Genomic DNA, 52,405 nt, shown 5'->3' on the forward strand with positions numbered 1-52,405 from the left:
AGATTAAACGAATATAAGACATTATTATGTGTTCAGCACTGTCTTAGGCATTATGGGGAAGAATCTGACAGTCTTGGCTTGCTCCAATCTACCTTCCTCAGCTGATCTTCAACTCCACCTTCACATACCAGTTAAGCTGGTCTGCTTACTGTTCTAGGAATATGACCCACATTCACCTGTACCTATGCCTTGATTGACAACATTCCCTTTACTTGAATGCTCATCCTTCAGGGCATAGATCAAACATCATGTCCTATAAGGAGTCTACTAAGAATCTTGCTGGTATGAATTAAATAAAAGCTAGGATAGAGAAATGTAAAGTTTTACATTTGGATTCAAATGGTCAGTGTTTTTGCATCCCAAAGAGATGTAAGAAAGCATCTCTCTTTGGCCTTTTGCTTTTGCAGAGTGTGGGATGTTGCACATGAGATTTTAATATATTGATTTGTTTTGTTGAATTTTTTCTTTTTTTCCTCTTAAAAATTCTTTGTTATAAGGGAGGGCTTTATAGGAGGTGTAAGGGGATGGATACAGGGGATAAGTTAGGTGATATAAAAACAAAAGTTGCAAGATGATTGGTTAACAGTTTGGCTCAAAGAGGAGGTTTAGTGGATTGAAAGCTCAATATGACTCAATGGAGTGATATGGTGGATAGGAAAGCAATGTGATTTTAGGCTGCCAGGAATAAAAAGGGGAGAACTCTTTTGTACACAGTCCTGTTTGGAGAACATCTAGAGTACCATATTCAGTTATGGCTGCCACATTTTAGGAAGGACAGTGATGAGCTAGAGAGTATCCAGAATAGCACTATCAGAATGAGCAATGGCTGAAAGTACTGAGGCTGTTTAACCTAGCCCTAGAGAATATGTGAAGAGTGAATGTGTAGTCAGGAAGAGAACATACTGATGTAATAACAACCATCTTTAAGTACTTCAAGGGCTGTTACATGGAAAAGATATTTACCTTATTCTTTTGAATCTTAAGAGAGAGAGGTAGGAACGTTGAGAAAAAAAATGGATGTAGAGAGGTGAATTTAGATTTTAATGTGTAGTAGTTATTTCATAAGAAGACATTGTCTTAAGACAATTAAAGATATCCCAAAGGGAACGGGTAGATATTAGAGGGAGTGGATTGCCCAATACTAATCCCTTCTTTATATACATGTACTTTGTAGTCTTTAAGGAAAGGCTGGATAAACACCTGCTCTAGAGATTGAAGGGATTCTTTTTCATGTACAGGCTCTAATGGCCACTAAGGTATCTTCCAACTCTGAAATTCTGAGATTCTGTATCCTCTCCCTCCTTTGGCACTTTGATACTCCATTAGAGTCCTTATTATAGCCTACTTCATAGCTTATTTACTTGTGAAATTTCATCCTCCTTTCTAGATAGGCACCTTGAAGGTAGGAACTAGTCTTGCTTACAACATGTAGAACTAAGTACTTCATACCCCAGAAATATTTGTTGAATTGAATTGAAACCAGAGTCATGGAACATATGCTCTTTCAAGGAGCATATTCTCCTAAGTTTCACTTCCAAAGAAAAACTGTTAAAGAGATCTAAGTATTTCCCCCCAAATACAATGAAATTGGATCAGCTTAGTAAAAGCATGGGACTTGCCCCTTCTCAAAGTCAATAAAGCTAAGGATGAAGGGACCAGGAAGATTAGGGTAGGGAAAATTTTCTAGACAGGCATCCTGACTGGGTGAGGATCCCTTCAGGACTGGGAATGGAGACAGAGGAAAAGGATCAATGGAGCCACAACATCCAGCTACTTCTGAGTGCTGTCATTGAGTTTACCATCTATTCTCTAGGAGAATGAAAGAAGTACTTTAAGAGAAGCCTCAGATAAATACTGAAGGAACTTACGAAGAGTATTCTGAAGATCATAGCATAACAGAGCTGAAAAAATTTAGAAATTATCTAACTTAACCTCTCATTTTGCAGAAGAGCATTCTAGGCTCAGAAGTGGTAAGTCACTTGTCCAAGGTCTCATAGGGCAGAAAACAGAAGAGTCAGAATACAGTAGAGAGAGTACTGGACCTGACATCAGGAAGACCTAGATTCAGTTACTATAACTACTGTTACTGCATGTAACCATGGGCAAGTTAACTAACCTCAGTTTCCTCATCTGCAAAATGGGGATAATACACCTATAATGCCATTTATACTTTTGTGTGACATGTTTTGTAAACTTTTAAAACACCATCTGAATGTCAGTTTTCATTGTTGATTACTGCTCTTTCCATATATATCAGGCTACCTCAGCGTGAAGATTCAGGATTATTTTCCCTGATGGGAATTTAGACAGCTTCTGTGCCCCACTGTCCTATTCTGAAGGCCTGGTGGAGAGGCCACTTGCCAAACCCCTGGAGTGTATCCATAGATCCATCAGTTGTCACCTTCATCCTGTCAGGAACAGCTCCATGCCAGTTTTTGCTTGCTCCTCAAGATGGATTTGGCAATCAGTCTTTTGGTGACTGGGAAGAGCCTTTGACATTTTATCTTGGACTCTAGAATCCCTACGCATAACATATGGCATGCAATCCTTTAGCCATTCATTTGATGAGTCTTTATTGGGAAGGGAACAAGCATTTATATGTATCTGAGGCTGGATTTGAATTAAATTCTTTTTAACTCCAAACCCAGTGCCCTATCCACTATGCAACCTCATCTCTAACCTATTGAGAGTTGTGAGCCTAACTCTGTTCTAGGTGCTATAGGAGTATACAGAAAATGCAGACATCATAGACCTTCCCTTTAGGAAGCTTAGGATATATTTGGGGAAATTGAGAAATGTCAAAATGTTTCCTGGCTCAAAATAACTTCCTCACTGACCTCCAAGAAGTGAGGAGAGCAATGGCAGAAAAGGAAGTAAAAGTGAGAAAGTAATTTGAAGGAACAGGAGGGAGATATGTAAAGAAGAGACAAAGATGGGGAGGGGAAGAAATAGTAGAAAAGATGGGGAGGGAGAGCAGTTATAAAGAAACTTTTTTTTGATCTCTCAGAGATCAGTTGAGGAAGATAGATTGGAACAGGTCCAGAATGCCAGGTTCTTCTCCACAATGTCTAGGACAGTACTGAGCACATCAAAATAATGTCTTATATTTATTTAATATTTGATATATTTCAGATCCTTTTTGCACTTTAGGATAGCAGGTCAATAGACTGAATAATCATTGGAGAATCTTAGGAAGGAAGCTATAAGTAGGAGTTAGGATTGAGGGAGAGAGGGTAGTCATTCAGGAAAGAAAAAGAAAAACTTTGAGAGATGTGTGAATGGAAGACAAACTTCCTTTAACACTGATTTGTAGTCATGTACAGATCAGAAATCACTTATTATGCACCTATTACATGGCAGGCACCATGCTGGGCTCTGGGCAATAAAATAAAATAAAAATGGCTCCTGCCCTTTATGGCAGATGAGAACAATTTGTTCCGATGACCATGAAGGCAGCCTGAAACAGACACTGTGGAGACTTTAGAGCTCGGTCAGGCATTGGATATGGCCTGACCAAGGCCATCTTCTGTATCTCGGGCCATCACCAGTCATCCTGACTTTTGTCTTGGAACTAGACTTCCATGACTCAGGAAGAGACACTGAGGCTGGTGACTTTGTGCAACTCTATCTCACTTAAATCCAATTTAATCTCAATTCTAGACATCACCACGTGACATCATTGGTCCTCTTAAAAATGAAGATGAACAATAACAACCCCCTCCTTTACCAATGAGGAAACTAAAGCATAGAGAGTTTAAATGACTTGTTCAGTCATACAGCCAGTGTCTAAGGTGGCATCAGGACTTGGATGCTATTGACTCCAAATTGGAGATCCAACCATTCAAGCATGCTTCTGCTTTTCCATCTAAGCAGAGGAGACCCTGAAGAAAGCGCCTTATGTCTACCTCCTTCAGATTAAACTTCAGGCATTAAATGGGCCATGAATTCTAATATCAGAGGTTTCTTTCTGGCTCTAGTAAAGCAGGCACCCCTTATCAGATTTTGCTTTGAAGGTTATCTATGACTGTCTGCCCAAATCCTTTCCAGATGTAATGGCTACCAGTATTCTGGCTGCAGTATGAATCCTCTGAGTTCCAGAGATCCCTGGTTTCATTAGGAGTTTCAGAACAGCCTGGATGTTAGGAAATAGAAACAGAGATAAAGACAAATTAATCTCTCCACATCTCAGATCCAAGAAGAAAGCCAATTGGATTGGTAGTCCACCCAGACCCTGGTTGGGAGAGAAGCAGTTCTGTAGACCTTTCTGTAGCTGGGGGAAGGGCCCAGTGAGGAAAGCTACTCAGAGGTTATCTAGGCCAATCTGAGGAGCAATTTCTGGTGCCATATGTCCAACAAATATTCATCTAACCTCTACTTAAAGATTTCCAGGGACAGGAATAGGCTGATATAACCCATTCTATGTTTGGATAATTCCAATGATTACTTTTTCCTTATATCAAGTCTGAATTTTTATCATTCCTTCCCTTCCTCTCATCCATTGAATCCAGTTTTGTATTTCTTTGAGATAAGTAGGATAAGTCTAACCCTTAGAAGATAGTTGACTGCTCTCTCTAGGTTCTTCTCCCATTTGTCTGATCACTTCTCTGTCTCTTCTGTTAGATTGTCATCCAAGTATGGGTCTTTCCCAAAGTTCTGTCCTAAGCCCTCTTCTGGTGACCTCATAATCTCTTATGGATTTAACTATTGTCTTTATAGAGACAATTAGATGGCACACTATATAGAATGCTGGTCAAATCTGGCATTAGACACTTACTAGCTGTGTGATCTTGGGATTTAATCACTGTTCGTCTTCATCCACTGGAGAAGAAAAAGTCAAATTACTCTAGTATCTTTACCAAGAAAACTCCATGGATAGTATGACCCACAGGCTCACAAAGAGTTGTATAACACTGAATAAAACAAATCATCTTTATGCATGTCTTCACTGCCTCTCTCTCTGTCTCTATCTCTATTTCTCTGTCTATCCATGTTTCTGTCACTATCTCTCAATCTCTCTTATACATGCACATATACACAATTTCTTTCTGTTTTCTCCTTTAAGCTTCAATATTAAAAATGATTGTCTGTTGTATATTCAAACTTGGCTGCTCTAGAAATCCAAGAAGTCATGCATTCAAATACAGTTGTGTGATCTGGCCAAGTCATTTAAATTCTTTGTGCCTCAGTTTCCTTCACTGTAAAATAGGAATAATAATAGCTCCTACAACCCAGGCTTGTTGTGAGAATCAAATAAAATATCTGGAATGTGCTTAGCACAGCACCTGGCACACAGTAAGTACTTAATAAGTATTTATTTCCTTCATTATCCACACTTGGAATTTATTTCTTCCTCACCTCCACTTCATTGAATCTCTCTTTAAAATACAGCTCAGACACTATTTTGATACTATGTTGACCTTTTCTTATTTCTCCCAGCTACTATGTAACACTGGATTTTTTATAAAGGAATATTTACTTCAAAAGATCACAAATGTACAAATATTCCCTCCACCAAATGGTAGATATAATCCACTTTCCTAATGCACTATCTCAGTTTTTTGGGGAGAAAAATAGCATTATTGGATTCATACCTTAGCTTGTTTTTCACACAGTGCACACCTGGTTAGGAGACTTCTCAAAGCTTTCACACCTTCCTGGTTGTGCCATCCCTTCTGCAGGCTCAGTTCTGTTTCCCTTTATTGCTCTCCCTTGGACCAGTTCTAGCTTCCTAAAAAGCTTCCTAGCTTGAGTGGGTTACTCAAGTTGATTTTCCCCTGAAAGAAGAACTTTTTCCTCTACAAAGCCTTCTTCAACTGCTAGAGCCCACATATATTTTTCTCTTCTTTGTACTCCTATAGCACAATAATTTACACCATGCATTTTAAAATAATAATTAGCATTTATTTAAGTCTTGCAAAGTCTTTTACATATTATTTGATCTTCACAACAATTCTATGAGGTAAATGCTCTCATATTCTCTCCATTTTTACAGGTATGGAAACTGAAGCAGAGATTTTAAGTGACTTGCCTAGAGTCACAACATTAATAAGCTTCCAAGGCTGAATTAGACTTCATGTCTTCCTGACTCCAAGGTCAGTACTCTATCTATTACTATGTTCTAGGAACTGAACAAGCAAATGAATAAAGTCACCATGTCAGTTTTCTCTGATTTTTTATTGAATTTGGTAAATAATCCATTAGAAGATAGTTATTCCACATGTGGATTGAGTAACATCTTGGGCAGCATTAGGATCATAAACTATAAGGCCACTTTCAGAGAAGAAAAAAGTCTTTTCCCTCATTTCCTTTTCAACTTTTCCCAAGAGATTTTGATTATCCCAAGGCTTATTCTCTGTTGTTCAAAACAGGACAATTTCCACACAGGACACTAAAATTAGAGTTCAATAGAGTCTCATGAAAGAGCTAAATATCATGGGAAAGACATGTCAATTCCATCACCTGGGGATAAACTGTGACAAATACTAAATCTTTATTTTGTAATACTCTTAAGAAAGCACCTATCCTGGGAGAATATTTAGCTTTCTTGTAGGCTCAGAACAAGTGCTATTTTTGTATGAGGCCTACCTTTTCCTTCCAACTATTAGTGCCAATCCATAGCTTAGTTTGCATTTGCTTAGAACTTCACTACACGATGTATTTAAAAAAAAACAAAAAACATTTTGTTACACATTTATTGAATTCTCTCAGTATTTCCTTTGTTAATCTTGTCTTTTCAACCAGATTATGGACCTGCATCCTGAAGCTGACCTTCAGGGAATGAATCTGTCTGCCTAGATCCCAAAAATCAGAAGGCATGAAAATATAACCAAGTCTCATAGATTTAGAATAACTGGAAGTGGGAAAGAAGAAATAATAGGGGTGGGGAAGAATTGTATTAATTAGCTTGAATTATAGAATGTGTTATTTGAATATATATATATACCTATATATATATTTAACACAAATTAACAATAGTAAATAAAATGCCAAGTAAAAATGAATAAATTCCTTTATAACTAGTCTATTATTAGCAGATAAATGTTATAAACCTGAAGGTATTATTGTGAGGGAAGGTGTTAAATACCTATAATGCCCTCCCTACTTCCCTTTCCTCCACTATCTCAAACCCTTTTCTCTAGAAGAAGACTGAGATAAAAACCTAAGTTTTGGGGGTCTTGCTTAGTCAATTTAGGTTATTTCACACTTGGCTTACAGTCGACAGTACAGAGTCCTTATAGACCTAAATTATTTTTCTCTCTTTCTTCTCTGGGTTGAAGAAAAAAGAAATACAGGAAAGGCGGTATATATATGAAAACTGGCTGAAGGAATCATGGATGTTTTGCCTGGAGAAGAGAAGGATTTGGGTTCTAAGAGGGACCTAATCACTTTTTTCAAGTATTCAAAATTCTATGGTATAGAAGGGTTAGATTTGTTTGTTTTCAGAAGTCAGAACAAGGTGGAATATGTGGAAGTTACTGACTATGTTAGAACAAACTTCCCAATTGACAATTAGGGCAGGCAAGGTAGGGAAAGAAGTCTCAAAGATTCTGAATCCCCCATGATTTAAAGTAAAGACTTAGTTTTTGCTGATGAGAGAGAGAGAGAGAGAGAGAGAGAGAGAGAGAGAGAGAGAGAGAAAGAGAAAGGGAGATGATTATTTTGTAGTGGGGACTATTGCTGGGATATGATTAGACTCAATGGCTTTTGAGGTCCTCTCCAAAACTGAAATTCTATAATTCTCTGATAAATGGTCTCTAAGGCTTTTTGCAGCTCACAAAGAAGAAATTTAAAAGGAAAGAAAAAAGGAGAGGAAAATATCTGATGCCATTTTTGAATAAATGTTTTCTTCATCAGGGTCAGCAATGACATTCAGGATGCTCTGTCTAGTCAGCTGCCTTTGTGGGTCTCTTGAGTTATTGACTTGCCCCTATGTTTCATCTGACCTGTCAGCATCTTAGTACTGAGTCATTGATCTCCCAGAGTCCCAGAGCTGTAAGATCTCCACAGGGGCTATCCTCCACTCCCTACTTCCCTCCCCTCTTCTTTTGAAAAAATGAGGATTCCAAATCTCCCATTATTTAAAATGAAATCCTGGCCCATCTGGATTAGGAGAGAGTAAGATAAGAAACCTGAGTTTTAACAAACACTGTTGACTTATGTGGGAAGTTATTTCCTTTTTTAAAAGAGTTAATTTGTGCTTTTATTAGAGTCACATTTATCCTTTTACTAGGAGTATTCCTTCTTTTGGAGTAAAAAGCACTCCTGACTTCAGTTTCCTAGAAGGACTAGCTGGAGTCCCAGAGGGGTCTTGAAACTTAAACAGCACTTTTTGCTTTTTTTTATGGTAAGACTCTGAGGGAAATAGAAGGAAAGGGAGAGAGAAAGGGAGAAGAGAGCCATGGGAAAAGAGAGAAAGAAGGAAAAGGGGAAGGAAAGGAAGAAGGGATGAGAGAGGTAAAAGAAGAGAAAGGGGAAGAGGAAGGGGGAAGAAGGAAAAGTAGAAGAAGAGAGGAAGAAACACTTCTCTAAAGGGAGATCCACTCTCAGAAATCTATCATGAAATGACCATTTCAAGCCTGAAAGTCAAGGAACATGATGGAACTGGATTCTCCATGTCTTTGTGGTTCTAGAATTTCCATTCAAAAAATTGATGGCCTTACTGGATGTCCTGTTCTGAAATTTACCTGCAGTAAAATTGAAACTAGTCTCTTAGATACATAGTGTGATAGTGTTCTTTCAGCCCAAGTCAGGTCTATTTACATATATGTAGCATAGATGACAGATCCTTCCTTCAGGAAAATCCACTCATCTTGCCTAAGTGAGAGGATGTTATACATGTAAAAACCCTATCTAATATCATGAAGGCATTTTTTAAAATTAACTTTTTAAAACATTTGTTAAAATTTTCAATTTGTACTAGAATTTATCAATTCCTTCTCTGAAGATGGAAAACATTTTTTCATTGTGGGTTCTTTGGAATTGTCTTTGATCATTATTTTGATCCAAATAGCTAAGTATTTCATAGTTAATCATCATTACAGTATTGCTACTGTATCCGATATTTTCCTGGTTCTGCTTACTTCACTTTCCATCAGTTTATTTGTCTTCCTAGGTTTTTCTGAAATCAGCCTGTTTCTTGTACTTTTTTTTCTTTTTTTGCTGAGGCAATTGAGGTTAAGTGACTTGCCCAGGGTCACACAGCCAGGAAGTGTTAAGTGTCTGAGACCAAATTTGAACTCAGATCCTTCTGACTTCTGGGCTGGTACTCTATCTACGATGCCACCTAGCTGCCTCAAAATTATCCTGTTTATCAATTTTTTTTTTGCACGAGGGCATTTCAAGCAATCTATACATGATGCCTCTCTAGTCTCCCTTGTTCCATGTAAACCACATGAAGGCAAGAATTTTGTAATTAAAGAAAACCTTACTCTTTCCAGGGCTAAGCCCAATAGTCTTCCCTTAGTCAGTTCATTTGTTTTCAATCATGTCCAACTCGTTGTGGTCCCATTTGGAGTTTTCTTGACAAAGATATTGGAGTTGTCTGCTATTTCCTTCTCCAGATCATTTTACAAATGAGGAAATTGAGGTAAACAAGGTATTAGATGACTTGCCAAAGTTCACACAGATGGCATGTGTCTAAGGCCAAATTTAAAGTCAGGGCCTGTATTCTTATCTACTGCACCATCTAGCTGCCCAGAAGTGATAGCAGGCCAGTTATGAAAGTGGAAAACCTTTTAATTCAAATAGAACTTTTATCTAGTGTTCCTCTAGGAAGAAATAAAACCTTTTCCACTTTCACAATTAGCCTGCTGTCATCTCTTAATCAAGTGGTCTTATAAATGTAATGGAGACCTGCTACAGCATAGCATAAAGGGTTAAACCATTATCGTGACAAAAATAGTAATAATTTGCATTATATGGTGCTTTAAAGTTTGATTTACATATAATTTGATCCTCCCAGCAACCCTGTGAATTAGATGTTATTAAAAAAAAATCTCCCTTTTACAGTACAGGGACCTCAAAACCCAACAATTTCTGATATAACACTTTTAGCTGATAGCATGGATGTAATTACTATTCTCCAAATCCAATGTTATAAAGGGGCTCCCTTGTAGGTTCTTGAAATGGGACAGGCCAATAAAATTTGTTTGGTTGTTTGCCTTCTACGTATGTTCATCCTTTTCTGGGCTGTCTTCCAGGTAGTAAAATACAATTCCAGGCATCCCTGAGCACATAGTGCTGTAGAAACTAGTAGTCAAGTGGATTGGTATATACTTAGTCTCCAGTGAAGAACAAATCTATAGTCAAAATATATAATTGTATAGGAAACCAGGGATTCCTAACATTGTTTCATACCTCCCAGTAGCTCATGTTTCTTTTCTTTCTTGTAGCAATCCTCCCCAGTATCCCTCTCACCCCTTTTCCCTTCTGTTCTTCTCAAGATGGGGATGCTGAAAAGTGCAAGGCCTCTTTGGAGGTACAGTAGCAAGACTGGTCAGTCTAGATAGATTTAAGAATATATAGTCTCAAATTTATAAGGTCCAGAACATAGATTTAGTGTTAGAAGATTTTGAAATAAACTAATCCAATCTCTTCACAGATAAAAAAACCAAGAGATATAAAATGTTTTACTCATATCAATAGAGAGAGGCAAAATTTGGTCCCGGCTTCTTTGTCTCCAAATATCAAGCTCTCTTCGCTGGATCACACACTTGTGGGTAAGTGTCGTTTCTCTATATTTTTGGGAACAAATTCAACGAATTTTTATTAATCTCCTGCGATAAACAGCTTAATGAACATATGAAGATGAAAAAATTATAATAGCTATCCTCAGAGCTTGTGGTCTGATGTGCAGGAGGTAGGGAGTTGAAATAACATGTAGTGGGTGAGTTTGTTAACCACACTGAGTCTGATGAAGGGGGTTGGAAGGAATGATCTGTTAGGTTCATTTCAGCTCTAACTCATAGAGTTTGCCTGTAAATCTCCAGCTAGACACCAGACCCTGATAGAACACGAACCAGCTTTCTTTCAACAACTTTCCTTTATCACATGTATACCCAGGCACATTGGCTGGCACATTCATGCACACACATTCCTGTGTCCCAGTGTATCTAACCGCTTGTGTGGCTGTCTGGAAAGGAGGGATGAGAGAGACATCATTTTCCTTGGTCTATGCTCAGGTACCAAGCTGTGACCTAGAGAAGAGAATTTTTATTTATTCATCAAAGTGGAGGAGGTATGGTGAAAAGAACAGGAGGCAGAAGACCTAAGGGAATCCTGATTTGTCACTTAACAGCTGTCTCATTCTGGGGTCATTTTCCAGTGCTGAACATCAACTTACCTATCTGTAAAATGGGAATATTTACATTCACATTACCTACGTCTAGGGTGACAGTAAGGAAACAGATGTGTAAACCTGAAGTGTCATAAAAATGTGAATTATTATTTTTTTCCCAAGATTTTCTTCCCTCCCATTTGTTTCTAGGCAGTTGAAATGCAGTCACAGGCATACTCCTCTCTCCACCCCCACCCCCCAAAAAAATATCAACATATTTTTGACTTCTTGATAAGTGCTAATGACTAGAATGTTGGGAGAGGGGGATTAAGGGAAAGTGAGGATGCTATCCTGGTTGGAGCCAGTCACTTAGTAAACATTTATTAAGTGCCCATTATATGCCAGGCGCTGTGTTGAAGTGCTGGAGGGGAGAGTTTGGGTAGATGAGGACTAAAATAAAGTTGGAAAAAGCAGTAGGGGCTAGATTGGGACGCTGGATCAGCTACTGGTGACCTATCCCCAACTTACTATACTTTGTACTTATTTGTACATATTTTGTATATTTATATGATGTACATTTTCTTTACCTAATAGAATGTAAGCTTCTTGAGGGTGGGACTTTTTTTTTAAATCCCTACATCTAGAACTATGCTTGCCATATTGTAAGGTCTTGATAAACATTTATTGATTGATTGGAGAACATTTCTTGGTCCATTCTGCATAAAAATTCTCAATAATTCTATAACCAATAGCATGCGTTTGCATAATGCTTTCACATGCATGATCTTATTTGAATCTCAGAAATGCCCTGTGAAGTATGCCGAGTAGGGATGATTCTCCTCATTTGTAAAATGGAAAAACTGAGGCTTAAAGAGACAAAGCAAGAGAGTCTGGATGATTCCCTATTAGGAAGACTGTTGAGGGGATTTTCATATGAACACAGCTCAGAACAATGGCTAAAATCATAAACTCTTGACTCCCAGCAAGAGTCGGACACACTCAGTACTGGGTGCAGTCTGTCTACTGTGTAGCTAGCCAATCAAATAACTATGGCCCCCATACTGAAGGTTCAAAAAGATTCAGTTTGCACCCCCTTTTAAAAAAATTCTTTTTTTTTGCATACTCTGCAGAAAAATACCCAACACAGGCCACATGCACTTAGGAATGCAATTTCTCAAAACCCCTTACTTCTCATTCCACTTTCTGCTGGTGGGACCAGCCAAGCCCTGTGGCTCAAGGAATCACAAATGCCTTTAGCAGCTCTGTGCACCCTTCCCCCTAAGTAAAATCCCAGTGTCGAGGAGCAAGACAGTATATGAAGTAGATGGGGAGCTATAAAGACATTTTAAAAGGGGCAATAAAAGTTTTGGGTTTCAGATCGTCTTACTGAAGAGGAGAATAACAGAGACAGGAAATTTCAGTAGCAGACACGACAAAGGTCACAGTGCTCAGACTACACCTTAGACAAAAACACCATCTTAATGAAAGCAGAGAAGACTTGCTGGCCTGAGCTCAAGTGTACTCCCATGCCAGCCTCCCACCAGCACCAGGAGGTTACAATAGACTGTTTTGTCTACGTTGCTGTAAATGTTTATAAGGCTTCCCTGCATTTGTACAGCCGGAGGTAAACCTCGCCCTCCTCCAGGGCTCAGCTTCCACTCCCCCTCCTAGCAGGAGGATTGCGTCATGGGGGAGGGAGGTAGAGAAAAGGGGGGTGAGGAGAGGGGGGGAAGGGGAATGAAGAAGGGGCAGCCGAAGGTGGGTAGCAGCAGAGCTCATGTGCACAGGGCATCCACGTATGCAGTAGCTGCTTAGTGGGTATAGGGAAGGGAGTTCTCCCCATGCCATCCCTAGAAAATTTTCAGAAATCAGAAGGGATGAGGGTGTGTGTGTGGGTGAAGTTGTTATTGCTCTTGCTGCCTAGGAGGAGGAGTCTATATATGTGGGGGCAAATGACTTGGGGTGGGGTGGGATGAGGGAAGGCGAGAGTACATGGAAGGAGTATTAGACATTGAGTTGGGAACTTGCATTTGAATCCCTGATCCTTTCTTCATTACCTGCCTGTGGTTCCGGTCCTCATTCATCTGGTATGCAAAATGTAGAGATGGATTCCATAAACTTGAATGATTCTCTGAACCCTAAGTCCAAAATCCTATGATTCTGCAAGGGAATTGAGAGACTTGGCCTGGGCAGGTCTAGGGAGGAGAAAATTTCAGATAAAGTAGATTGCAAATGAACAGGGAATCATGCTTCCTTTTTTGATCTCACACAGCCTCTGGATCACAAGGAGGCAGTATGTTATGCTCTTACTTGGTCATTAAGTCAGTGTTACTTGGCTTAACTGCCTGAAAATTCTCAAGGAAGCTTTTCAGAGAGTTCTACCCTGAGCTGGGGTGCCTGAGCTGGGCACCCTGTGATGGGCTGCCCTGTGCTGGTCCACATGGAGTAGGAGTCAGAAATTCAGGTTTCATGTGGCCTTGGATGACCTATGTTTTCTCTCTGAGCCTCCTTTCATCTATGAAATGGTCGAAGTGAGACTTGTAATATCTCTCTTGCAGAATTATTATGAGGAGTTTTTGCAGGCCTTAAAGTATGACATAAATGTGCTTTATTATAATTGGTCGTTTTTTTTGTCCTTCCTTCTCAAAGAGGACCATGATATCAGGGAGGGGATGCCATGACATGCAAGTGAGTTGGATTTAAGTGAGGGAGAGCTGTGCAAGGTCATTTCCCTTCCAGAGCCATCTGAGTTCAGTGGCCAGATACAGATCAGACTGGACTGGAAGATGGCCTTATTATTGGGTCACAGATTTAGACCTGGAAGGAATCACTGAGGTCATCTGGTCCAACTCCTTTATTTTCCAGATGAGGAAACCAAGACCCAGAGAAGTGAACTGACATTCAAGATAAAATAGATAGGCCTGGGGAGTCAAGAATTATTCTTTTCTAACTTCTTGGTTTTTTCTAATTTTTTAGCTGCATTTGTGAATTTCCTCTGTGTAGGAGCTCCCCATTAGGAAAGTCTAACAGCTGATTTCTCTCCCAGTGTGTCCACTTTCTCTGGAACTCAGGTCCCAGTCCCCAGTGCTTGGGCACTGGGAGATAAAGTGACTTGTTCTGGATCACACAGTCAGGATAAGTCAGAAGTGGACCTTGAACCCCAATTTTTGGGCTCCGATGCCCCTGTCCATTCACTATCATCATTTTGTAAACTAGAACCGAATGTATCTTCCCTCTGGAGCTCCCTGAAGGTTATTGTGAGGATCCATTGAGGTGATGTGTATGGAAGCACTTGGTGAAAGCCCAAACCTCAGGACAAAGGGGAAGGAAGGGCTGTTATTCTTGTGAAGGGCTTTGGAGAGGCTGACTGAAAGAAGACTAGGTGGAGGAACCCAGGTCTCAATGGACACCAGTGTAGATCAGCGCTGTCCTAATTGTCCATGACATATAGACCTGGCGCTTCTCCCAGGCAGTCTTCATAAATCAGTTGCTCTGGCTATAGTAAATAGTCTGTTAATGTGGGATGTTATGAGCTTTGCAGACCTCTCCGCCTCCCTCCTCAGGAGCGTCCTTCTCTGCCTCTGATTTTCCATGAGCTGCCAGGGAGTTGGGAGGCCTGGGAGAGAGGGAGCTGGAGACAAAAGTGCTCAGTGTTCTAGCCAAACTGGGAGGAGGCAAGATGGTCTTAGGGGATGTTCTCACCTACCTGCAGTCTCCTCTGACTTCCATTGCCCCACTCTGCCTCCATAGTCTGTCCTTCCTCCTACAGCTCATGGGAAGCCTTGGAAAGACAGTCTGCACCACTTTTCTATTCCAGTCATATTTCTGCCTCAGACTGTGTGTGTGCTTTAGTGATTTTTGTATGTGTCTGGATCCTTTGCCTTTTATCCTAGACTATAAAGTCCTATAGGGTGGGGATGGCTCTTGTTAGGATCATAGGAAAGAGACTTAAGTTGGAAGTGACTTCAGGGACCATGTAATCCAATCATTTCATTTTACAGAGGAGGAAACTGAGACTCAGAGATTTTAAGTGATAGCCTAAGGTCACACAGGGAGTAAGACCTGGGATTCATAACCAGGTCTTCTGACCCTTCTGTGATCGTGGGTAATCCACTTAACCTTTCTGGTTTCTTCTAGCTCTAAGACAATGATGCCAAATCCAAGGTTCTTTCCAATATCAGATGCATTGAGCTTCTTTCCTACTCTGAAATGCCATCTTCTGGACGCACCACAATGTGGTCACTAATTCCAGAAAGTTTTCTCCCAAGAAGTCCTCTTCCATATTCCTGGATTTTCAGTATTTTCTTGGCTGGGAGGTCAGAGGTTGTTACTGCTTATGGAAATTCCTGAACTTCAGCTTCTAGGCTGGAGGAAACCATCCACTCAAAGCCACCATTCTTTCCCCTGGGGGGTCAGGGAATACTGCATCTTGGTCCTCTTAAGAAACACAAGATACATTCTGGAATTTTCATTTTTTAATTCTATCAGTATTTTTATTTGTTAGGTAACTATCCATAGCTTTCCAGGCTATGATGAATAAATTCAGATGGCCCATGGGCAATCTGTAATATTTTTCTGTCACACAGTTGGGATGGGGCTTCTGGATAAAAGTTCAATAAGAGATAAAGGGGTGTGTGTGTGTGTGTGTGTGTGTGTGTGTTTGTGTGTAGGTTTGTGTCTCTGAGGGAGTACAAGTGTATGTGGGGAAACCAACCCTATATAGGAAGCTCTGAATGTTCTGCTCCTTACCTTGTAAAGGACAGGACCTAGGAAGAAGGGTTTGGGATGCTCAATTGAAAGGATCAAAGGAGAGGAGATGAGGTGGCCAAGTTTGAGCTAAGTCAAAGCTTCTGGGGCCAGAAAGACCGGGGCTGAGTGCAGAGGTGTTGTAGGTGGCTGCCTACCCACAGGAAGAGCTGGGAGAGGGAGGATTGACAGTCACCAATCCCAGGGCCTTAAGAGAGGGGCGTTGGAGAACAGAACACAGGCTGTCCTGGGGAGCAGAAACAGTTTCTCAGGAGAGGGAACAAGCTTCAAAAATGTTAAAAAGAGGTTTCAGAAAGTTACAAATCCTGGTCCTAGGGGGCAGTTGGGGGCAGGAGATGGTTTGGGAATGTCTCCAAGTCTAGAAGGATGATGTCAGGGAAAGAGGTCACAGCTTTTCCAGATTACCAGGGTAGGATCCTATGCTAGGGGGATTGTGGGTTGTGGAGTGGGAGGGGAAGGAAAGGGAAGAGGGGGAATACTATTAAGCAAATGTCTCTTTTATGTGGAAAGTTATTAATTATGGAGCCATGCTTGCTAAAAAAGAAGTAAGGGGGTGCCTGATTGTGCAGCTGTCCAAGGGAGAGAATTATTTGGAAGAACTCAGAGACATTTCAGTACTCACTGCCCATCCATTAGAGAGCTATGGGAAAAGATCTGGCCATGGGCAAAGGGAATAAGAGCTGTAGCTTCCAAATGAGTTGGACCCCGGGAGGGTGCCCTTGGTGCCCAGACACTTTCGTCATTAAACCACCCACATCAGTGGGTCTGGGAAAGGGATACTTGTCAACCCTAGGCTGGACACTAGGTATGGTGAGTTGGCATTGGGCTCCTGCAGTCTTGGGAAAGAGCCTATGGCCTCCAACAGAGTTAGAGTGAAATAAATAAAATCATTTTGCTCCTCCATCAATTCAGTCTGGAATTTTTCTCCTAGAAGCAAAGAACTCAGAGCTCATGGAACTCAGCTGGAGAAGGGACAGGGGCCAAGGGTGCGATTTGGGGTCAGGAGGTGGCTGCTGCAATTGAGCATCTTTGTATTGGAACAATGGCACTCCCTATTTGACTGTCCCCCTCTCCTCCCAAAGGGCTCATTCAGACAATATGGGTGCAGAGATAGATATTTCACCAGGATGTATGGAAAAAGAGATGTCCAAAAAGGAGGGATTGCAGTTGACCTTGAGAAGGGCAAGACTGTAACCAAGGATAGCTGGTAGGTTCGTGTTTGCCTTGGATAATTTGGAAGCAGTCTTTCACAGATATGGAGGGCTTCAATTGGCTCTGGAAAGTCAATTCTAGGCTACTTTGATTTTTAAAGAGGAAAACCTTGGAAGAAAAGAGGAAAATTAACAGTTTTTCTCCATGGTGCCTAACATAGTGTTTGAATTACATTGACATTTTAAGTACTTGTTAGCTTAACTTTTCCTGAGAGAATAAAAGAGAGAGAGAGCCATGGAACTTAATTTATATCTCAATAGGGAAACATGGTCAAATAATGGTCTGGGGAGAGAGTGTGTGTGTGGGGAAGAGTACAGTCAGAAGGTCAGATGCAAGCACAGCAAAGTGTAGAACAGTTCAATTTGGCAGGAGTCCCAGCATTTCCAGCTTTCTTATTCACCTTGGGCAGCAACAAGACAAAGGACATTGCTAGTGAACAGTGGTAGAAGCTGTGAACATAGGTGTAGTCCCACTCCTTTGAAAAGCCGGAAAGAGAGAGGGAAGGAAAGGGGGAAAGAGAGTCAGTCAGTTGTCTCAGGCTTAGAAAGCTCAAGCTGGCATTTAAAGAATTAATGTGTCCCTATTTTCCTCATCTAGTTCTCTTTGACCATTCATAATTTCCCACCTCCACAATGTTACTCATTCATTTGTACTCCTTGGAATACTCTTTTTCATAGCCATCTTTCATTCTATGATCTCTTCCTGGGTGACAGCTTCCCCTAGATGATAACTTCACATTCTTTCTCTGTTTACTCTCTGTGTGACCTCTACTTTTTGGGGATATTGGGGATTTAATTTCTTGTCTAATAAAATAGTAATAACTATGAAATATATATGTATATATATAAATTTATATTTAATAAAAATTTATAAAATAAAAACTATAAAAACAGATGGCCAGGCAGTTAGAGTGCTGGGTCAAGAATCAGGAAAAAGTCTTACTAGCTGTGTGACCTGTTTGCCTCAGTTCCTCATCTAGAAAATGAACTGGAGAAGGAAATAGCAAACCACTCTCACACCTTTGCCAAATGAGGTCTTAAAGAGTCAGTCATGATTGAACAACAACCTGTAAAATGAAAGAATTGCCCAAATGACCTTTTAACTCCCTTCTAGTTTTGAATCTATGATCTACTGATATTAAGATAATTTCCTCATCCTTCTGCCACATCCCTTCTACAAAAATTTTATTATTTCATTTGACAGGGATTCTCTTCTCTTGGTCCTATGGCACTAATCATTCTGTATGCACATTAAGTATTAATCACCCAGTACTTATGACATTTCAGGTATTATTTTTATCTGCTATTGAATATCATATGTAAAATCTATTTGATATTAATTACCAATGATGAGTAATTGTTATTAATTATCATTAATCTTGTAGGGTAAGTGAAGCACAAAGCAAAATAATATAAGCTTGTCAAAAGTGCTGGCCACAGTTGTGAAGGAGATCCAATACATGGTCTAAGTCAGAGAGGATTCCTTAGAGATGAATGTCTTTCAGATGACTGTGTATTCATTTGACAATGGGTTTATTGCAGCAAGCTCTGCAATATTATAAATTTGTACATGGATCCGATGGATAGAGATTCTTGTGGAAGAATTTGGCCTAACTATTCACATAGGAAAAACCAAATGGATGAACAATGTTTATTGTCCAGACTATGTATCTTGGACAGACACCATCAAAGGAGAATGAATTGGCCCAAAGTTGAAGGGGAAAGTGATTGAATTGTCTTTGAGAAATTCCAAAGAACTTTTAGTGAATCAAAGCTTTTCTTGGAAATAAGTGCCCATGCTACATTAGAAAGTCATAGAATACTTTTGTCTTTGAAGAATTAAAATTGGGGATCCATCAAAGATTGTCAGAGGGGCACATGGTGGATGTGAACAGGCTATAATACAACTCAGACATGGAATTATGCAGGAGATGGGAACTAGACTTGTACAAGATGAGTGACCATGGTAGGATGTCACCTGCATTGTTGGGGGAAATGCTCATAACAAAGGGATCATAACCTATTTGTATATAGAGCTTTCATAACCTCCCCTATAGTAATCTAATGAATAGATAGGCATAATGAAAATGTTTTTAATCCACATTTTATAGATGTAGAAACTGAAGATCAGCAAAGCTTGTTTTAACATCCATACACATATGTGTATTTATATCTATATTTGTCAATTATGGACAAGCTGGGTAATAGATGGACAGTGAGTCGGGCTCAGAACCGTGTAGAAAGTAAGGACATAAGGTTGAATCATATTTGGAAAACTGTTCAGCACTTTCATTGCTCCCTGGTGCAGAAGCCTATTTCTTTAACCCCAATATTCTCCCCATGATGCTAAGGGACTATAAAACTGAAACACTGTGAACTTAGTAATGTTCAAATTATGGATCCTTTCAAGAGGAATGGAATGATGAATGCTGGGCCTAAGTGCCTCTGTCCCATCACTAACATTTTAAGGTGTTAGTAGCTTAAAACTGCATTAGAACTTTGGGGAGCACCTGGATTAAAAGAAGCAGAGCATGATTTGATTATAAGCAGATCCAGAGCTGAAAGAGACCTTAGGAGTCTGGTCCAACCTCTTCATTTTACAGAAGAGGAAATTGAGCTCAGAAGGGTTAAAGGGACTTGCTCAAAAATCACACAGATAGTAAGGAAACAGATCAAGAAATCAAATGAAGTTGACTTCAATCAAAGTAAGTGGACTCTCTATGGAGGTATTATGGAAAGCTATGGACCAAAATCCCATTGGATGAGAAAGGTTGGATGTAGAAATATTCACTCTGAAGAAATCTTAAATTCATCCATGCATATTAGAAGCCTCCTGAAGTGAAGAGTCTGGAAAGGGGCTTAGAGAAAAGTTCAGAGACTTTCCCAGTATCACCAGAGACTAGTTAGCAGCATAGTTTGGACTAGAACCCCAAACTTGTGACCCTCAGGCTAATGCTCTTTCCATTACACTGATATCTTGTCTCCCCAGTAGAAGGGTTCCCTGAGGATAGGAGTTGTGTCCCTCACCTTTCTGTTTTCTCCCCATGGTATCTCTTACAGAAGAGCCTTACCTCAAAAAAGAAACGCAGCATCAGGGCTAAGGCTCCAAAACAGAAACCAGGGCCTATCTGTTGGGTGTATACACTCTTGTCCGGATACAGACCCTTCTTCTCTTTCATCTTTTGCAGCTGGAGAAGAAACACAGAAGTCAGTGAAGAAGCTCTGGGTGGCCTGACTCAAAACTCATCCCTTCTGGGAAGCCTGGAATAAAGAAAGTGGCTTTGCCAGACTCAACAAATACCACCTTGATGGGCCCCAAGGGGACAGCAGCCATCAGCTAAATAATAAACAAACCATTAGGTGAAAGAACAGACTTCTTTCAACTCTCTGACTCCGATCTTTTCACTCCTTTGTTCTGTATCCCTATCTATAGTCAGATTAGGTAATAATAATAATTCACATTTATATAACATTTTGCTTTTTTCATGATTATCCTATGAGGTAGGTATGAGGATTATCCTCATTTTACAGATGGGGAAATTGAAGTCCAGAAAGGCTAAGGAACTTGCCCAAAGGCACACAGGAACTAAGTTTTAGAGTTGAGCTTCAAGCCCAAGTCTCCTGATGTTTTAATTTTTAATCTATTCTGTTTGTTAATTTCTATGCATGTGTGTATCACTTTAAGATGTCCAGAATTTTTGCTTTCTGAAGGAGATAGAGCAAAGCTGATTGTCCCCATTTGACAGATGAGAAAATTGGGTCTCAGAGAAATGCTATGGTTTGCTGAGTGTCAGTTAATGTATCTGATACATTGATTGCTGATACACTGACATTAGTGTTAACTCTTTGTGTCTTCTCTCAGCTCTCAGAGGGGACCTTGAGGAAAGTGGAGAGAATTCTCATTTGCTTTACATCTCCTCACTTGTCGGAGGACAGAAGCTACAGGAGTGGGGATGACCTTTTCCTTAGACTGAAATTTGTACATGGGCCTGATGGATAGGGAACTAGTTTATTGTCTGTGAATTTGGGGCCTGGGAGAGATGGAGACAAATGGAATACTTTTTTATCTGCCTAACTCAGGAAAGCTTGAGTTCTGTCTGAACTCTTTAAAAAAAAATCTAATGTCAACACTACAGCTCTTGTTTAATTCTGAAGAAGTAAAGTATAATAGAGCCAATGAACTTGGTGTTTGAGTCTTCCCTCAGATTTACCAATTGTCTGATCTTGGACAAAGGGTCTTTCTGGACTTTGCTTTTCTCACCTGTAAAATAAGGATAGTAATAATAGTCCCAAACAGGGTTGTTGTGAGGATTAATAATAATGATAATTAACATGTATATGGAAGTTATTATGTGCCAGGCACTGTGCTAAGCCCTTTGCAATTATTATCTTTTTAAATCTCCACAGCATTGGATTGTAGAACTATTATTGTCCCCATTTTACAGGTGAGAAAACTGAGGCAAATAGTTATTAAGTGACCTTCCCAGGGTAAAATAGCTAATAAATGTCTGAGGCCATATTTGAACTTAGTTTTAAAAGAATTAAAACTCAGGATTAAAAGTAGATAACATGTTATATTTTTCAAACCTTAAGATTCTATGCGAATGTTAGCCATTATGTTTCTTACTACTACCATCACCACCACCATCATGAAAGAGTATGGATAAAGTATGTAAGTGCTAGCAAGCATTAAAGCATTATATAAAGATGAGAATTATTTTTGTGCTATATAAATGTGAGGACTAAGACTTTTCCATTTGGATCTACAAATAGATGAACCCCAAAGAAAATGAAGACGCTGACCTTCTGATGGGAGGTAGCTTTCTGTTCCATGAAGCAATAGACCAGAAGCCAATTCAGAATCATCCAACAAAAGAATTGTAAACTCACAAGCACAGAAAAATAAAATCCTAGTCACAGAACTTAGAGGACTGGAATTCTAGAATCCTAAGGCAAGAAAGAACCTTCCAGAATCATCAGTTTTAGGCTCTTGCCTTCAAATAAGTGACTTTCTAAACCTCTAGGGTAGTTCTGGTCCCAGAGGGGAAACAGAGTCAATATCTTCAAGCATTTGGATAGTTACTCCTTGCAAAAGAGATTATTAGGCTCATTCTGATCCGTTTCAGAGAGCAGGACAGGAGGATTAGTGGGTGGAAGCAGAGACACAAGCTTTGACTCCATCTAAGGAAAAGCTTCCTAACAATTAGAGCTGTCCAAAAGTGGGCTGTCTGGCTGGATAGTGAGTCCATCGTCACTGGAGGATTTCAGACAGCGGCTACATCACTGCATGTCTGAGATATATTGTAGAGGGCATTCTTGTTCTGATACACTTTTGGCTGGATAACCCCTGGAGTCCCTTCCAAGCTGGAGATTTTGGGATCTTTTTGCTCATCTCTATGCTTTCTATCTAGTGACTGGGATTCCATATTTTCTCTTGGTTACTTACTGCAATGTTTTATCTCTTTATGATCAGAAACTGGTTTGGAGAGCACAGAATATTTTTACCAGAAAAATCTTTCCTCTTTTTCTTCACATGGCCTTAATGGCAACTAGAAGAGCTTCATTTAAAATTCTACAGTCTCCGTTTATGCCTTCTTTTCCATCTAACTTCTCCCCCTCCCCCATTTTTGGGAGGGGGACTTGCTCAGGTCACACAACTGGTAAATGTCTGAGACTGCCTTTGAGCTTAGGTCTTCTTGACTCCATGGCAAGTGCTCTATCTACTGTGTCACCTAGCTGCCCCTTCCCTTGGTTTTTATTAGGATAATATAACAGTCAGTGACAACCATTCTCCAACTTTTTTCTTTATGTGAATCACATTCTATGATTATATACAATGTATATCCTTTTTCTTCCACAATGACCTACTTAAATGTTCTATTTGATATAATAGATGACAGAAGCTGTCTCCTTCTCAGCCCTGCCTCTTCAAGATCTTTCTCTCCTTTCAAGGCCCTTCTCAGGTGATGTCTCCTCTATGAAATGCTTCCCCGGTCCTTACCATATTCCAGCTCCTCCACTGTATGGTAGGCTGTAAGTTCTTTGAGGACATGTGTTTCATTTTCATCCTTGCATCTAATGTCTTAGACCACAGTGGTTGTAATAAACACTTAATGAATGCTAGCTGAATTGTGTATATAGGCAGCCTTAGCACAAAAGCCACCTAGAAAATCTTGTCTAATCCAATGGAGCAAAAAAATTGGGTTGTGCATTGCTTCTTCTCTCCACCCCCGCCCATCCTTTAAGAGATAGCTAAGTAAAAAGTGAGATCAGTGGAAGGACAGCTCACTCAATTCTCAGCTTCTCTACGAAGCCATCCCTGATAACTTCTGCTCACACTGACTATAGGTGGAATTCTGGGAGCACTTGAGGTCTATACCCCTCATTTAGTCCTCTCCCTAGTTCTTTAGCCTTGAGTTGGAGAATCAGAAGAAATGACTTCTAATCTCTGCTTTATAAACACTATTCACAGCAATCTTGTTACAAGCAACCTCTGTGGGTCTTAGTTTCTTCATTTGTAAAATAGAAATCGTAAAATATAAAATGTAAGTTGGACTACATGAGCTCTCAGTTCCCTTCTACCTCAGACATTCTGAGAGCTAGTTGATTTTTCTGAATGCTAGCTGACTTTTCTATGTGTGATAATAACTTTTAGATAATGCTTTAAAGTTTGCAAAGCACTTTTATTGCATTTCCTCATTTGAGTCTTACAATAATTTACAATTAATTTTATTTTACAGATGAGAAAACCAAGGTTCAAAAAAGTTAAGTGTTTTGCCCAGGGTCACACAGCTAAGTGTCAGAAAACAGGATTAGAAGCTAAGTTTTCTTGGCACTGAGTTTAGGAAACACCTCTCTTCCTTCATATTATATCTCATTCATCAAAGGTGCTCAGGAGGTATCTGTTGATAGTTTGAAAGACAGTTGGAAAGGTAAGAGAATCAAGGATCTTGGTAGTTACCATATTCAGTCATTTACTTACTTAATAAACATTTACTAATTATTTAATGGAGAGTTTTATACCAAACATGTAATAGATTCTGGTGGAGAGGCAAAATTTAGATAAGCTATGATCCCTGTCTTCATGGAGTTATGGTTTAGCAAGCATGACCCACATAACAGGACTATATAAGAGTAAAAAGTTAAATATATGAGAGACATAGAACCACGTGTAATTATTATATGAGATCTGAAGGGAAAAGTCATAATCAACAGGGGAGATTAAGGAAAGTTTTATGTAGGTGCTGACTTTTGAAAAGGACTTTAAAGGACATGTAGAAATTTAAAAGGAGGAAAAGGGTACAGACAGAAAACTACAAGGGTGAGAAGTACAGAAAATAATCTAGTTGGATTGGAGTATAGAGTACATGGAGCAGAGTGAGATAAAAGAAGATTGCAAAGGTAAGAACCTGGTATTAGATTATGGAAGGGAAGCAGAAAACCTTTTACTTGCAGTGGATCTTACAGTTAATAATAATATCAGATTTGTATACCATTTTAAGGTTTACAAAACATTTTATGTACATTTCCTCGTTTGATTTTTAAAAGAAGCCTTCACAATAAATGATGTTATCATTCCTTTTTTACAGAGGAAGTAACTCAGACAAGCTATGTGAGTTTCTTAGATTCATTAGTTATTAAGTATCAGAGGCAAGATTTAAACCTAGGTTCTCTCTGTTACTCTGTGTTGTCCCTTTAGTAACTGCCACATAACCCATCCTGGTGGTGCTTGCTGGACCCAAGCCTCTAGCAATTGGGGAATGGCTTTTAAAGAACAGTACTCTAGAGACCTTACTCTAGAGACCAACTCCTCTCCCAGGCAGACCTAGATTGAATTCCCTCCTAAATGGGTTAGAAGGTGCTATTTAAATTAGGAATGTGGCCAACTTGTTACAACCTTTCCCCAAAAGGAACTGGGGGAAATAAAATAAACTGGGGATAAAGCACTGGATCTGCAGTTGGAGTCAGGAAGATCTGAGTTTACTAGTTTGACACTTATTAGTTGTGTGACCTTGAGCATGCCTCAGTTTCCTCAAAAGTGAAATGGGCACCTACCTTACAAGACTGAAATGATGATCAAATGAGACAATATTTTTAAAGCACTTCAAATGAGACAATATTTTTAAAGCACTAAGCATGGTCCCTGGCACATAGTAGGCACTTAATGAATCTTTTTTCTTTCTTTCCTTCTTTATTCCTATTGTTGAGACCCCTTGCCTAGGGACAAGAAAGTCTGTGTGGTATTCCACTCAAGTTTTAATGAGTAAATACCGTTCTGCCTAATTATAATTCAGAAGCAGATTCATACCAAGCTGCTCTGAAGATAATTACCCAATGTCTAGTTGGGGAAGTGAGGAGGGAAATCCACCCGGACTGAATCAAGAGAGAATTATCCCATTTCCGGCTTGGGGTGAGCTGTTTTTATCATAAACAGAGACTTGGAATTCAGTGATTATCTCTGGAAGCCAGCATTGTTTATGCATTCCAGAATGTTAATTAATAAGGCATGCTATTGCATCACCCCAACAAGTCTCTCCTCCCCAAAGACAGGAAACTTAGAGACACTGCCTTGGGTCACCCCAAATAACATCAATTCCAATTGTTAAACCAGATCAAGAAAGAATAACCTCTTCTCCAACCCTCCTTCTCTGGAAGAGCATTCAAAAAAGTAGAGATGTTTGAATTCAAGGTCTGGCTTTGCCACTATGTAGTTTTCTGCAAATTACCTCATTTCTCTGTGCCTCATTGTCCAAATAGGGAAAAGAAACCCTGACCCCTTTTACTGGGTAGTCTGTAGAGATAAAATAGACTTGTGCATTATTCAACCCCACCACCTTGATCCTTAATTTGGTCCAGCTTTCTAACTTACTCTGCCCTGTCCCTCCTGGTCTTCTTTGAGAACTAGGGACAAACAACAACATCGCTGTCCCTCCGCTCAACACCCTGAATTCAAGCTTCTCCTCCTCCAGAAAGTCTTCCAAGACGAACTCATTCTTCAAGATATCACCACATCTCTGAGTCAGGGACTAAGGTGGAAAGTGGACTCAGAAATAGCAATGAAATCATTAGAGGGAAGTTGTAACTACAATACCAGACACAGCCATAGCCAGCGTCAGTCAGGGAAAAAAAAGTTAGAATCAGCATTTAAAGCCAGAGCCACAGGTCAAAGGAATCTTAGGACATTGTTGTTGAAAGGGACCTTGGAACGAACATAGAAAGTCAGGGTTGGAAGGGACCTTAGAACACTCAATATCAGAGTTGGAAAGGACTTTGAAACACAGAATGTCAGAGTTGGAAGAGACCTTGGAATACAGGATGTCAAAGCTGGAAGAGATTTTAGAGCACAGAATGTCAGAGTTGGAAAGGACCTAGATACTTTCAACTCTCTCTTCAGAAAAGAGGAAACTGAGGGACCAATTTAATAGACTCCCCAAGATCAAACTGCTAATGTGTAATAGAGTCCAGATTATAAGAGCCCAGGATTTCTTCCATAACTATCTCTCAGGAAGACCCAGTAATTAGGACTTTTCAGAACAAGGAGGCAACTCAGAAAAACTGAGATAAAGCTAGTTGGAATCTCAGTTCTTCTCTGTCTGGTAAAGAAACTCAGCCAATCACCTGGGAGGCCCAGATGTAGATCATCATATTGCTTTGTCCTTAACAGACAAGGGCCTATAACTGGCCTCCAAAACTTGATACTTTTCCAACTATCTGATTTCTTTGTCAGTACTTCAAGATGCTTAGAGTGTAGGGGTGAGGGTTGGGATGGGAAACATAGACTCAATTACACAAAATGTCTGAATGGAAATGAACCTCAAAAATCATCTACTTAACCCCCTCATTTTATGCATGGAGAAACTGAAGTTATGAGAAAGGCGGGCTCAAGATCACAGAACCAGGCAAATATATTTGCAGTAAAAATAGACAGCATTTATGTAGCACTTTAAGGTATACAGGAGACTGTGTAATTTTATCATTTTTGATCACTCACCCACTTTGCTGCAATGATGAGAACAGCTGTACCAATAGGCCCTGAGTATACCCCATACCCCCATCGATCTTGGTAGATCCTCACAGCAATGGTCAACACACCAAACATCACAAAAGTTGACCTTTTTGGTTCATCAAATTCAGCCAGTGCTGGAAAGAGAGGGAAGGGGACAGAAATCAGAGTTTAGCATTCACCTGGATTCAAAGGAGTCTTGTCATCCTGAGAAGGCATTTCTTGGAGGAATCACAATGTCAGGGATGTTGGAATGGACCTTAGAACATGGTATATTATAACTAGAAGGGACCTTAGGCCATAAAATATCAGATACTGAAAGAAATTTTAGAACATAGAAGGTCAGAACTAAAAGAGACCTTGGAACACAGGATATTAGAGATGGAAAGAACCTTAGAATATAGAAAATTGGAGCTAAAAGGGACCTTAGGACACAGAAGATCACAGCTAGGAGGAACAGTAGAACATGAAACATCAGAGCTGGAAGGAAACTTATGATATAGTATCAAAGATGTAGAATGTTAGAGCTGGAAGAACATTAATTTGTTTAATCTATCATATATGTATATGTATATATAGGCATACACACATATATATACATATACATGAGAGATGATCTACTATAGTGAATAGTGAATTGGCTTCATCTTGGAGTTAGGAAGATCAGAGTTCAAGTTTAACCTCTGACATAATATACTAATTGTATGATTCTAGGAGATTAACTTAATCTTATCCCAAGAAAAGCTATAAACCTCTAAACTGTAAAGCAGTTACAGATTTGGATTAGATTAGGGAATGATCTCACTGGGAATTCCCTATTATAATGAAAACACAAAGCTACACTAATCTATCTATCTATCTATATCTATATCTATATACATATATATCTTTGAAGACTATCTACTCATTATTAATCAATTCATATATCAACTTGAAGATGCCAATAAAATTTTTCAGGGATTGCTTTAATGGACAAGTGTGAATAAATAGTTCTTTTTTTTTTTTTTAAATAATACCTTATTTTTCTCCCAATTGCATATAAAGACAATTTTTAACATTTATTGGGTGTTTTTTTAAAGTTTTGCTTTCAAATGAATAGCTATTTCTAAAGTGCTTGAAAATAGTGTTAGGCAGTTAGACAGTACAGTGGGTAGAAAATTATACCTGAGGAAGTAAGGAAGACTTGAGTTCAAATCTAGGCTCAGAAACTGAACTAGCTTTATTCCTTTGGACAAATCATGTAACTTCTGGTTCCCTCAGTTTCCTTATTTACAAAATGGGGATAAGAATAGGACTTTCCTCCCAGGATTCTTGTGAGGAGCAGATAAAAGAAAGATTTAATATATAGCTAGCATTAAATTATTATACTTATATATTACATAAATTATTATTATACTATTAAATGCCTGCTATTATTATTATTATTAAAAATAAGGTAAACAATAGCTTTACAATGGAAAGAGGCCACAGAAGGGATGAAAATGTTTAAAGATGGGGAAAGAGAATGGAGTATATACGTATGACCTTTTCCTCTTCTTTTGTCAGTAAAATCGATTTTTCTAAAGTGCTTTAAAATTATTTTTCTAACATGGATTAAGCATTGCCTATGCAATGGAAAGTGGGAATAGAAGGCAGAGAAGGTATGCATAAAGATAGGAAAAGAGGATGTCATGTGGCCATCCATAACTCTCTGTAAGTCAATGGCTGGCTTTCTCAGAAGTGAGTAGATGGACTTTTGAATGGGGTCCTTGTTGGCAGGGCTGGGATAAAGAAGGCTAGCACTCACCCATTAATGACACCCACATGCTCAGTGCTGTTCCATAGATGCTGAAATACTCCAGTATGTCGTAGCGCATGAAACATAGTACCGATAAGCCCGGCCCATTGCATGCATGGTATATCTAGCAGAAAATACAGAATCACATTACAAAAAGAACTGACATTGACTTGGAATAAGATAACCTTCCCAGAATTGGTTTAGCCCATTCTTAGGAGAGTAGTGAACAGTTGGGAGGAATATATTTTTGGTCAGGGTTTGCCTAAAATAATCACAAATAATCCCTTACTCATTCACAACACTTAATAGTTTACAAAGAACAGTTTTATCTTTCAGATTCTGTAATTACAATAGCCCCGCAAAGGAGGCCAGACAATGATCATTCTTTCCATTTGACAGGTGGGGAAAATGAGGCAAAAAAAAGAAAAGAAGGAAGGTAGAGACTGGACCTGTCTTTTCATTGATGTAAGAAATTCCCAAGTATGGAAATTCCCTTTACTTATTTAGGTTGGTACTTTTGTTACAGCCTACAATCTTAGTTGTTTAGAGCCCAGCTTCTTAAATTGTGATTTAAGATGCCATATGAAGTCTCATAACTGAATGTGGGGTTCATGAAATTATGATTTATTATCAATAAATGTTTGATTTGTATATCTATTTTATATACTTATATATCTGGAGTTGAATAAATTTCTTGTGTGAAAAGGAGTTGAGAATTGGAAAAACTTTAAAAAGTCCTGGCCTAGAACACTAGGACATTAAATTCCTTGGTCAGGATCATATAGCTAGTAGGTGTTAGGAAAAAGAAAAAGAGAAAAAGAAAGAAAGAAAGAAAGGAGGAAAGGAAGGAAAAGAAGGAAAGAAAAAACAACCAATCTATTGAGCTAATGGAGGCCTGATTTTTTTTGGGGGAGAAAAGTGAGATGGTCATATCTGCTAATACTAAAACACTCTTGTTTAAGGGGGACAGTTGCTTCTCTTTGCTGATTGAGGTGGCAGGGATAGGAAGATTTGATGCAGATCACAGCAGCAGCTGCTGGGTCCAGACTCCATCCCTTCCCCTCCCCCTCAATGGCTCTGAGCCCAGGCTCTGAAAAGGAGCAGGGTGGGGAATCAGCTGTCCCCTGATTGCCTTCACCTTCACTATGCTTGCTTTAGCTCCTAGGGCTGACTGTGAACAGGAGGGAGCCAGGAGTTCAATGGAACGAGTTCTTAGTAAGCAGGAGATCTGGATTTTAGTCTCAATTTCCCCCTGTCATTTTGCTTCCAAGAAAAATGAGGACCAGGACTGAATTTCTTCATCAGTCAAAAATGGGCATAAAGATCACTTGCCTTATCAATGTCCTGCAAAGTTTGTAAAGAGTCAATAGATGCGTTAGTTATAACACCAAAACAAATGTAAGGGATGGTGGTCATTAGTCCTTATGTAAAAATACTCCCCAAAGTAGAGATTCTTAACCAGGGTTTGTAGGACTGATGCTAAAAAAAAAAATCAATAAGTGCACATCATTGTAGGTGGCTGTCTTTGTAATTCTATGTATTTTATTTTATACATTTAAAAAAATTCTGAGAAGAGTTACACAGCTCTCTCCAGGCTGTTAAGGGGACCGATAATACACAGACACAAATGGTTAAGAAATCCTGCTAATTGCACTCAGGCCCAGGCCCAGGCCCAGACGATAGAAATTAAGGTCAGAGGGCCCGAAATCCTTCTATCTAAGGAAGAGGAACAAAAAGTTAAAGGTCAGAAATTCCAAGAGAACTTGGCTCTTAATGGAATTGGCATATGCAAGGCAATGATACATAAAATAGAATTGTGTCTGTGGATACATTCTTGTATGGCTTCATTGGCACCTATCTGGATTGGGACACATATGTGCAATGCACATATATGTATATCAAGGGCAGACACTATATACATCTGTATATATACATAGGTATGTACACACCTTCAGCCATGAATATACAACCCTGATGGTTGATTCTGAGTGGAGATTCAAAGACCTTTTACAAAATGGGGGAACCTCCTCACATAAGGAGAAATGGAGAGACTGACAAAAAGATAGGGGGACCTAAATATACAAAGAAAAAAAAAACTTTGGACAGGATAGAAACAGAAAAAAACCCCCTCAGATGGAGAAGAAAGGAGCCCTCTCCCCCTACCCCCCCACATGCACACATATAGGGGAAGTCTTAGACTCACAGAGTTACAGAAATGAGAGGAGTTGACGAATTACTTAAGTTAAGCACTTCATTTGACAGAGGGGAAGAAGGGAATGGTTTGCTCTTGTCACAATGACTTAGTGGCAGAGCTGGGACCAGAACTCGGGTCCTCTAATTCCCAAGTTCAGGGTTCTTTCCATCCAAAAGATACATCCTTGTTGTCTGTGAACCAGGTACTCCAAGGAAGGGAAAACAACAGGAAAGAGGATTCCCATCCCAAACCCATTCTTACCGCTATGAAGAACATGGTGAAGAGGTAGACCATGGCTTCCATGTGGAACCTCCTCTTGGCAGCAATACTGATGGTGGGGAGGAAGGCAAGGCTGCTGATTGTGGGGAGAAGCAACTTGGTAACAAGAGTCCCCATGTCTTGTGCCAGTGAACAATGTTCAGTTCAGTCAAAACCCTCTCTTCTACCCCCCTCCCCAGAAAAAAAATTCAAGAAAGGGAGCAAAGAGAGACAGAGAGAGGCCCTAAGGAAAAGCCGAAGGCTCTCAGTCAGCTTGGTCCCTGAGAAAGCTCCCCTCAGCTGTGATCAAAGACCACACATTCCCAAGTTTAAATGTCCAGGGAGGAGCAATGTCAGTTCAGATGGCAGGCAACACATGGAGGGGGTTAACAGCTGATGGGTGGCGTGATGGGGTATTTGCTTTTGCTTTTCTGGGAGAGGCCAGAGCTGAGGTTCAGAGATAGTTATCTTTCTCTTCCTCCCCAGCCTTGGAACTCAGTCATTTTTCCATCTTTTACCACTATTCTTTGCCTTTTTGTGTGTGGACTTTTACTGGAAATCCATTTGTTTCCCTGCTTTGTCCCCGAGATTTACAAGTTGGACTCCTTGGGATCTCTTTTTATCTCTGAGATTCTCTGATTCTGTGTTTTTTTAGTCTCATCTCAATGTGGGTTCCATGGGTACTTTCTGCTACCACTGACTACTTCTGTAGGGAATGTTTCCCAGCCCCAATCTGCTGTTAATAAATCCCTGACCTTGGCTGAAGACACAGGCTCTTGGTGAATTTTTGACCTCCATACCTTCTGAGAAGAGTTTTTGGTCATGTCCCTTGATCATCAGCAAGAGCTTTTCTTTTCCTGTTTGTTGGATGACCAGATTTGGACCTGAACCTTCCACATACTTACTCTGTTCATATTAGTCTTCTGTCTGGAATTATCTCCTCCTCATTTTCACTTATCAAAACTCTACCCATCCCTTAAGGCCAAGTTTAGATACAAGTTCAGAAATGCAGATTTTTCTCTTTAGGAAATCTTCGCTGGTCTCTCAAGCAGAAGTTCCCTCTCCCTCCTTTATATTGTGCTTATTTTGCTGTTATTTTGTTTCTCTTTTATGACATTTTTTATCACATTCTTCTTTGTATTATGGCTATTAATGTCTCTGTGTTCTGTCTTCTACTACCTCTATTCATTGAGTCTAGGGATAATGACATTCCATTTTAATGCATAGATCCTTTGTCCTGATCGTGTTACTCTTTTATAACTTTCTGAGACTTTCTATAGACTACTAAGTGAAGCTTCTCTTCCTGATGTTCAGGATACTCCACAATCTGGTGCCACTTTTTAAAACTTTCATTTAATATTATCATCCTCCGTACACTATATTCCAGTCAAACTGGATACTCTACACTTGCTAGAATTTGTATTGATGTCGCCTATCCCTGATCTTTTGTTTTTGATGCTCAGAATGTCCTTCTCTCCTTCTTCACGTGTTCCTACCAACCTTCAAAGTTCAATTCAGATGCCACTTTTTTTATTCAACCTTCATTGACTTGCCCTATCCCTGGTAAGTTAGCAGCCATCCCCCTCAGACTCCGTAATACACTTTATAAGTTTCCTTTAAAAATTTTTAAATTTTATTTTTATTAATACATTTTATTTTAAATTCCCTCTTAATTTACAAATATCTTTCTTCCCCTAGGTAGTGAGCCATCCTTTTTATTGAATATTGTTTAAAAGAGAAGAAAAAGTTCAGCAAAGCTGACACTTTAACTGTATCTGATGGTATATGTCATATTCCACACCTATAATACCTCATCTTTGCAAAGGAGAGAAGAATTGCACTTTCTCAACTGTTTGCCAATGTCAGAATGATCATTATAATTAAGTGGCTTTTAGTTTTATTTATTTTTTGTTCTTTCTTTTACATTATTGTAGTCATTGTGTATATTGGGGTGAGCTGATGATGGCAGTATATAGACTGATAAGTGAGGAGAGGTGAAGTGTATCGGGGTTTATCGATTATAGAACAGGCTCCTCTAGGAGGGTTTAGGGCACCGCCAAGTCCTTTGAGTTTTAAGCAGTGGCTTGTAGTTCTCTGGCGAGTAGTTTTGTTATTTAACTACCTCGGTTTATGGCTAAGCATAGTGGGGTCCTAGTCCTACTAATTTATTCATGAGTTCACATGAATATTCCTATTTTTCTGAGTTCTTCATACTCATAATTTCTTACAGCATGGAAATATTCCACTACTTTCAATTTGTTTAGCTATTCTCTAATTGATAGGCATTTACTTTGTTTCCATTTCTATACTACTACAAAGACAAATGTTGCCTTGATTATTTTGCTGTATGGGGGATCTTGCTTTTTGCTTTTTATTTTTTTAAATGTGTATTTCTTTTTTAAAATCTCTTTTAGTACTAAGATCCTTGGATCAAGTCAAAAGTGATGAACGTTTTGGTTAATTTTTGTTTATCTTAATTTCAAATTGTTTTACAATTGGTTAAATCAATTCATAGCTCCACCGTCATTGGGTTAGTGGGCCTCTCTTCTCATTCATAGCTCCTTCCATACTGACCATTTCCATCTTTGGAATTTGCTGAGTGTGAGTGAAACCATGGTATAGTTTTCATGTGCATTTTTCTAATTATTAGTTATTTGTAGTAATTTTTCATATGATAATTAATAGCCTGGATTTTTTCAAGCTTTATCTTTGACCAGCTTTGTGACTTTCTAATGTACTTACTCTGTAGTATAGTTTCCCCTGGTTACCTGAGTTATGACCTCACTCCCCATTAGACAGCCAGCTCCCTGAGGTGAAGGAATATGTCTTTTAAAAAACTTTTTCATTTCCTTCAGAGCCCAGCACAATACTCTACATATAGAAGGTGCACACAGCTGATGTTTATTCTATTGCTATATTATATTTCCCATAGCACTTAGGACAGGGCCCTGAACCAGTAAATGCTTAATAGATGTTTGTTTAGATGGTTTAATAAAGCAAAGAGGAATAATTTGCTTCCTTCTTTTTTTGCCTATTTCCAGGATCCAGTTGAAGCCTTGAAGTCCAGTTTATGATTTCCTGTTCTGTGACTGCAAGGTAAAATTAATTAGGGATTTATTAATTTCCATAATTATTGGGAACCAACAATAGGCCAATGTTATGATTAGTTTTGTGGATGATACTCAAAAAAGATGAAATGAGAAAATGCCCTCAAAGCACTTGGCCAACCTTTCAGTACTATAGATACGTCAGCTAGCATTAGTATTATCAATGATTACGTGATCCTTTCTCACAATCTAAATGAAAGCCAAAAGAGAGAATAATGCTAGAAAATATATTAAATTGACTCTAACCAAGTGTCAAAATAAAGGAAAAGGACTAAATTCTATGGATGGTCAGAAAAAGGAGAAATTAGTTTCATTGGCAGGAACTAATAAAATTTTATGCAGTTGGACACTGAAGGAAGGATAGGCGTTGGATGATAGAAAGTAGTGGAGGATGATCCTGGTAGGAAAAATGATATAAGCAAAAGTAAGGAGGTATGACTAAAATAATAGATGCAAAGAATAGTGAAAAAGTCCACTAGCCTGGGATGGAAGATAGGAATAACAGAAAATTAAGAGGGCAGTAGAACTGGGTGTACCTTTAGAATCAATATAAAGAAACAGAAGCAGGGTTTACTCCCTCCCATCCTCTTCTTCAGTCCTATGTAGGTAGTGGTATGCTGCTCAGCATTTAACAACTGGCTTTCTGAAAGAAAAAACAAGTGCCCACATTTTTAACCTTAATCTGCATTATTAACATTTTTTCCATCACTTTTTTAAGTCAGATAATTAACAAAACCTTAAATCAAGCTGATTTGTAGGATTTACTGATTTCTAACACATGGATATTCATTTAGAAAATTTGACAGCAGATTCCAACATATACCTGAATATCAGCCAGTAACATCAGTGGTTCCTTATTAAAACCCTTTAAAATTTGGTCTTAACCTATCCTTCCCAGATCTATTATGTATTACAAACTGTCTTGCAATCTAGATTTTATCAAGCAGCCACTCCCAACATAGAATATTCTATCTTCTATCTCCATTCCTTTGCCCTATCTGTCCCCCATGTCTAGAATGCTTAACCTCATTTCCCCCTTTTTGGGAATCACAAGTTCTCTTATGGCTCAGCTTAGGTGCTGCTAGAAGCCTTTCTTGATTTCACTTTCTTGATAAGTTGTTATCCTGCTCCTCCAAATTACTTTGTATTTATTTGTATCTTATATTTACTTTTGAGGAGAGCCCCATGTATTGTGAGGATCCATATGTAGCTGTCTCCCTATATGTAGGATGGGAGTGTTGTGTGACATCTCTAGCTCCTTTTCTCTCCACCCTTCTCCAAGGGAGACTCTAATTCTTGCCAGAAGAAGAAACAAGTTGAGACCTGAGGTATCTCTGTTCTCTTCAGAAAGAGGGGTTGCCAGATTAGAAGTGTATCTATCTTCTCCCTTAAATATTGTTAGTCTAGGGGGATTAATTTAAATTCTGATCGCTGTTTCTCATTATTGGGGGGAAGGGAACCCCAACTTCTAGATTCAAGACTTGATCCATTTTCTGCTTAATATCAGTTCCACAAAGAACACACAATGAATAGCAAAGAAACCCATTTATTCAAACTAAAGCAAAACGGATGTCATGGAAGATATACATAGACAAATATATACCAGAAAATATAAAGAAGTAACTCAGAGGAGGAGGAGGAGAGAGAGACAGACAGATTGAAAGACTTTCTTCCCTCTCTCTACTGAAGCAAGTTGGCTATAGGAACATGATGGAGACTATTCAGCTCCAGATAACTGGAAGTTTGAAGAATCCTGCAGAAAACTGAAGAAGATGGGACCTCTCATTCAGGGCAGGAGCTCTCATCTCTAACAATGAGGAAGAGGTCCTATGTCAATGGGCTTTGGAACTAATTACACTTATCTGTCAACATCAGTGGTTCTTTTTTTTTTTTTTAACATCATTGGTTCTTAAGCTTTATTATTATTTTTTTTGCCCATGATGCAATATGCTTTGCTGTGAGAAATTGTAGTATATTGAATATTTAAGTTGGCAACACTACAAGACAGTTGGGAGAGTCACACATGCACAGTTTTTTTTAAATGTAAAAGCAGTTATTTTTGCTTGAATTCTTTTCAAGTTCAAGAGCTACGATGTTTTGAGGTTAATGCATTCATGTAAAAGACACTTGGTTTGCTTATTTTGCAAATGTTATGCCTCCCATACTCTCTATGTTGGGTGACTGACATTTATATTACATGAAATTATTTATAAATTATCTTTTATCTGCAATAACATAATGTCCAGAAATTACTGACACACCTAGTGAAACTTGCTTTGGCATAGTCTTTGAGAATCATTGGTCTACATGTTGTATCCCCTAGTAGAATATAAGCTTCTTGAGGGCAAAGATTGTTTCATTTTTAAATTTGTATCCTCACTTAGTAGGTGACTTAGTAGGTGCCTTGGCATTTAAGTAGGTACCTAATAAATGTTTGTTGAACTGGACTAAATTGAATGGAAGATAAGCAAGTGTGGAGCAGAGATTGCTCTCGCTACATCCTCAGCAGAACTGTAACATAGCTGAGCTACTACCTAACATGTTACCTCAGGTGACCCTAGGTCTGAAAATGGGAGGGCTCCAGGGACAAATGGGACAGTCAGGTTGATTGCTTTTTATCTCTCGGGCCTGACACCTATTTCAGACGTACCAGGATGATAGGAGAAGGGGATCATGGAAATTCTAACAAAGGTACTTTGTGGATAAGTAGACACTCTATCAACACACCTGCATTTCTTGCTAAGCTGCCTCCTCCCAGAATTAGCTTTGCTGACACATGGACAAAAATGGTACTTTTTCCTTCTTAACTTCATTGTTTCAGCAGTCTTTGCTACTTGGATACATTGCTTTTAGCTTGCTGGATGCAGACAAGTGACAATTTCCAAGTCACATTAAATCCCAAAGGAAACTGAAAGAATAGCATACTTAGCACCAATTCTTAGCAGCACTAGCTCTCTCTGAAAAACAAAACAAAGCAAAAGACAAAACAAAAAACCCAAAGCCAGAAAGATAATACCTGTATATCTTATTAAAAAGTTTGTGTCACTTGGCAGGGGAAACTCCTGTGGCCTCATCAAGTTCAAGGTCATCAATTATCCCCCTGTCCCCTTCATATCCTCTCCATTTCCAGGCTGTGCCCAGGGCCTAGCCACCCCCTTCAGCTTCCTGCAGGAGTGAGAATTGTGCTGTGAGGAACTGGGACTGGCCAACAGGCATTAGGACTGGCCAATGGTGGAGAAATTTCTCTGGAACTATAAAACACACTTAGGGCTCAGCAGCAAGAAAACATTCCACAGTTGGTTCGTTCTCTCTCTCTCTCTCTCTCTCTCTCTCTCTCTCTCTCTCTCTCTCTCTCTCTCTCTCTCTCTCTCTCTCTCCCTCCCCCTCTCCCTTTCTCCCTCTCTCCCTCTCTCTCTCTCCCTCTCTCCCTCTCTCTGTCTATACGCCATGTGTTTCTTCACAGCTGTAAACCCCAGGGCCTGGTGTGAGGTGGGAGCCAGCGCTGTAGGCTTAGGAAGGGAAAAAAAGGGAGGAAAAAAATTCCAGATGCACATATGTTACAACGATTAGGGAGAACAGGGGTGGTGGAGAGCTAGGCCTAAGAAGGGGGGAGACAGGTGGCTAGAAATAGTGGTCTTAGCTCAGCTTCCAGACCTCCTATTTAAAAAGTAGCAGACAAACTGAAGTCTAAGTGTTTGGAGACAAAGTAGGGGTGTACAGAATGGCACCAGAGAGAGGTGGGTGGGTGAGCACAGGGCAGCAGCAAGGAACTGGGGAGGCTGTCTGTGGGCCAGCTGGCTTGAGGGGGTTCCGTCTAGGACCTAACCTCTTGGGGATGGTCCCAGCAAGCTGTGGTAACTAACTCTGTGCAAGACATAAGTAGAAGACAGATATCCTTTCAATGAGAGAACAACTTTGTCCTTCCTAACAATGTCAGATTGGCCTGTACCATTTGAAAGCAAAGTCTAGGATTTAGAGCATCAGATGATCCAACGCCGAATTATAGAGCAGTGGGGAAGATCAGTATTCATTTAGTCCAACTCCCTTATTTTTCATATAGAAAAACTAAAGTTCACAAAATGGAAATGGCTCGGCTAGGGTCATGCAGGGAGGGAAAAGAGATGGGCTGAAACTCAGACCCAGGTTCCCCGACTACAGAGTCAGTAGTGAGCTCTCTCTCCACTGCAGCAGCAGAATAGCCAGGGGTGGATGCTGGAAACAAGACTGATTGGCAGCAGGCAGACAAGGACCAGAAATCTGATTGTGGGGCTACAAGTGGCCAGTGGGACGGACCAATTTGCAGTTTTTGAGGTTGATGACTACAGTGCAGATGAGAAAACAGAGTCCGGACACAATCAGGCTCCAGAGGGAGACCTGGAGATCATTCCCCCATTCTGACCACCAGATGGCGCTTGGCCCAATGGGAATTTCCTTTGGGGACAGCCCTTTAGGGCCTGGAGGTGGGGCAGAGTTGGGGAGGGGAAGAGTAGGGTGGCGAAGACTAATTGAACCTGCACTAGCAATCAGGGAGGATTCAGGAATGGCCAGTTATGCATGCTGTTCCGAATTGAACTCTGTTGCTTTTTGGCTTCATCCCTTGGTCTTTCCCTCCCAGTTTTTCCTCCTTCTTCCCCCTCTGTATTTCCTCTTTTCCCCTCCCTTCTTTTCTCACCCCACGTCCACACTTGGGCCTGGGGATGTGTTTTATGGAGGTATAGAAATGCTTGGAATTTCTCAAACCTTGCTCCTGACTTTCAGGGCAGTTGTCTGTCTGCCTTTCCCATTTTTAGCCTGGACCAGCTGTTCCATCTGTTTTCTTGGAATTTGGAGCTTTAGTGTTTTAGTCCCCTCTGCTCTGGCCTTCATTGCCCTGTCCACATTGGGTGGATGGGGACCTGGAGAGTCCTAGTGAGATGCAAGTTTCCAGACCGGCCTCTGGATACCTTGACTGTTCATCAAGGGCTGCCTGGGAGACAGGGAGCTTGCTTGCCTTGCCCTATTTTGGTCCCAAAGATAAATCAGAAGGGAAAAAGGATTAGTTAATTTACTGACACCTTTACACTAGAATGAGAAACAGGTCTATGGGATCTCAGACTTAGTGAGGATCCTGGAGTCTATATAATTAGGAGTGATCTTTTTTAATATCTAGGGAAACCTGCAAACCCCCTTTTAGAATGTTTTTTTAAAAGAATAAAATAAAACAAGGTAAAAAGGAAACGAAAGATTAGTGAAACTAAAGTTTTTTTAAATTGTTCTCATCCAAGTCATAGACTTCCTGAAATTTATCCATAGATGTCCTAGAGGAATTGTTAAGAAACCTCAGAATGCAATCCCCTCATTTGACAGATGAGAAAACTGAAGCCTAGAGACAAAGCTTAAAAGCTAAGTTACTCAGTACCAATGAAATTAATTATGACTACTAATTTTTACTAAAAAGGACCTAATTTCCTACTTTAGGCAAATTCCTTTCCATTTCTGGCCCTCAGTTTCTCCACAGGTAAAATTTCCTCCAAGAGATAGCAAAATCAGAAAGACCTGGGTCCAAATCCTGTCTTTGACACGTTAGTGTGGGTAAATCTGAGCTCTGGTTTCCTCTGTAGTAAATTGGAGCTAATAATGATTGTAATACCTACTTCACAGGATTTTGGGGCTCAGATTAGATTAGTGGTGTAAGTATCAATGCTATTTATAATTATTCAAAGTCTAATTTTAGGATTTTGTGTTTATAAGTGAGGGACCAAGTAAGGTACCAGGAGCTAAGCAAGCATTGGTCATTTGTAATCACTTATGCTTTACTGCCAGACAGATGGTACTGGACAGAACTTTTGCTCACCTTCCTAGGAGAAAGATGCTACCTGGGAAGAAAAATCCTTTGGGACTCTAGGAGAGGAAGGGAGCCACAGATATTTTCAAAATATCTTTTTGGGCTTTTGCAAGCCCTCTGGGAAATCATTAACCTTTGCTTTTGTTATTTCAAGTGCCTGCCTCCCAGACAGGCTTAGGGCCTGCCAAACCACCTGCGGACCTTATAAAATTCCAATGATTGGCTGGGGAAAACAATCTCAGCTACAGTTGCTGCTGTGGAAAGCATGATTCTCTTAGTGGCCTGTTGGCCTCCTGGGTGGGCACCTGACAACCTAAGCTTTCTTTCCTAGATTTGGAGTCTTCTATTACTATAGGAGTTCAAAAAGTCTTTTTGGCTTTGGCTTTGACCATGTCCTATGCTTCTCCCATGGTGGAAGCTGTGATAGAGAGAAAATTTACTCTTGATTCAGACAGTGACTAGGCCATTACCTATACATATCATTTTAATAGATCTTCTTCCCCTAATTATCCCTTCCCATTGGAAGGGCCTGACATTCTACCAATAGAGTTTCATGCCTTTGGTGAAATGTTTTTCCCTGTTAAAAATGTACTATTCCTGATAAAAGAGACTTTAACTGTTTTTAGTCATCTAACACTTCAAAGTATATGGGTTGAAAATGGGGAAAGAGTTCTTTGCTCATCTTGAAAGAATGTGTTAAGCCACCATCTTCCCTCTCATTCAGATAATGGGAACTTTGGGAGGACATTGGACAACTGTAAAACATATAGAAGTTATTCAGAACTAGTAGTAATAGGCATAGATTTTAGAGAAACCTATTTAGGCCCAATGTGAAGGCAAATTTCAAAACAAATAAAATTGCCTAAAAGTTGAATAGGTTGCCTTGGGAGTAGAAGATGCTTGCCATTGATGGTCTTTAAGTAGTAATTAGATGACCAGTTATGGGGATTGTTATTGATGGAATTCCTCGGGGGGTATGGATTGGACTAGAGGACTCCAAAGATCCCTTCCAACTTAGAGATTCTGTGACTAGATTTCATTTAAAATTAATTAAAAACTCATAATAGTTTTAGAACAGGAGGAGGAGATATTGGTAATTATTTGGATAATCTTTTTCACTTTTTATATGAGCCCTTGAGAAGTGATGTGTTCTGCTTAAGTCTTCACATCAAGCTATTAGCAATTAATTCTAGGATACCCACGGGGGTTCCAGGGCCAGTCCTCCTGGGAATGACTTCACTTATTGCCCATGTTCTCATGGGGACTGTCTATCTGGCAGCATCCAGGCTATAGCCCGGAGGAAAATCAATGGCGGAAGGTTGGCTTTGGGTAGAGGCTGGAAATTGTGAGTGTGAGCCAAAGTGCATTTACAACCCATTTCTGTAAATACTCTGTTCGAGTACCTACTCCTGGATTTGGGCAGGTTGGTTTTTAGAGGTCTAGTCCCATATCTCTTTGTTGGGTGCTTTTGGAGTTGTTCCTGCTCAGACTGGGTAGAACACTTTCCCATATCTACCTGGTTCCATCTTTTAGTGTTCAGGCTCTGGACCTCCTCTCTTCTCTCTGGTACCCTCCTTCCTTAGCCCATCCCAGGCATATATGCATTTCATAGGCCACTGACTCTTCTTTATATTTGTACAGTGATGTCATCCAGGACTCCAGCAAAAGTTTCAGATCTTCTGGAGGACTGGTGTCTGTCTAAATCATTCAACATATCAATATAATATTATTAATCAACAGTAATAATATCAGTATGATATTATTGATCAACATTAATCCATCACTTAACTTGTGTTTTCTATCCTTATAACTTTACTTTTAAAGCCATAGAATTCTAGATCTGGAAAGGATTTTGGATATGAAAAAAAAGATTTGGGAGTCCACTTTAACACAAAGGGAAGTGAGAGCAAGCAATGTTATTGAATGGCTAAAAATGGAATTCATTCTTTTTTGATAACAAGTCTTGAAATATGTTAGTATCAGGATAGAGGTCTTTTGATTCTTAGTCCAGGACAACCTCTTCTATACTCTACTGATTGCTCTGAGATTCAAGTAATTAGAGACAAAATAAGCACTGAATTGTATCTTGACCTTTAATACTCTGAGATGTCAGAGAGCTGGCCTGCTGGGGGTGGGAGGGAGTATTCCTATTATTGTACTGAAGTTCAAAGGGCTAATTGGTCCATTATCTCCCTATTGTTCTACTGGACAGTCTCCTTAAAGGCAGTACCTGGCTATCCTAAGAAAGACCAGGAAATTCTGAGATCCACTTTTATTACTATCTGAATGCCCCAGCTTGGTGTGAATTCTACTCCTTAAAGTTTCCTACAGAACTCTGCCTGGAACTCTCCTTTGCCTCAGACCTAATCTATCTTATATATTAGGTTTATTCCTTTTTTTCAAACTATAAGTTTCTCAAAAGAAGACATGATATTCCCTTTCCTCTTTGTGTGACCTATGGCCCAGGCCAGTTTCCCCAGATTCTGGCTCATATGGACCTGGTATTTGAAGAATTTGACCAAAGAGAGTCAGTTTTTCTCTTTGGTCCATTGTCCTCACCTGGATTACTTCAGGGAAAAAAAGAAATATCTATAAATATACTCATGATATAACTCTGTCTAGATTTCCCCAATAGTGAGTAACAAGATCCCCAACTTTCACATAGGCGCTCAGGGTTTCAAGAATTTGCAAGATATATTAAAGATAGAGTATGGACTGATTTTATTCCACCTACTTAGGAAATGCATGATGCAAAAGATTTATAGGAATCCATGAAGAAAAACGGAAGCACCTAAGACATCTGCATAACTCATAACATTTACCTTGGAGAACAAACATATACATTCATCCAATGGGGACTGGAGATCAAGTCATCCCTTCCCATTAGAACTGCACTGGTCATGCAAGTCATGGCAATAAAAGACAAGATCCAGATCTTTTGTCTCCCTCTCCCTCATGACATGATACTTACTCCCCCAGCTACAAGAACTGTATTGGCAGTTTTCCTTTTCCTCAATAGACACAGGATTAGGGAAATCATTTCTGAGGAGGTTAGTGACCAAACTCTAATGTCAAGAGGCTTACTTTGGCCCTCTCTGTCTAAATATGGATCTGGCTCCATTTTTCTCCTCCTTAAAGCTCTCTGGTACCTTGAACAGGGTTTAAGTGTCTAGCCTTTGCCATTAGTTCAGGCCTCCACTGTTTGTGTTCCTACAAATTTAGAGGTCCCTTTTACCCCAGTCCCATTTACTCAACAATCAGAATAGCTTTAGCAAAGGTTTAAGCTACAATAAACTTTCAAGGTATAAGAACACATACAAACATTTCTCCCCTCCAACATGTGGGTACATAATCTCCTTTTATATACCCTCAGTCTCTGCATAGGAGAGAGGGATTACATTTACAGCTTAGCTCAGGTCCTATGTAGCATGGTCCCAAGCCCCACTGGACTACAGGGAGCTTCTTAGGGCTTCACTGCTAGGCTGACAGCAACAGATGGCCTGTAATCCTGCTTCCAATGTCGCCATGGTTTGAGCTCTTGGGTCCAGTGGCTCTACTGGTTGTGTCCACAACTGAAAAGAACAAACAAAAGAGACCCAATTTTCAAGTCCGTTCTTGGGGCCCCAAGGCTTAAAAGGGAACAGGAAAAGGAAACTTTTCTCCTCTATTCAGTTCAGTGTAGGATAGCCAGATTAGGAGTGAATAGTGCCTTCACCCTGGCCCCCATTTCATCTCTTGAGTGCTGCTAGGGAGAGACTGAAACTATTCTCCTCTGGTAGTTTTGAAGTCTTCCAGGCTACTCAAGCAATGCCTACCCACATGGTAGGGGAATCCAGAATGTCCTCTTCCAGAAGTGGAACCCTGCTATGTCCCACATGAGCTGGGCTTGTGCACAGTCTCATTACGCTAGAACTGAGATCTATGCGCCAGGTAAGAGTAGGGAAATCTACCTAGCTTGCATGTAAGCATGTGACTTCCTCTACCACGTGTTTCCTCAGAGACCTAGCTGCTGCCATTTTATGAAGCAGGGAAAGTTGATTCTCAGACATTGTAATTTCTTAATTGTGTCCATAAAAGGAAACAAAAAATCAGAAGGCATTCAGAAATTTGAGATCTCTGAGTTCCCCTCCTAGACTGGCTTGGTAATCAATCACATGCAGTTCATTACATTTCTCCTGAAAATCACCATTAACTGTTTCTGGGATAAGAAAGAGGAAAGGGGGCTATCTTATCTAGGTCCCTTATTTTGTCTCATTCTGCAATAAGGTGCAAGAAAAAAATGAAGATGAGGAACCGAAAGGAAAGAGAGCCCTCATTACTTTGTTTTATATAGACCATAAAGACTGGGGAGGCTCCTCTAACAGGTTTATTTCCCTAACTCTCAGGCACTAATCAACTTGGAAGAAGTATCAGTCACTGGGGACCTATCAATAAACATTCAATCAATAAATATTTATTAAATATCTATTGTGTGCTAGGCACTGTGCGGAGTGAGGAGGATACAAAAAGAGGCAAAACACAGTTCCTACTTCAAGATGCTTACAATCTAATGGGGGAGATAACATGCAAACAAATATATCCCCAGCAAGTTACATACAGGATAAATAGGAAGTAATTAGGAGAAAGAAAGAATTGGAATTAAGAGAAGAGTTTCCAGTGAGCTCTCATGCCAGTGCTCATGCCTATCCTTCATTGGAAGGTACCTCTCAAATGCCACCAAATAAAGATCTGCCCTCTGAAATCTCACCAAATTCATCAGGACTTCCCTAATATACCCAACCTGTCTCCTGTGTCTTCAGTACTGAGCATAGCAAATGTTTTGTGACTCTGCCAAATTGGCCAATGTGCTTGAGGTTTAGAAATAAATCCCTGAGGATTTTCTTTCTTTTTCTCTTTCCTACCCCTTCTCCCACCCCCTCCAACTCCAGTGGGTCAGAAGATATAGTTTGTACTGCTGAGCAGATGAATCAAAGCCTCGTAATTAAAGTCTAGGACAGCTAGATGGCACAGTAATGGAGTTCTGGGGTGGGCCTAGCAAATCTGGTCTCAGATGGGTATTATCTGTGTGAACCTGAGCAAGTCATTTAACCCCACTTGCCTCAGTTTCCCCATCTGTAAAATAAACTGGAAAAGGAAATGGCATTATAGTATTTTTGCCAAAAAACAAATGAACAAACAAATTCAAATGAGGTCATAAAATGTCAGACTACTGAAAAAACCACTGAAGAACAACAATAAAAATTATGGCCTGGCTCAACTCTGGAAGGTAAATTTGGCTTGATTGCTCAGGGGTTTTGTCTCCTGCTGTCTGACCCCAAAGGACCCACAGGCATAGTAGGGTCCCACTAAGAGCTCTAGGTCTGGAGCTTGGGGAGAGAGCCCACCCATCAGAATTATGGACCTGAAATCCTCTTGGCCTGTCATCATGGGACTGTCCCTCTGACCAGATAAAACTCTGCTGAGCTGTTCTTACTGAGGGTCAGACCAGGTGAATGAACAACTTCTTGGCAGTAGCCCCAGCACATGATGTGCAAAGCAGGGCACCAGCCTCCTGGTGTTATGGCTTCTGGGTAGCATTACCACCTGGTCAGGGTGGGGCCTGCTGACATCGGTCAGCCCATCTACTTCAGGCATTAATCCTTCCAGAGGCTTGTCCAATTCTGAGCACTGAGCCCCCAGGGACTCACACATAGAGCACAGCTCCTTCCATTGCCTAATTGGCCATGTCTCCGTTGCTCCGTTCCTTCTCTCGTCCCACCGGGACTTTCCATTTTTAGTTAAGCCATCTCCTTGAATTTGACACTGTTCTACTTGGTCTTTCCTGGATATTTTTCTCCTACCTGGATCAAGCTATCCCCTTCTTTCTCCTATTTAAAACCTGATTTCTCCTGGGTAAAAAATTAAAACGTCCTCCTTAAAGTACCACATCTTTGATTTATCATCTTTTTCTGGGTTTCTTTCTCTTTTTCAAACTGTTGGGAAAGGTTTAAATTTTAAAGGGGTTCCTTGTTTAAAGAGACCCACATGTATGGCCTTCTGACCCTCTAATTCCACTGCCACAGTAGATAGACTCTGGGTCTGGAGTCTAGAAAACTTAAATTCAAATCCATTTGTCAGCATCAAATAGATATTTACTAGCCCCGTGACCTTGGTAAATCATTTAAACTCAGTTTTCTCAGCTGTAAAATGGGAATAATAATAGTACCTACCTTTTAGGGAGGATCAAATGAGATAATATTTATGAAGCACTTAACACAATTCCTAGTACTTAATAAATGATTTTTTTTCCTTCCTTAGTGAAGGAGCATCTCCCCCAGAATCCTGTAATGCACCACTGTGCCCAGACAGACTGACTCTTTGGAATCTGGGAGAGAGGATGGGTACTTGTGTGGAGAGACCCCTTGCCTTGCAGAACTTTCCCCAATAAGGTGAGGATTTTAGAGAGATAGCAGGAGGCTGATCTGTGGACCCCATGTTGTATATCTTTCCCCTTGGTCACCACCTGCCCCTCTAGCTGGAGGGAGATTTATTCTGTTCTTGATGCATGTGAATGCATGAATTTCATATTTTTCATCAGGAAGGACATCATACCCATCACTCCCATGTGCCTGCTTAATACCCCTAGGAGGAAGTTGTAAAAGGAATTTAGGCATTAAGGGGAAGAAGGGTCATCTTCCTAAAGTCCTGCTTTACATGCGTCATTCTTTTTGCTCCTTGAATCAATTTCAATGATTCCTTATGGACTAACTCCAACCTCACTTCCTTTACGAATTAGCATTTAGGAATTAGGAATAGGTGCCTCTTTTCCCATCAACTCCAGCTAAATCTGATTGCTCTCTCTTCTGAAGACCTGGGGCACCTATTGTCTCTCCCACTCATTTGGCACTTAGCACAGATATCCTTATTTCTCAGTTATTTGTTCATGTGCAACTTTTGTCTTTCCAGTAATGCTGCAATAGTTCATTCTTGCAGGATAAGGATTTGTTCCCCATTTTTATATTCCTGGGGTTCATTAAAAGACCAGATATGCAGCTTATGCTAAGTAAACATTTATTGATTGGATGACAGAAGAAATGGGAGTTCACTCTTGAGCTCCAGGATCATTCATGTTAGTAAAGCAATCAACCAATGGAGAATCCCTCCCTTGAACAACCCCAAAGAGCTCCCAGTGGATGGGTCTGTGTAAAAAGGGTCTTGGCACATATACCAATGACTAAAAATTCTATTAATAGAAATCCTTGGAAAGAGAGTTCTAGTGGCCTGAGGATTACCTAGTGAGGTACTAGAGTGAGCTGGGAAGATAAACCTCATGGTCTGATTTCCAAAAGGTCTGGTTACTAGGGCCTTTCAGAAGCTGATCTGCCACTCAAGGAAATGTGTGTTGAAGCTCCTAGACTTAAGTCAAAGTCAAGAGAGCAAGACCGAATCCTTGATAAGAGGGAGGAAACTTTCCTAAGATTTAGCTGTATAATGTTAAGTCCTAGTCCAATTGAATCAGATCCCTAGTTTAATCCATGATACGTTAATTTACCTTGAGATTTTGTCAATGCACCTTGAATTTTGAATTAGAGTGACCTCTGAGGCCATCTAGCTCAGCCCCTTCATTTTACAGATGAGAAAATCAAGGCCCAGGGAGATTAAGTGACTTGCCAATGGTCAGCCAGTCAACAAGCATTTGTGAAGTGTCTCCTAGGCACTGTCCTAAGTACTGGGGATACAAAGTAAGGCCTAAATGGAGCTTACATTCTAATTAATGGTGGAGACAGCACGTGAATAACCAGCCATAAACAAGATAGCTACAAACCAGATGGAACATAATCTGAGAAAATGGTGGCAACAACATGTGAATAACTAGGTATAAACAAGTTAGCTACAAACTAGATGGAACACAATCTGAGAAAGGCATCCTGAAGAAAGACCAGACAAGTCTTGAGGGAAGCCAGGGAAATAAAGAGGAGAAAATAAAGGAATAGACCATTCTAGATACTGAGAATGGATTATACAAAGGCATGGCAATGGGCAAAATAGAGTGTGATGTTAGAAAACACCAGGGTACCCAGATTGAAGAGGGTAGGAAAGTGAAAAAAGTGGAGGAAAGAGCCAGATTCTGAAAGGGCTTCAAGATCAGAGGAGTTTATATATAAACAATCTGGGGTAGCTAGGCGACACATTGGATAGAATGCAGGGCTTGGAGTCAGGAGGCTTCTCCTTCCTGAGTTCAAATCCAACCTTAGATATAATCCCGGGCAAATCCTTTAACCCTATTTGCCTCAGTTTCCTCATCTGTCAAATGAGCTGGAGAAGAAAATGGCAAACCATTTCAGGATCATTACCAAGAAAATCCCAAATGGGGTCAAATTAGACATTACTGAAATGATCAAATAATAATTACAACTACAAAAACAGTGGGAAGCCATTGATGGCAAGAACAGACCTATATATTTGAAAAATCTTATTAGATGAGTGGAAGATGGCTTGGAGGAGGGAGAAATTTAAGGCCAGGAGATCAGCGAGAAGACTCCTATAGTAAGCAATCCCCACATGTGGTAATGAGCTATTGGCTTAGTCATGAGTGGAGAGAAAGGTGGATTATATAAGAGATTCTGAAGGCTTAAAGGACAAGATTTGGTAACTGCTTGTATGGAGGATGAGGAAGAGTGATGGGATGAGAATGTCACTGAGGTTGTGCACCTGGGTCAGTGGAAACAACATGGTTGTTTGACAGTAATGGGGAGTTTAGAAAAGGGTAAGGTTAAATGAAAATTGAGTGGATGCCCATCAGTTGGGGAATGGCTGAATATGTTATGGTAAATGAATATAATGGAATACTATTATTCTATAAGAAATGATGAGCAGGCTAATTTCAGAAAAGCTTGTAAAGACTTACATGAATTGATGCTGAATAAGTGAGCAGAATCAGAAGAATATTGTACACAGTAACAACAAGATTATGTGATGCCCAATTATGATGCTAGACTTTGGCTTTTCTCAGCAATAGTGATACAAGACAATTCCAAGAGACTTGGAATGGAAAATGCTTCCACATCCAGAGAGAGAACTATGGAGACTGAATATAAATGGAAGCATAGTGTTTTTACCTTTTTTTGTTTGCTTGCTTTTTCTTTATCATTGTTTTCTCTCTTTTGGTCTGATTTTTCTTAGACAACATGAAAAATATGGAACTATGTTTAAGAGGATCCTATATGTAAAAGAGGGCAGCATTTTAAAGGTGATAATCACAAAGTTCACTTGGATATATTGAGTTCAAGATATCTGCAAGACACATCTAGTACAAAATGTCCCATAATTCAAGAGAGAATCTGGAGGGACACTCATTATTAGTGGGTGTTGCTTAGATAGAGAAGCATCTCCTCTGGTGCTTCTGATTCTGAGGAGGAATTTGAACTCAGAACTTGTGCCTTCTGGGCTTTTTCACTTTTCATGTACAAGCTCACATAGGTAGAAATGGCAGAAATAGGATCTGAAGCCCAGGTCCCTCGATACCAAATCCAGCAATCTTTACTGCACCGAGCCATCACCTTGTTTATTTAGTTTAACAGAGTGTCTGGCACCTAATAGAAACTTAATAAATGATAGTTGACTTAACTTGACTTTATTTCCTGGATGACAGCATGAAGGGCTTTCAAGATCTTGAAGGACTCTTGGGTCCTTAGATTTCCTAATCTCTTCCTTGTATCTACTCTACTCTTAACTCTAAATCCTTAGAAATCACTAATAGATTAAACAGAAATGCCTTCTAGAAATCCAGAATGGAGTGAGATTTGGGAATGTTTAGCCTGGAGATGACTTAGGAGGTTATAAGAGCACTCTTCAAGTATTTATCTATCATTTGGAAGAAGGATTAGTTTGTTCTATTTAGCTTCAAGAGGGAACAACAAGGAGCAGTGGTTTTAAATGCACAGAGGCAGATCTAAGCAAAAATTTTTCAACCAGCAGAGTTATTCTAGAGAAGAATAGGTTGTATTGCTAAGTGGTGAGCTCTCTGAATATCTTGTGTGTATAATTTTTTTTTCATGTTGAGAAGGTGAATTCTTTGAGGTCAGAGACTGTGGGGGTTTTTTTGTTTGTTTGTTTGTTTGTTTTTTGCCTTTCTTTGTATCCACGGTGCTTATACAATGCATGGAAATATAAGTGATTAATAAATACTAATTGATTGACTGACTAACTGATCATCTATGGTGGTCTTCAACTAGAGATTGGATCACTCATCAAGAACGCTGCAGGGAGATTTCTTATTTTGTTGCATCAGAAAACCCTGAAGATAATTCAAAAGTTCTAGAGCTTGGGAAGGAGAGACCTGGGCCCTAGTTTCAGCTTCATGATATTGGGGAGGTGAGTTCCTTTTTCTGAGTCTTACTTTTTTCTGTAGAATGAGTGAGATGAATTATATAAGCTATAAGACGAGCTAAAGAAGCTGTATATGAGCTCTATGAATAAGGTCCATTCTGGTTCCAAAATCATGGTTTCTGTGGTCATATAAATTTGTTTGCCTAGAAGGGCACCAGTCTCTTCTGCCCCACAAGGTGGTTATCAGAGGATGACCTCCATGGGGAGCCGCGCCTTCCAGCCTTGCTGAGCGTCCCACAGCAAGGTAACAGCAGCAGGGACTGGGGAGACGAGGCTCAGGTCTGGCTCTCTGGAGCTCTGGTCCCCAGAGTCTGTACCGGCGTGAAGGCTACAGGAGACTGGTGATGTTTTAGTTGGTCAGCTTTGAGGCACCACCCAGGGGAATACATTAGTCACTGAACATGTGGGGGAACTGTGGATCTCTAAACCAAAAATAGGCGTGGGGCTCTGGGCCAGGGGTGGCGTGCAGGGCTCTGACTGACGCTGCCGTGGAGGGGGGGCAGTGGAGGGACTCCCATATTGTTGTACTCGGCTCAAATGCTCCGAAGAAAGAGTGGGCGAGGGGGTGGCAGAAATGGGAGAAGGAGCTCCTGTCAGGCTTAACCATCTGATCTGGTGGGGGAGCAGGAGCAAAAGACACGGATTCAAATCTCAGCTCTCAACTTCCTCTGAAATAAGGGGGTTGGATTTTCTAAAGATACTCTTCATAAGTGACCTCTAGAAGGCTCAATGAATGGAGCACTGGGCCCTCAGTCAGAAATAGGTGAGTTGAAATCCAGTCTTTGACTGTGCGATTCTGGTCAAGTCATGTAACCTCTGTTTGCCTTAATCTACTGGGGAAGGAAATGGCAAAACACTATGATACCCCAATAGACAGTCAATACCCTGCCTACAGGGTCATAAAGAGTTAAATGCAATTTGAACCAATTCTCTCTCTCTCTTTTTCTCTCTCTCAATCTGTCTCTTTATCTCTGTCTTTCTTCTTTTCTCTCTCTGTGTGTCTCTTTCTCTGTTTTTCTTCTCTTTTCTCTCTCTCTCTCTCTTTCTCTCTGTCTCTTTCTGTCTCTCTGTCTTTTTCTGTATCTTTCCATCTCTATGTCTCTCTTTGCCTCTGCCTCTGTCTCTCTCTTCAGCATTAAACGGTAAAATCTCTGTGATTCTTTTTATTGACTCTGGCATTTCCCCAGACATCCTCCCCCAAGAGGACATCAGGCAGATGATCCTCAACGCACAAATTCTGTAGTGGCAGAATAATTAATAATGACGACAGTAATACTCACATTTCTGGTGCTTTAGTTTGCAAAATGGTAGATGATGATATCAGATTAGGGGAATATTTGAAGGAGGCTAGCTTAGGTGATCCCTTGTGTGGCAATAGTGGATGGAGTAAATGATCTTGGGAGGACTTCTTCACCTGCATCTGGGTAAGTCTAGGATTGTCTGGTAGGGAAGCCAAGGAAGGTGCTTGATTCTGCGGAGGGAACTAGCCTCCTGGGGTGGGAGAGGAGGAATTAGAGATCATTAAGAATGGAATCCAGTCTCCTGGGGGCTTTTAAGCCAGTCTTGCTCCTCAGCACAAACTCACCGTGAAAGTGTGTGTGTTTTATAAAGTCTGACTCAG

The 52,405-nt window shown here is 40.0% G+C and overlaps 1 protein-coding gene and 2 long non-coding RNA genes across 4 annotated transcripts; 1 reads left to right on the forward strand and 2 right to left on the reverse strand.

Moving 5' to 3' along the window:
• Window positions 1-3,750: 3,750 nt before the first annotated feature.
• On the reverse strand, window positions 3,751-4,613 carry LOC127547074 (uncharacterized). Its single transcript, XR_007950062.1, has 2 exons — window positions 4,546-4,613; window positions 3,751-4,132 (listed from the first exon to the last, which is right to left on the reverse strand). It is a non-coding gene; the product is annotated as an uncharacterized LOC127547074 (long non-coding RNA).
• A 5,246-nt stretch (window positions 4,614-9,859) lies between these two features.
• On the forward strand, window positions 9,860-20,626 carry LOC127547076 (uncharacterized). The gene is made up of 2 exons (XR_007950063.1): window positions 9,860-10,718; window positions 20,442-20,626. It is a non-coding gene; the product is annotated as an uncharacterized LOC127547076 (long non-coding RNA).
• Window positions 11,026-31,773, reverse strand: MYMK (myomaker, myoblast fusion factor). Of its 2 annotated transcripts, none has more exons than XM_051973916.1 (5): window positions 31,489-31,773; window positions 29,043-29,157; window positions 27,245-27,393; window positions 20,325-20,441; window positions 11,026-11,195 (listed from the first exon to the last, which is right to left on the reverse strand). In XM_051973916.1, exons 1-5 carry the CDS (start codon window positions 31,621-31,623, stop codon window positions 11,157-11,159), a joined length of 555 nt encoding a protein of 184 aa, XP_051829876.1. In that variant the 5' UTR covers window positions 31,624-31,773; the 3' UTR covers window positions 11,026-11,156. The 2 variants fall into 2 exon arrangements, with proteins under 2 accessions (XP_051829876.1, XP_051829875.1); XM_051973915.1 differs by lacking the exon at window positions 11,026-11,195 and adding an exon at window positions 16,974-17,729.
• Window positions 31,774-52,405: the final 20,632 nt, after the last annotated feature.

Source organism: Antechinus flavipes, chromosome 2 (assembly GCF_016432865.1).
Source record: "Antechinus flavipes isolate AdamAnt ecotype Samford, QLD, Australia chromosome 2, AdamAnt_v2, whole genome shotgun sequence".
NCBI classification, from domain to species: domain Eukaryota; kingdom Metazoa; phylum Chordata; class Mammalia; order Dasyuromorphia; family Dasyuridae; genus Antechinus; species Antechinus flavipes.

Excerpts from the sequence above, each read along its gene's own strand:
- MYMK (XM_051973915.1), bottom strand. The coding sequence starts at position 31,623 with ATGGGGACTCTTGTTACCAAGTTGCTTCTCCCCACAATCAGCAGCCTT. Across the intron at positions 20,442-27,244 it reads TCATCATTGCAGCAAAGTGG|CTGCAAAAGATGAAAGAGAA; the intron begins GTGAGTGATCAA and ends TTTCTTCTCCAG. Across the intron at positions 17,730-20,324 it reads TGCTGCGTTTCTTTTTTGAG|GAGTGGGACTACACCTATGT; the intron begins GTAAGGCTCTTC and ends GGCTTTTCAAAG.